This window comes from Onychostoma macrolepis, chromosome 20, assembly GCF_012432095.1.
Source record: "Onychostoma macrolepis isolate SWU-2019 chromosome 20, ASM1243209v1, whole genome shotgun sequence".
NCBI classification, from domain to species: Eukaryota; Metazoa; Chordata; class Actinopteri; order Cypriniformes; family Cyprinidae; genus Onychostoma; species Onychostoma macrolepis.
In genome coordinates, this window is record NC_081174.1 from 18,371,068 (window position 1) to 18,442,414 (window position 71,347).

A 71,347-nucleotide genomic window follows, 5' to 3' on the forward strand; every position below is an offset into this window, starting at 1 on the left:
GTGTTATAGTGCTGCGTTATGTAGGATGTGGTTACAGACAGTGGGTTGCAAAGAACACGAGAATCACAGCCTTGAAAAAAAATCAGCTTTGAAACTTGGCAAAGAACACTATAACTTACTATACATTTCTATTTTGCAGCTTATCAAGGAAATCATCAATCTGCATAACATGTTGCTAGACTTATACCAGTGGTTGTGATACTTAAGAAAATATACACAGATTACTCAGATTTCAAATTAGTCCAAATTATTTGACTAATTTCTTAGCTTAGAACAAATATATGAGAGCTGACATGTATGACAAGTTGGCAAATTGGTAAATTACAAAATGTTCAATTATCTTTAATTTTGTTTGTAATATTTGTGTGAGAAAAAGCTGAAACAAAATTCTATAGGCTATATGCATGTTTGGTCATAACTGTTATGTTCCTACTAGTGTACATTGTTTGGAGGTGTGTACAACTGTCTATATTCAGAAATAACTAAATTGTGAAAGTCAGCCCTTAAAGGGTTAACGACCAAGTGAGTTGAGAAAAAAAAAGAAAAAAAAGAACTGCACCAGATTAGAGGACAGATAGGAAACCACTATTTTTTTCTAACTGGCTCACTCTGGCTTTCCGAGAAGATCCCACACAGTCACTGAAGAACTGCATGAATCAAAGGTAGGCTTGAGATTTAGCTTTCTACAGAAACAAACTTTGCAAAACTTAAGCATTTGTTGTTATTGTTTATTGGACTACATGAACGTTTTTGACACTTTAACATCCTTTCTCTTCTAGCTCACGCTTATACATCCCCACTTTCAAAAATGGAGGTCACTGTAAATCCAGCCATCGATTCTAACTTTTCAAGCTTCAACACGGATGCAAACATCACCTCAGAAAACTTTGCATTCAATGAGAATGCTGACAAGGTTATCCGCTTGGCATTAATTGTTATTCTTTTTATCACCATGGTGTCTCTTGGATGCACAATGGAAATCTCAAAGATCAAGAATTATTTCATCAAACCAAAAGGGGTGGCAATTGCAGTTGGGGCTCAATATGGTATAATGCCCCTCACAGCCTTCTGCTTTGCAAAGCTGTTTCAGTTGAGTCCTATGGAGAGCTTATCTGTGTTAATTTGTGGGTGCTGTCCGGGAGGAAACCTCTCCAACATCTTTGCTCTGGCCCTCGAGGGAGACATGAACCTCAGGTAATTCTTGAGAAAATAAATACTGTCCAATAGTAGACTATGGAGAAAATGATGAGCTTCACTTTACTGAGATTATTTGCTGCAAGAAAGTTTAGCAATCTATGGAATTCCTTTAAATCATTTGAATAGCTAATAACAGCTCACTAAAGATCAGCAAAAAAGGTGTTTTTCAGCCCAGATGTTTGCATAAGATGTTTGCATACCTTATAGAGGGTCCTCAGTGGTGCATGGAATTTGAGTTTGATTTGTTAAAACTATACAGTATTTATATATAAAAAATGCTGTTAATTTAATTATTTACTGTATAATTAACACTCATTCAGTTCTTTTTTTGAGAAAAGAAAAAGAAAAATAACCATTTATCCATGCTAAATGAATAATCTATGAATAATACATAATGATGTGATATGGTAATAATGGCAACTTTAATAACACTGATGACTGTCTAGATTTATTATAATGAATCAGACCTAAACGGTCCTCTCTCTCTCTCTGAATATCACTGGAAAGTCCAAATCATTCTAATAATTTCAGTAATTTGAGTAGGCCTACTTGTGCGCATTTATATACAGGCCTATATTATATTTATATTATATTATATTATATATATATATTTTTTTTTTCCCCAAAATGCAATAAATCCATGAAACGTTTTTTTTTGTTTGTTTTTTTAAATGCAATCCATTGAATCAATATAAAAGTTATTTTTCATATTGAAAAGGTTGAAAATACACAACAAAGCAAGTTTATCCACATATGACAGCCTCTGAACTTGGTCAATACTAATCCTATATAGGCTACAGGCACTGGACTAAAAAATAGCCTACATTCAACCAGTCATCGCTCCCAAAATGAATTCAACGGGTCATCTTGTTAATTCTATAAATTAATTACAACAATAAAAGAAAATTTCATCATGAACAAGAACATGAACAACAATATCACATTAGACCACAGAAATTCCAAAAATGTTTGCGTTCATAATCGAATGCGATTCATCTGCATTATGAACATGATTATCTACGGCTCTGTGTATTAAATGCCGCTCCATCTGAAAGCACATTATGGAGATTTACTACTAATCACAGAACCGGCTTTACTGACTAGAATCACGAGATGCGCATGGCAATCACATGGGATTTATCGTGCAGCCCTTTTTGTTTGTTTGTTGATCACAAAGTACAAAGTAGATCAGGAAAACTCGGATGCAGGGTGTACTGTCTACAGAGCGTGGAATGGTGCGCTGTGATTGGTTGAGCGGATATATGCTTTCTGCAGAGAAGGGAGACTGAAGTTTGTCGCGGTTTGGAAAAAAAGGGAGAAAACATGACAGAATAACACGACGGATATCGCATTATGCGTAAAATTAAAAATTGACTTTTCAATACCGACCAGATACCATACTGATTTTGGTGTTAACTCAATTTTTTTTCAATGGCGTTTATCGCGTTTTGGAACCAAACTCTTCATATACACGTGCATCTCAATAAATTAGAATGTCGTGGAAAAGTTCATTTATTTCAGTAATTCAACTCAAATTGTGAAACTTGTGTATTAAATAAATTCAGTGCACCCAGACTGAAGTAGTTTAAGTCTTTGGTTCTTTTAATTGTGATGAATTTGGCTCACATTTAACAAAAAGCCACCAATTCACTATCTCGACAAATTAGAATATGGTGACATGCCAATCAGCTAATCAACTCAAAACACATGCAAAGGTTTCCTGAGCCTTCAAAATGGTCTCTCAGTTTGGTTCACTAGGCTACACAATCATGGGGAAGACTGCTGATCTGACAGTTGTCCAGAAGACAATCATTGACACCCTTCACAAGGAGGGTAAGCCACAAACATTCATTGCCAAAGAAGCTGGCTGTTCACAGAGTGCTGTATCCAAGCATGTTAACAGAAAGTTGAGTGGAAGGAAAAAGTGTGGAAGAAAAAGATGCACAACCAACCGAGATGGTTTGTCAAGCAAAATCGATTCAAGAATTTGGGTGAATTTCACAAGGAATGGACTGAGGCTGGGGTCAAGGCATCAAGAGCCACCACACACAGACGTGTCAAGGAATTTGGCTACAGTTGTCATATTCCTCTTGTTCAGCCACTCCTGAACCACAGACAACGTCAGAGGCGTCTTACCTGGGCTAAGAAGAAGAAGAACTGGACTGTTGCCCAGTGGTCCAAAGTCCTCTTTTCAGATGAGTGCAAGTTTTGTAATTCATTTGGAAACCAAGGTCCTAGAGTCTGGAGGAAGGGTGGAGAAGCTCATAGCCCAAGTTGCTTGAAGTCCAGTGTTAAGTTTCCACAGTCTGTGATGATTTGGGGTGCAATGTCATCTGCTGGTGTTGGTCCATTGTGTTTTTTGAAAACCAAAGTCGCTGCACCCGTTTACCAAGACATTTTGGAGCACTTCATGCTTCCTTCTGCTGACCAGCTTTTTAAAGATGCTGATTTCATTTTCCAGCAGGATTTGGCACCTGCCCACACTGCCAAAAGCACCAAAAGTTGGTTAAATGACCATGGTGTTGGTGTGCTTGACTGGCCAGCAAACTCACCAGACCTGAACTGGTATTGTCAAGACGAAAATGAGAAACAAGAGACGAAAAAATGCAGATGAGCTGAAGGCCACTGTCAAAGAAACCTGGGCTTCCATACCACCTCAGCAGTGCCACAAACTGATCACCTCCATGCCACGCCGAATTGAGGCAGTAATTAAAGCAAAAGGAGCCCCTACCAAGTATTGAGTACATATACAGTAAATGAACATACTTTCCAGAAGGCCAACATTTCACTAAAAATGTTTTTTATTGGTCTTATGAAGTATCCTAATTTGTTGAGATAGTGAATTTGTGGGTTTTTGTTAAATGTGAGCCAAAATCATCACAATTAAAAGAACCAAAGACTTAAACTACTTCAGTTCATTTATTTAATACACGAGTTTCACAATTTGAGTTGAATTACTGAAATAAATGAACTTTTCCACGACATTCTAATTTATTGAGATGCACCTGTATATAGACATATTAATACATTGTTACATGAGTTAAATATCCAAGTTTGTCCAGTGCTGTATTGCCATTTAACACAGGGCACTATATAGTTGCACAAAGTATCTCCTTATTTTTAATTTGATCTCTTTTTCTCTCAGTATTGTGATGACTGCTTGTTCCACGGCACTGGGATTGGGTATGATGCCCCTCCTGCTCTACCTGTACAGCCAGGGTATCTCAGACCTGGCAGAATCTGTTCCTTTCACTATCATCACTCTTGCCCTGATTATGATCTTGGTGCCCGGCGGTATTGGGATCCTGATCAACTACCGAGTGCCCCAGTATTCTAAGATCATCACTCAGGTGTGTGTTAATTGATGTGCGGAGTGTGATACTGCTTTTATTCAACAGTTCAATAAACAGGAGGTTAACACTGAGTAAAAGTGAGGTCACCTTTACCCTTATTCTGCAAAATATTGCATGTAAATCCAGTCATTTCCATGTAATTGATAGTTTCGTTTGAGGGCAAAAAAATTCCCCATGCAAAGTTCGCTCGTGTTCTAGAAAGCTGCTTGTTTTAAAAATGAGTTCTGTTTGAGCGGTCCTTCATACACCGCCACTCTACTGACAATATACCTGCAAAGTTTTGCCTGCGAAATCTTGTTAACTCATCAATAGTGTAGTGATGTATGAATCACAGCTCACACGGAAGTCACTTTCAAAACAAGCAGCTTGGTTAACGGGAGCGACTCCATGTGACCAAACTGAACCTGTAGCGAAATCTGCTGAACAGCAATAAAAAGGACATCTAACTTACATGTAATTAGACACAATTTCAGTCACTCTGTTTCTATTCTGTTTAATCAAAGTTTTAAACAAAGCCAAAACAAAATAGTTGCGTGACTCCGACCAGTGGTGTATTTCCCAAAAGCATTGCTAGCTAACTATGGTCACAAGTTCCATTGATCTCTATTGGTAACAAAGGAATTTGCGACCATATAGCTGCTTTTGGGAAACGCACCTCAGCATGGTAGTGGTGTTCAGTTCCTGAATGAATCAGCATCTTTGAAGAATCAGTTGAGTATATGATTCAATTACACATTCATAAAGACAGCTACTTGTTTTGTTCCTGAATTCATTTTTGAAAGAATGTTTGAACGAAGTATTTATGATTCACTTGTAAACACACTCTTTTGTAGCCATGGAGGCCTATGGTGGAAATAGTCAATGAAAAAAATCCCCACCACAAACAGACCTGGAACTCAAAAACACAGGCTCACACAGAATTACCGTGATTATGAGATTCCGACTTGTAGTTTACATAGAATTTATGCCCTCAAAGAACTCATAATCACAATTTGTAAAGTGCTCTGGTAATTATGGTAATTCTGACATGTCGTGAACACTCTATTGTAGCAACAATCTGGAACACTACTTGACCACGCAAACTGTTGTATTGTGAAGTATAAATACTCTGGCTACATGCCATAGACAAATTATAAACAATTATAATGCATGTTCTGCATTTATTTTCCTGTTGGTTTTTAGGTTGGGTTGGCGCTGCTGCTGATCTCATTCGTTGTCATTGGTTTTCTTGCTGGTATATCTCAAGGAGGAAAATTTTTCAAAGTTCTGTCCCGTCAACTTATAGCCATTGCAGCATTGATGCCACTGACTGGATTCATATGTGGATATATATTGGCATCTCTGTTCAGCATGAATGCACCGTATGTATATCCACCGTATGTAATTGTAATGTTTCTGGCTGAGATGTAAACACATTCTAAGATAATCAGCCAGATTGACTTATTGTTCAGTCACAGTGCAGTATTCATTAGTATCATGCTCACTTGTGTCCTTTGGCCTCAGTTGCAGACGGACGGTTTCTATGGAGGTGGGTTGCCAGAACATTCAGCTGTGTACCACAATCCTGAAGGTGGCCTTCCCTGCTGAGCACATTGGTCAGCTGTATTTCTTCCCCATCATTTATATTGTGTTCCAGATAGTCGAGGCACTCATCTTCATAGTCCTGTTCAGATGCCATCAGAGACTGAGACCATCCTAAAAAGGTACACGAACTCTATAAACTTATGTTATGAAATGCTAAAAAATGTACTTACCCTCAGGCCGTCCAAGATGTAGATGAGTTTTTTTTTTTTTCATTTGAACAGATTTGGATAAATTTAGCATTACATCACTTGCTCACTATTGAATTCTCTGCAGTGAATGGGTGCCGTCAGAATTAGAGTCCAAACAGCTGATAAAAACATCTCAATAATCCACAAGTAATCAAAAGAGCTCCAATTCATCAACCAAAGTCTTGTAATATGAAAAGCTATGCGTTTGTAAATGAATTTAAATTATGTAAATTTATATACATGTATATATATATATATATATATATATATATATATATATATAAATCCATCATAAAAGCCTTTAATCCACAAAAAAAGTTCAAAAAATTTTGGGCTGTTTTCACTCTGTGGTTGATCTGTGTATATTTCTGGAGAAAGCAATATTATGGATAGAGGACTTGTATTTTAGCAGGAAGCTACAATTTGAATGTAAAAAACATCTTGATAAATTTATCACAAATACACACCTTTTTGCTTCACAAAATGTTAACTGATGGACTAGAGTCTTGTGGATTACTGTGATTTTTAATTTGATCAGCTGTATGGACTCTCATTCTGACGGCACCCATTCATGGCAGAGGATCCATTGGTGAGCAAGTGATGTAATGATAAATTTCTCTAAATCTGTTAAATCTAAAAACTCAACTACATCTTGAATGGCCTGATAATGAGTAAATTTCAGCGAACTATTACTATAACAGGTGAACTAATACTTTAAAATGAACCTAACAACCGAAATAATTTATTTAATTGCTATTTGTTTTAAATTAATTTAAAAAAATAAAATACTGTATTTTAAATTCTAAAAATAACGATTATCTCTTTTTACACAGAAACAGAAGAATACACAGCAGTGGAAAGAGCAGCTGAAGAAACTAATGGGCCCTCTAACAGTGACATCTGAGGGACCCCATAGTGCTTATAAAGTTCAAAATGAACTCAAGGAATTTAGGGCCAAACTACCACAGATGCTGGGGCCATAGGGAATGATGAACAATATACAGGCACACCTACATGTTTTGTTGTTCCTCCTTAAAAAACATATGCATAATGCCGAACAGTTTCAGTTTACAGTATGTTAAAAAATAGTTAGCTTTACTGTAGAAATTGTTAGAATTTTTTTTTTTTTTACAATTGAAAACATGTTGAAAAATGTATTTTTATGGCTTAAAACACAATGAATAGTTAAAAAAGAGAACACTTTCAGTTTCAAAAATATTGCACCTGTTTTAAGACTACTGAAAAAGCAGTTACTTTTGTACTGTTGTGCAACCTCATATTAGACACTGCATTAACAAACCACCTACCGTCTTATTTGGAACACTGACTTATTATTTGAGCAATGTATGTATAATGCTATTTGATTGTACATTTTGTTTAAGGATGTACTGTGATGTTGTCATTACTGTTTCAGATTATGTAATTTTCATTTTGGAAATGACTGACCTCATTACTAACATTTTTCGGTAATTTATTCATTTTTAACAGTGCTACACAAACTTTATAAATGATCAAAAACATTTTCATGTGTAATATTTGTACCATGGTACAGAAAGGTAACACATGCATCAAAACATATCCAGACAAAACCTGATTTTTACATAAAACCGGAATACTCGATACATCGGAAATGATATTAAAATCATATCCTGTTTTGTTAAACAAAAGAAACTATGCATTGCAAAAAAAGCATAATTTACTCCTACAAACTAATGCAACATTGAAATGCGTATCCACAATTAAAAATTAAATGCATTTGAATAGGGTGTATATCAGGGTTCCTCGAATCTTACCCTGGAGGGCCAGTCTGCTGCAGAGTTTAGCTAAAACCCTGATCAAACTCACCTGTCTGTGATTTTCTAATGATCCTGAAGACAACGATTAGCATGTTCAGGTGTGTTTGATTAGGGTTACAGCTAAACTCTGCAGGAAAGTGGATCCCTGGTGTATATGATACGGGGCTCACAAATGAGAAAAGATCTCTTTTATCATGCAGCACGGAGGGAACTTGGGCGATTCTTTGATTATAATTAAAGCATCCACATTACAAACAATTAAACATACCGTATATTCATGAAGTAACAAAAATAAAGTCAGCTGGCCCAAACAGCACAAGCGGTTTCATAAAACACTGAAAGACCCGCAAAGTATTAGAAACTTCATTTTACCACCCTTTTCTTGCCGTAAAAATGGGTGCAGCCATTTGTAAATTCTATGGGTCTAAATGCCGGTCTCTATAGCGGCTAATGACCCGGAAGTCTCACCCATAGGTTTACTTCCGCGTTGAAGAAAAAGGTGGATATTTTGGATATGAAATGGCTGTTCTGGCCTTGCTCCTCATTTTGTTTTTGCACCTCATTTTGTGTGGCAGTTCTTGCACTTGAAATTCATATTCTTATCAGCATTTCATGAAGCACTAAAAGCCTTTTTCTTTTCAGGATTCATACTATGTATTACTTATAAAACCCTAATTCAGTATTTTCAACGCACATCATAGGGTCGCAATAATTGAAAACAATATATATTTTTACAATTAAAGACTCTCAACAACCAAACCTCACTCTGTATATATTGATAAAAATAACAACCACATACCCATTTTAGACATGAACTTAAAAAAAAAAAACACCCAAAAACAGCAGTATATTCCTGATTTAATGTGATTCTCCCATCAAATGCCTTTAAACTAGCAACAGAGCCCGTGCTGTGAAACTCCTGGCATGTAGAGAGGCTGTCCCTCCACTTACAGGACCTAAACTGACCAAAGATGGGACAATATTGCTAACTTCATCAGCCTCTTGCAGTATTGACCACAGATGCATCTCTCAGCACACAGGGCAGTGGAGGCTAATGACGACTGTCAGCAGATGGGGAGCGGGACGGTGGGGGGCGCTGTGCTGGGGGCGGCGGTGATGCCGATTCAGCACGTGGTGCTTCTTTGGGCCGCACAGGAGAAGCACTGGCCGAACGGGACCGGCTTCTGGAGCGGTTATGCGATTTGGGGCTGTGGGAATGGGAGCGGCTACGAGAACGTGACGTGGAGCGCCCTCGGGAACGAGAACGGGAAGAGCTATTTGAACGGGACCGAGTTCTGGATCTATAGGACAAGAGAAAAATCAATCAATCAATCAATCTTCAAAATTTTAGGGTCAATACGATTTTTAATGTTTTTGAAAGACGTCCCTTATGCTCACCAACGATGCATTTATTTGATAAAAAAATACAGTAAAACTGTAACATTGTGAAATATCACAATTTAACAATATAAAATGTTCTATTTTAATATAGTTTAAAACTCTTGTGATGCAAAGCTGAATTACTTCAGTCTTCAGTGTCGCATGATCCTTCAGAAATCATTCTATGCTGATTTGCTGCTCAGGAAACATTTCTTATTATTAATGTTGGCACCAATTGTGCTGCATGATACATTTTTGTTCTTCTTTTTTTTTTTATGAGTAGAAAGTTCAAAAGAACATAATTTATATGTAGCATCCTTTGTAACATTATAAATGTTTACTGTTACTTCTGATCAATGTAATGCACCCTTGGTGGAAAAAAAGCAAAAAAATAAAAAAAGACTGACCCCAAACTTCTTAACAGTATTTTATCCGCAAATATTTGTAGTACTAACACAATAATAGAAACATTTATAATAATTTTTTTATGCATTTATTTGTATATTACATACTTATGTCTGTATATTTTATACAGTATTATATTACATTTATGTAATTAATAATACATGTAAAACTAATAAAGGTTAAACATTAACAGACAGCTAAAAACAATAATAACTCACTTTTTCCTGGCCGCCTCGACAAGTTTGATTTTCCTTCCATTGATCTCCTTCCCAGACAACTTCTCCATGGCATTTTTTAGATCACTATGAGAAGCAAACTCAACCACACTGTAGAAAGATAAAAGTATTACACAAAACAGCAAAAAAACGGTACAGTAGCAATCCAGATTCATGCAAAAACAGTTCTGCAGGGAGAGTAACAGGAAAGAAAATAGCCAGCTCACCCCTCATTAAGCTTTGGCCGATGGGCATCTGCAAAAGTAACCTCTCCAGCTTGTCTCATGAAATCCTTTAAATCCTACACACAGTACACCAGCATTTTGACTTAGCTAAGCAACTTAGATGATCGTTTTTACAGGTTATGAAGAATCAAAAGTAATTGAACTATCAAATTTGGGGTCCGAGAATCTCTCAGCTCATGCTCAAGCCTGGATCATGTTCAATATGCTCCATACAAACATTAAAATCAGGCTGAAGAAAATTTCGGCACATGCATATCAACAAAAAGTATAGGGTCTGTGTAGGGATTAGTAAGCAGCAAAAAGCGAAAAACCAAGCCGACACCTTTGAATCACGTGTTGTAGAGGAGTGAATCGGCCACATTTCACGCTCTTATAAATCTCTATTCAAAGCCTTGTGAGGCCAACCCTGGCCTCTAAATGTGGTGTAAACACAAAGACTTCAGTGTCTTATCAGCCAAAATTAATGAGCGCTGGAATGAAAAGGGGTGGTGTCTCAATCAAAGATACTTTTGGCCTGCAATGCTGTAACATTCCCGGACTCCCGTACTACAAGACTAGCAGAGGAAATATGTGGAGCGGCTCATAAAAAAGGGCCCCACATTTGATAAAATGTACATTTACATTTACATGGCAGATGCATTCTTACCAAAACACAAGTGTATACAGTGTAGTAGAGCACAGGGCTTCCCTCCATCGATCGTACCCTATTTGTGCCGTCCCCTCACGGGCACCGAGCGTGAACAGCGAGGAAGAGATTATAGACTAATACCTGGGAACGTACCCATCGGGCTGGGGCCATAACCTGGAGATTTTATCCTCGGGACCACCAGAGAGCAGGGTGGGTGAGTATACCGATCGAAGCCTCTCAAATTACCGAACCCCTCGATTGACTGCGTATGCTCTGTTTCTCTTTTTCTTTCGCTCTCTTTCTGCCCCTCTCTCTTGCTTTCACTCTCTGTCTCTCTCTCTTTCAGCACGGCACCGTCACAAACTGCGCTTTGTAGCGGCAGCCGCTGCGTCTAGAGCGAGAGGGCATCACTCACAGAGAGCTCTCATGCGATCGGCGGAGGTCAACTAGGCGTGGGGCACAATGGGAGTGGCTTAAGCAGAGAGAGGGGCCCTGTAGGGGTTAACTCCACCATTAGCGAGCTCTTCCATACGACACAACAGTCAGGCTGGCAAATAGAGGGGTGAACAATTGGTTAAAACAGAGGCAAAGTGACTTAACCTTACCGTTTCCTCTTCTCTAGCTCTAATGGAGTATTTATTATATGACCTTGAATTTGAAATGAATCTCAGAATGACAATTTTTGCCATTGATTTACATTTAATTGGATAGTTAAAGCTATTAAATTAACATAACTCTACATATTCTATTCATCTATGAAGGAAATCCTTATTTTTTGTCATTTGCAGTGACTGACTCACCAAAACTTGATAGGAAATCATTGAACACTCACCTGCCAGCTGACTCTTGATGACAAATTCTCCACAATGAGGCGATTCTCTGTGCGCATTGGTGGAGGATTCCTGACAAGTGAAACGCTCAGAGTTATTGACTTATTTCTAATGCAGAAAATAAGACTAAACTGAACATACTATGTTTACACAACCCTACCTGTGCTATTAAACTATTGTTTAAAAGGTTTGGAATCAGCAAGATTTTTAAAAGTTTCTTATGCTCGCCAAGACTGTAAAAATACAGTAGAAGCTGTAATATTGTGAAATATTAATACAACTGTGAAAAACAGCTTTTAGTTTTAACATATTTTAAAATGTTATTTATTCCTGTAATTGCAAAGCTGCATTTTTCAGGATCATTATCACATGATCCTTCAGAAATCATTTTAATATGCTGTTAGTTTTGATCCATTAATGCATCCTTGCTGACTACAGCTATTAAATTCTTACAAAAAAATCTTACTGGACCCAACTTTTGAACATTCAACAAAGATTGACCCCTACCTCCGGCTGTCCTGGGAGCCACGAGCATACCGACCAGGAAAACGTCCTCCACCACCGCCGCCGCCACCACCACCACGGCCTCGGCCCCCACGCAGACGGACACGGGCATGTTCAATGGTCACCCTGCAATCAAAACATCCCTTATACATGTGCCTGCCTTTGCTAATGCTGCCTTCACATGCTATCGGAAATTTCCTATTTCCCACTTATGAAGTCGTGATTACGAGCTTGTCGTATTCAAGTGCTTTAATGTCGGAAAGAATAAAATGTAGCATCCCATTGGTTGACAATCATATAAACATTCACCGCGCTATACATGCAGTTTGCTGTCAATTCTGGAATTACGGTCAAATACATGCTTATTTCACTGCTTATAAAACATACAATATGTTTCGAATGATCGTTCACATCTAGCCTATAAATACACTACTTTAGCGACAAGACAAAGGGATGTAGTTGCTGTGAGAACAGCATTGACAGCAGCAATGGTTGTTCCCTCCACCATGTTTAAAGTTTATGACCCGCCCAACTCGGAAACTCGGGTATCAAAATTATTTCCAAATTTCCTAGTAGTAAATGCGACTTGAGAGGCCGTTCACGTCCAATTTACGATTAGGAAACTCGTATTTACGATAAGCACGTGAAGGCAGCATAAGTCTCAATTCTCTCCAAGGCTTCATCTTTTCCTCTCCCTGAGATTTTCCTTACCCTTGTTATTTTTGGCCTGTTCACTGCGGTAATTAAAGCTGTTTTGAAACAATATGAATTGAGAAAAGCAATATACAAATAGAAACGGATTAAAAATATACCTCTCATTGCAGAGCTCTTTCCCATCAAGCTCATAAACAGCATCTTCTGCATCTCTCGGATCATCAAATTCCTGCAAGAAACAATTAAAGATTTACATGTGAAGATTATATACCGCAGAAGTTTAGTGACGTGTTGCCATTCTTGATCTCTAGTTTATTTTTCCTAATTACTTTTTTCCTTAAAATTACTTATTTAATATTCAAAAAATTCCATTTTGTTCAAATTTGTTAACTGCTTAGTTTACTGTTGCAATTTTATAATAATATTATATAGTTCAAATGTTTGGGATCAGAAGAATTGTTCTTTTATTCTTTTAAACTTTCCATTCATCAATATACTATACTAAAATTGATAATAGAATTGTTTCTTGAGCACCAAATCTTTATATTATAATGACTTCAGAAGGATCATGTGTCACTGAAGACTGTAGTAGTAGTAGTGGCTGCTGAAAATTAAGCTTTGCCACAGGAATCAATTACAGTTTAAAGTATATAAAAACATATTTAAATAGTAAAAATGTCAATACTACTATTTATACTGTGTAAAGGAGAGCTGTCTACCACCATAGGTGAACGCTGTCTATGTAGGCAGCTCAGTAGGCTTTGTAACGCAAACCACATGCTATTATTATAGTCATTGCGGCTAAAGCACTGACACGCATAGAGCATGTATTTACAATGTTGTTAAATTGTCTAGAAAAAGCTAAACGTACCACAAATCCGAAGCCTCTTTTCAGGTCAATGTCCCTTATTTTTCCATAACCCTTGAAGAACCGCTCGACGTCCTTCTCTCGAGCAGAGGGGTTCAATCGACCGATGAAAATACGACAACCGCTCATCTTGCTTAAAACAACCATAATAACAACAAGTTTAAACAACCACAATATAATGATAGTGTCATTCTGCAAGCGTCAAACACCTAACGTTACGCATTTCTGCAACAATAATGGCTCGAGGCCACAACCCACATCCACAGAGCGCTCATTAACTGCGGAATCGTTGCACAAAATACAGTCGTTTAAACAATACATCGCTTATAAGTTAAATTCAAGCAAGTGTGAAGATACACGGTCTCAGGTAAGTTACATATCTCGGCTCTACCTGATGTTTCTCCTCTGAATGTGTCGTGTCTGTGCGAATGGCCCTTCACACAAAATGGAGTCAGTATAACGTTGAGCAGCGAGCGACGCTCAGCGCTGTTCTGAGATCAGTTCCGAACACCACACAACCGCTGCACTACTGACTGATGCACGAGGAACACTGTGATTACTCAATAATTTAAATCATTACGTAGCTATCTATGTATTGAGAAAATGGTGGAGAACGTAAGGTTGTTTGGTAAAATGATTTACTTTAGAGAGGCATAACATAATATTTGTTTTGTAGTGTCAGTGTTAGTGCCAAATATATTTTTTTATTTTGTTAAAAAATTGTTTTTTCATCTGATTGTCTATATTTATTCCGACCATAAAGTACTTTATTTATTTAGATGAAACGGCGAGTAACGAATTGTACTGAATCAGTTGAAACAAGTCAACAAAATCGGTCTGAATGATTCATGAATCATCGCGAACTAAATCGCTCCGAGCCGTCTAATTCGACTCATTAAACGCAGATTTCAATCTAACACAAAACAACAACAAAATAAAAACCTTCTGGACAGGTTATAATAGTTCACTACTATTCTAAATCCATTATGACTGTAATATATCGTAATCACATAATGAGGTAATTTAATTAGCTGCATCGTTCTTTTGAATCGGCTCTTTGAAAGAACTGTTCAAAAGAACCGAAACGCGGAAATGAGTCGGAGTTCTCGTACTACAGTAAATTAGACGTATAAAGCTCCAACACTAGATGGCGTTAACGCACAACATTAATTATTTACTACCGGTATCTACACTTTACCCTCAATACAAAGGAATCCATTATGTCACATGAGAGCACGGATGTAATATAACTATAGAAGTATTTATAGAGTGAACAACAACATGACAAGCGTCAGAATCACCAAAATAAATACACCATTTGAGCACTTCAAATGAAAGCTTTAATTAGAAATAGTTATATACACACTGTAGAATTAAATTAAACTTTATACAAATATTAAAATACTATCTTCACACCCACAGCAATGTACAGAGGAAAACCAAAATAAGTGTAATGGGGATGGGGAGCTGGGTGGATGAGTCAACTTAAATTACATTTGCAGAAAAACACCGTACAACAGTGTTTCACATACATCCTAGATATCCTTTTTTACTTGCGTCCTTTCTTTTAAAACATGAAAACATCCTTTGAAAGAAACTGATAAACAAGAGAAATAAAAACTCAAATGTTCATATTTCACGTTCACTGAGACAAAAAAAAAAAGCTTCTGAGGGAAGTACGGGTGGACAATCTTATGTCACATCCTCCGAAGGAGTAAAACCCTTTGTCTGAAAAACAAGACAATGTTTAATGCATAGAAAAGAAAAAGTAAGGCCATAAGGAAACCGAAGACAAATTACCATAAAGCCAGTGAGATGGAAGAAACACATGATTACAAATGTACAAGTTTTAAGGCAGCAGTAATATTTTGCCTTCAGTTTGCATGAAAAAAATGTAAATCAAATTTACAAAAACAAGCCAGGAACACAAAACTGAGGTTGTGCAGATAGGCAAACTGCCCTCTCTCGCCAAAGTCAGACACATAAAAATATATATATTTAATGCATGATGACAAACATCAGAATTCTGAGTCAACCACAGGGGATATACACATAAGGTGGCAATGGGCAAGTACATAAAACGCAAACAAAAGATTCATTGGTTTTTTTAAATGTCCATTTGCCAAAAGAACATTTTGAGTGAAGAACAGGGCCATTTTCTGGAGGTTTTATATGTTTTTATATATAATTAAATATTTTATTGAAAAAAAAAAAAAAAAAAGAGTCTATACAGTGCATTAATACAATGCACAACCTATTTAAGATCTTACAGGATATCCGATTCACTCTCCTTACAAATACCATTTTAATAGCACATGGCTGAAGTGATTTATTAAGAAAACTTAATAAAGAAAGCTCCTATCCTTGATAGTCATCTTTAAAATGTTAGCCAAACCACAGCTGGCTTTGCGAAACATTCAAATTCAATATATGTGATTTAATTTTTATTAATTAAAAGTGAATTAATCTTGCCCAAATCCAAATATTATAAGTCCGAGTCAAAGCTCTTAAGGTATAGCCCAGTAATGAACTTAATCAACACCCAAAAATGTCCTCTTGGAGAAAGAACATACAAGTGATTTAAAAAAAAAGAAAGAAAATGTAATCTTTTTTTACTTGTGCGTGCAACACATAAACATGAGAGAGATATACTTGCTTTTAAAGGAAGAAATAACGTCGAATTATTTCTCTGAATGAGAACAGTAATCTCACAGCTTCTAACACAAAGTATCTCTCCCTCACTTTGGACAAACAGACAAGGAACATCCATTCTAGTTAAATAACATCTCAGTTAGAAAATGGAGGTATTGAAAATGTTTCCTATTTTGGGGAAAAGAAGCCTAGATGATACTTCAGCCCTCTTCGAATCACAACAGCCACAGTCACACAGGCATCAGAAACACACACATACACACACGCAGAGCACAGCACAGGTACTTCTTGACAAATAAAAAGGCAAGCATGTATTTGAATACAGTACTATGTAAATCAGTTCAACCCTGCGTCTCGCGCGAGGAAATGGTGGAGATGGTGCTATGCGTCATGCTTCGATTGTGCCGTGCTCCTGTGTGTACGCGCATAGAACGAAACAGAAAAAAGAAATTGCACAGAACATGCAGCATCAAAGAGAAAAGGGCCTGGCTTAGCAAATCCTTGCTGAACTCTCCCCTTCGCAAGAGGTCACAGTCATTGACGGAGCAGAGGTCCACAACGTAATCTGAATGCATTCATTTGTAATTAGTGAATCCTCGCCGTGACGAGGTAAGCCTGTGAGTGCAACTGATTATTAGCGCACCTGCGAGAAAAGGTGCGACATGTTAAACTCGAGCATTTGCGCATCCCTTTGAGGGGTCATCCGGTCGAAGGTTCTTCCTGTGAAGAGAGCTGCTGGTCTCCTCAGGGACCACGCAGCCTGTAGACCCCAGGGGCACGCGATTTGTTGGCAGAGGGACAGCTTTCGGATCTTATTTATGCTGCGTTCTGACGGGTGGCTGTGGGGTACGTGTTTGGTGAGAAGCTTTAGGGGTTACAGTCCTGGCCAGCGATGACAGAGAGAGGGGAGACTGCACACAGACTCAGGCTTCCTTAAGCAATGGAATATCTGGAAAAAAGACATGAAGAAAGTATGATGTTAGAAATGAGTATTTTAATACATCATTTGATACAAAAAATACAATGACTTGAATACACATCTTCTATAACGAGTGTGTTTTTCAATACAAATGTAATTTAAATTTTGATTTAAATGGGGGAGCACAAAGTCAAAAATGACAGGTGATACAACTTTAAAACATAAAATAATCTTTTATACAGCCAGGTAAAATTATATTACAGGTAAAACATCATGTTATATCACAAAAAAAAAAAAAAAAAAATGTTATAATATTAAATCAACTGGTAATTTCATTAATAATTTTAAATATCATTAATTATTAATTTATAAATATTATGAAGAGTACATATTTTTTAATGTATAGAGAATGAGATAAACATTAAATTAATATATATTTTATTAATAATAATGATTAATTATTTATCATCTAATTGTAATTAATAACATGCAGTTATATTGTGTTTAAACTTAGACACTTGAACTTGTTTAAAAAATATTATTATTATTATTTTTTCTTTTTATGACAAGGTCAGGTTAGCTGTGATTGTAAAATGTGGTGTGACAGCCCCAAAGCAATGCTTTAATAATATTATTAATTTTTAATATCTCTAAACAAAATTGGTAAAAAAAGTGTAAAAATCATAATATTAAAATTGAAACAGAAATATATGTAATTAATTAAATATAACCCTTAGATATATATTCATTTGCCACATACGTTTCAATATTATTATTATTATTTTTTTTTAAGATTAATTTATTTATCATGGACACAATGTTTTATGTCATTAAACCACACATCACCTCTAGATTTGCGAGTAAACTCACCATCGCCATAGTCTTCGGCAGAGGTGACTGAAAGCAAGCTGTGCTGATCGCTGCTCTCGCTGCTCTGCCTGCGGTGGAGAGGCGCAGCGGCACCAGGCTGCTCAGCAGCCCAGGAGGGAGAGGATGAGGAGGATGGAGAGGAGGAAGAGGGCATCTGGTGAACCAATACAGTCTCTGCGTGACACGAGGACGCAGCAGTCGAGGTGGAGGGAAAGCTGCAACTCGCCTGAGCATGTTCAAGAGGTTCGTTCAAACCCTCGGCCTGAGGGCCCTCTGAAAGCACGATCTGAACCCGGGACTCAGGAGGGGGCACAGAACCGCCGCCTGCGCCATACACTGCCTCTTCGTAGGAGGGCAGCGAGACCTGAACGCCCTCCACCATGATGGAGGTAGGCTGTCCTGACACACCCTGCTCCCGGCTGCTTTGAAACAGAGAAGGAGAGATATGGGAATAAAAATAAGGCTATCAAATCCTGACCTGCCTGATCTGCAGCTTACATCACAGTGAGCTGATTACGCAACGACAATTACTGGAACAACAGCGCCGTAGGGGAGATGCCATATTTGTCCATGTCAAACAGTTGGAATTACGATCGACTTTAAATCTGCACGCTACTACCATTAGTACAGTACAAAGGATTTACATGCAGTGGTACCAAAAGTATCTGGACCATTATGTCACATTTAAAAAATTATTTTACAATGTCTTTGCACTGTACAATAAAATACCAAACAATAGTATAAATGATGACAAACATCGGACATTCAATTTCTAAATTTCCCTTAAATATTTTTGGGCCACTATTATTGTTTATTTTCTCCTGAAGCCTTCTTATAACAACAAAATATTCACAGTTTAGGTTTTCATCACCATTTTCATCCTCTCACTTATCTTTGGAATTAAATAGGCCTTTTTTTGCTGCTGTTCCCCTAAGAACTATGTAAACTCCCTCTTTGTGAGAATAAAGCAAATGTCTTGCTCAGTAAGAATGAGACAGGGCCTCACCGGCTGTGGTGGAAGGACTTGAGTTTGGGCTGAAGCAAAACAAACAGCACCACCAGCAGCAGGATGAGGGCCACAGAGCTGGCAGTGGAAGCCACAATAGACAGAGCCGGCATGGGCAGCGGGGACTGCTGCTCCTCCCCTGGAAGAGAAACACTTTGTTTTATTCACTGCCGTGTGGAAAGCCAAAGAACAAAAAAGGTTTGTGGAGATATAAAACTAGGTATAGTTGAAAAAGCCAACTTAAACCAGCCTAAGGTGCTTAGCTGGACTACCAGCCTGGCCAAACTCTTTAAACCGAGCCTTTTTGATGGTTTTAGAGGGGGTAATTTTAGCAGGTCATGCTGGGAAACCAGCTGGCTAAAGAGCTAAAAAAGAAAGAAAGAAAAAAAAACACCAAACAACCTTGGCCTGGTTTAGTTTAGCTTTTTTTTTTTTTTTTTTATTAGGGATAACTTCAATAAAGCTAATAAAAAATATATCCAAACATTCAACTTTAAACAATAAAGAGTACTCAGATTTCTTTAAACTATTAACTCGCATCCTGTGACTGAGTAACCAAAACACTGAAATATGATTGCCTAACAAAATTCAAAACAAAAACACACACACACATGAGGGTTGATGCTTAAAATGCTGCTTTCTGGGAACTACATCTTCTGACGCTGTACTGAACTCACTTGAACAGTTTGTACATACATACATTACAGTAATTTACCATGTGTACAATGATTCTCTGTTTTTAAGTCTGTCAATAAGAAGGAAAACTATCCATATGTGACAAGACGGCAAAATATGCAAAAGATTGTGGATCAAGCTGCTGCTGCTGTGTGACATGCCTTGCACAGGGTGACAGCTGATCTGCATGGGCGACTTCCACTCTCCGTTGTCACAGGTTCGGAATTGGTATCCTCCTTTCAAAATGTAACCTTCATCACAGAAGTACTCGATCACGGTACCCTGGGTCAATCTGTGGCACGGTGAGGGGTGGCAGTTATATCCTCCGTTCTCCGGCTCACTTGGTGGTTGACAAACTGTTGGGAAATAAACTTTTGAGTCAGTGCGAGTAAAAGGAACCAGAGCTTTCACAATGAAGTTTGACGAACAACTGTTTTTTCTACTCATAAACTTAATCTTTCAACATGATATGAACATCATAACTTTCTTGGAACAGGAAGAGGACGTAGAAGAGGGTTAAATTGAACATACCGTCATTTTTGACACAGCGAGGCGGATCAGAGGACCAGTGGCCTGAGACGGTGCAGGTGATGATGCTGTAGCCATCCAGCGTGTATCCTGGATCGCAGCTGTATTGTAGCAGCGTGCCAACAGAGAAGGAGCCACGATTTGTTTCTGTCAGGTTTCCACGGCCATGAGGCACAACTGAGGGTCTGGGACAACCTACAGAAGCAGAAAGAGCAGACGTTAGCATGAAAACATCAAGCTCAACTCAAAAAAAAAAAAAAAAGAGCTAACCAGTTCAAATTTCCCTTGGGGCCTGTTACTGTCCTTCAATACAACTCTGAAAACGACAGTTATTTAATAATTATAAAAGCAGCATACTGGCTGTAAATACAGGACAACAAATCCAACCTGAAATCCTCATGATTTTGAAATGGAAGTCTTGGATTTCAACCGAAAAGTACATGGATGACAGTATTGACATGGATGACTGAAGTGTGGTCAGATTAGCTAAATTTCAACAAAAATGTCCCAAAAAGACGATTGCCTATTGTCAATGACAGACATAGCAATGCATAAAGCACAGCACACACACAAGTCATTTTTAAACCAATCAGCTCTCTGTTAGTTAGTGCAGCATATTCGCACAACCACGTAAACATGAGAGAAATCTACATGGGGAACTTTACTGCAATAGCGCAAAACTCCATATGGCGTGGATATTTCTACTTAAATTAATGGAATTTGCCCTTGAACTTCCAATGAGAAGCAGTAAATGTTTTATAAGTAAGACTATAAAAAAACCTTGATCATTTCGGTCACTTTCGATTACTTGGGAACTAACATCACAGACTGACAACATAGTTTTCAGTGGTAAAATGCCCTAAAATGTATTAGCACTAACTGTAAAATTCATTATGTGTCAAAGAAAAAAAGGCAACAGAAGAAGGTCTTATTCTCATATTGCTGTCTGGTATTATATTCCTCCTCAAGTTAACAAAAACTTCACCTAGATCACACACACAATGTCCAGCCTTGAGATGGATAACAGAACACTACATTTCTGCCCTCAGGTTTAATGGCATTAAGCCAGTGGTGTCTCTTTCTCCTCTCATTTTCTCCTCCTTTCTCGCATGCAAAAAAACACATTTCCTGAGCCCCTGAGCCAGAGCTTCATTCACACAATAGATCATGTGAAACACGTAAACATGTCTATCACCTTATTACATTTATCCAGCAGAGAGAAAGAAAACAACTCAAACAAACAGGGTCTTGTTTGGACAGACCCCCTCGATCACGGTGTTCTCTAATCTGAGCTTTTAACATGCTCTTAAGCTGCGATCAGCCGATTATGGACTCAGAGGATGGACATACAGCTCTATCTCTTCTATTTTGACACCAGACAAACAGTCAGGATATGAACCACAGATGCAGACCTTCACAATCCATTATATCAAACATGTGCAACATCTGTAAACAGTTGATTATTATAATTTTTTTTGTAGTTGGAGTCTATGATCTGTATTTTAATGCACTTTTTAAAACGGAGATTTCTGATTTTGAGTGGATAAGCCAAGAGATGACAAAAAATTGCAAACGTCACCTACTTTGTTTTGCCTTAGGTTTAAATGAAACTTGATCATGAGACTGTTTTCTTCCTTGTTGTCATTTCATTGTTAGTTCGTGCGTCACTGAAAGGTAGGATCAATCAGGAAAATGAAGGAATCACAGAATTGCGGAAGAACATTTGTTAATAACGTCTGCTCAGACCTGCCATGACAAGTTGGACTGGGCCTTCACAACATCTATAAATTATTGTACACTTGACAATAGATACCTATCTTGGGAGTACCACATGGGACGGGTTACGTGTCAGAAAACATAACGTCCAAAAATATGTACTAAGGCTCTGACTGAAATTCCAATTAACCTGTTTGGCTGGCAGAAGCGTCGTAAGAAACTAGGTTAATTTTGTCTACCTCGAATAGCATATCAAATTTACCACAAACAATTTCCTAATGTGCCTTTAACTGGATCCCTGACCTACTCTACTTATCACCAATAATCTGAATTAAATACGACTCATTTAGATAATGAGAAGTTTGGAGAGAGATCGCAACAATAAAACTAAATGTCAAACACATGGTCTCGAACGGCCTTCACACTCCAACTGTCCACAACGCAGCACCCAGAATGAAAAAAAAAATTAAGGGATTTACAGCGGAATAAAATTCTAATTATCCTTCATTACAAATGGCTGTGGTCTAAAGCGGATCACATTACTGACCACTGCAGTGCGCAGCTGCTCAGTGAGACCAAAACCCAACGGCCCAGCCGTGGATTAGACCCCGCTGTCTCAAAAAAATCCTCCCTTATAAATATGTTTTTGTTGGAGATCTCCTTATTACATGGGATGATGTGTTTTTCCATCTCTATTGTTTTTCTCTTATCTCTCTAATTCAAATCCCTGAGACTGTAAACAAGCTGTCAGAAAATGGCAGAAGGGGGATTTGTTCCTCTTTCCCATTTACGGTATTTGTATAAATGGAGGAGGGTACATGTGGGCACATCTCGCACGGATATAAATCTAAATTAGGAATGGGCTGTATGACCAAAATCCAGAATGATTAATTTTATAAATCACAAATAATATAATATATAATGACTTATTTTTACTGGAAACGCAGCGCCAAACTATTTCATAATTATATAACCATGTGGTCTATTTCTCATCCTCAAGTGACTTAAGTAAGTTCAAAATGAAAAAATTAAAATCTCATTTGAAAATTAATAAGTCTGGTAAACAGCTTTCATTTATGAAATACTTTGAGTTCTTTTTTTGTTAAGTGAAATAAGAATATAAACTAAAACTAAGCTAAAATACATTTCCATGACAACAAACAAACAAACAAACTAACTATATATATATATATATATATATATATATATATATCAGTTACATTATAAGATCTTTACAACCTGTCCACATTTAGCTTGAAAACATTAATTATGTTAATAAAATATGTTATAAAGTTTTACCAGTTAACAATAACTTTGAAGTCGTAAAATACTAAAATAAAAAAAAATTAAACAAACAAAAAGTAAATAAATAACACAGCAAGATCTACACAATGCAGCTACGGCATCCGACTCAATTCAGGTGACCCGGTTCAGCTCCACCCAAATTACACATTTCCTCACTTCTGGATAATTGATTTCCCTCCTCCACTCGGCCATAACACATTAAAAACCCTTGTACGTTTTTTCATACTTCCACAAACAACTACAATGAAATTACAAAACAAACAAAAACTAAATGGAAAATACAAAAGTTTTATAAAAAGAAATATAAACAAAAATTAAAATCTATTAAAACCCTGCACAAGGCTTCTACCATACGTACACAGCAAAACAAAACAACTAACGTTATAGTAGCTTTTTAATGTCTCTGAATTTCTTATGTCAGAAATGTCTTATGCTTACCAAGGCAGCATTTAATTAATATATTATTACAATTTACAATAACTGCTTTCTATTTTAATATTTTTGTTTTATACATTTTATTCCCGTAATTTCAAAGCTGAATTTTCAGCAGCCGTTCAGTCTGTAGAAATCATTCATTGAAAAATGAGAACAGAAATCATTATAAATCATAAGCTGATTTGGTGCTGCTCAAGAAATATTTCTTATACTTATCCATGTTGAAAACAGTTGTTCTGCTTAATATGTTTGTGGAAAGCATTCTCTGATGTATAGAAAGTAAAAAAAAACAACAACATTTATTTGAAATAAAAATATTTTGAATAATTATAAATGTTGCTTTTGATAAATTTAATGCATCCTTTCTGAATAAAAGTTTTAATTTACCAAAAAAATCTTACTGACCCTGAACAGTAAAAAAAACAATCAATCAAACAGTAGAGCAGAGTCTATACCAGCCGACACATTTCTACAGTCATAATGGCCTGCTCTAACCTCACGCAGTGATTCATTCATAATAGATGTTTGTTGTTCATTGAATTCTTAATACAGTTACCAGCAAAGCCTGCTTCACAAACCTCCTGAGATATCCAGTGGTGTCGGCCAACGTGTTTATTGCACTGCAAGTTTGACGTTGTTGACGAAACATGCGCACCACAGCTGCTGAGATATGAGACTCAACCATGACATAACATGTCTTGAATGGTTCTCAAAGGGCTAATAACAGTATGTGGTTTCCTTCTTGTAAGAAAACCCTGCATGAGAGAGAGTAGGCCACAAGATGCCCGGGTCTCATGTTTCTGTGTACATAACATGGTTTGGACGGCATGAGTCCAGCTGTCGGCGGGAGGGAGGGTTGAGTCGATATGTGTGAGTGTATTTATGTGCGTTTACTGTATCCACATATGTTTTGAAGTGGACTCAAAGGGTTAAAGGGAAACACAAGCAAGGGCGTCGCATATCTGTTATGGGAAAAGCTGACTGCGAGAGATAAAGCGCACCCACAGCCTCTCACGGCCGAGCAGGAAACAGTGTTAGGAAAGTGAGTTTCAGCGAAAGGGTTGTCATTCCTGCAGGGACAGAGGAGAGGAATGAGTTTCCACATGCACATGTCTCATAACACAGAAAAAAAAACACATAGGAGAAACGGATGAACTTGGCTGCTAGAGCAAAACGAGCCCTGACAAGACATTATCTAAGAGACTCTCCCTAGATAAAGACTGATCCATTCGAAATGAATCCACCAAACCATTAATGATTATTGACTCAAAACAAAATATTGATACCTATTTCTCAGGACCACCCTTTCAGCACTGCAAAACATTTCCTTTTTGCATTTTTTTATTTACTGAGACACAGTAACATAGACTGGAAATGAAGGGGAGAGAGAGAACAAGCAGCCAACAAATCAATACAAATGTATAATTATAGTAATATAATTTATAATTAGGGATGCAATGAAATATAGCAAATATTTAAAAAAGCCTATAATTTTCAATAAATGGCTGATATTAAACTGTGACATTATTTTGCCAAATAAATTACAAACAAAATCAATAATTGTAAATGTAACGTAATGTAATGTATTTAGGCATCACATAATGTAGTATAAAATGTATATATTAATTTTCAGATTTATTAAAGATTACATTTAACAGTGTTATTAAATTATTGATATTAAAATAAGCATTAGAAGACTGCAAAAGAAATCTAAATGTAAAAATAAAGTACATTTACAAGAACAATTAAATATCCAATATCAACAAAATAAATAAATTACAAATATGTAATATGAAATGTCTAATATCAAGCCATAACCAATACTGTACTGATATATCTTGCTAAAATAACAGATAATATTGATTAATGGCCATTAAAAAATTTTATGTAATAAAGTAAATAAATAAGTAAAAAAAGCAATTCATCCCTAATATATTTAGTGTCTTTTTGTTTGGGAGCACCCATCATACCCTGAGAGCCGTTAAGACACGGACAGCAGCAGGGCCTCAAATAAGGCCTGTCTTCTGAGAGACAGAACAAAAGCATTAACTGAAGCTCCACGTGTTCTTTATTATGCCCTTTTACAGCCCGAGGTCGGCAGCTGACTAATTTAAGCAGCTCGTCCCCCTGAACCAAATCGACTGGGAGGGAAAACAGAGAAACACAATCTGACAGAAGACACAGAGGAAGACTCTATTGTTCTTCTAGCCTTTGTCACAGTGAAAAGTGGCAGATGGGTGTTTGCACCCTTCTGATTCTATTCGGACAGCTGTGAGGCACAAGTAATTCCTCTTCTGAGTACAAAAAGGGAAACAAGGAAGAGATAGAAAGCAAGAGGGGGCACCCGGTGCCCCTGCTGTGTCTGCTATCAGCGGATGGCTATAGACACAGTGCTCTTGTGTTCGGGATCTGCTGCGTCTTGGCTCACCCACTCCAGGAATGCACTCGGCCCACAGCTAATGACAGACTGGAGCCTCTGTGGTGCACACAAGCAGTCGGAGCAAAAGCTGCTGCCAGTCTGCCGCCTGGATCCTTGGCCAGCAGCTGTACTCAGAGGTGCTGACATCCATTGTGCTGGCTAATGGCTACTAGGAACAGGAGTGCGAAAAGAGCATCTGTTTAAACGACTAGGCGACTTAGGGTCAACGGTGAATGGCTATCAAACATGGTCCAAACAGACAGATGGTGCAGTGAGTTGTTTTGAAGCAACTCTGAGAGGTTTTTTTTGTTTGTTTTTTGGCAATGCCAAGGAAAAAGGGTGGAGTGTTGTTTTCTCAGACAGATCTATGTAAATAGTTTCACTTTTTTAATCTCACGCCAGTGGCAGGATATGGTCACATCACGAGCCAAACCGCCAAGGAATCGGTTCTTCAACATGCAAAATGCTAGTCGCAGCAATCTCATTGAAACTTCCTTAAAATTACTGACACATATGTAATCAAAAAGTTCTGAACAGAAAACTCACCTCATGTTGCAATGTCTGATTCACAAACGAATCATTCAGAGCAGTCTTTTGAACCAGATCAACCCAATTCACTAAACAGAATGATTTGCTCATGAATCAGACACCAGCTGACCAGTTTTTCACTGAAAAACATCTTAATTTGGGTCTGTTTCACATCTAGGGTTATCATACTTTTATTGGATATTCACCTCATTTTTAATGTGTGAACAGGTGGGGCCATTTGTAAGGCTTCCAGTATCATCCACTTCCAGGAATTGTAGCTCTATAAAAACAGTTCTATATGCTGGCAAGCTGGTATTTGTTATCATATTTTAATTTGTTATCATAATTATAAACAAAGGTTTGTAGCAAAAAATGGTTTTACTTTGTTATTTTCCTATAGCGGCTAATGAATCGAAAGTTTCACATTCACAGGAAATCGCTTGCAGCATTGCAAAACAGGTGGATGACATAACACTTTTTTGCTGCTGCTTTTGTAACCTTTCTGAAGCTTGAAAGCTTTGTTCTTTGTAAGTACATGGAAAAAGCCCTAGTACACTCTTCAAAACTTCTCAGTTTTTCTACAGATGTAGACATGCAGGTTTAAGATAAAGTAAATTAAGCAACAAAAAGTATACTCCGCATTTATGCAACTCGATTTACATGTCTACTGAGAAAGAATATAGGCTAATCCTCATATGAGGAACAGTCTGCCTGTTAGTCATATATTTCCTCATACTTCCTCATAATGACTTGATGTGAATCAGTAACTCTGTCTTGCCTAGCTATACAAGGCAAGATGTGGGTTCTGTACCAATTGAATCACCAAAAGAGCCAGTGACGCTAGAGTTTCGTCATTAAAGGCGACAAGATGAGAATATGTTTATTATAAGCCGCCGTGGGCCAAACTGCGTGATTTCCCTGATGACGTGTAATGAATATCAGAAATATTGACTGCTAGTCACTAAGCTAAAAACAAGTGAACATGTAAGTAAATAGATCAAAGATAAAAAGTTTTATTTTTAGATTCACAATTTCATAATATATTCTATTTCTACTCGTGATAAACTAGACATTAACCTTTAAACTCGGTCGTGTTTGACAAGGGTGTGGAGAGACACGTAGGGTAAATACGAAACAAATCACTCACTGATAAAAATTATTTTGTGGTGAAGTAAATACTACAGAAAAACAAATGTAATTTCTACATTAAATAATTTAGTTCAGGAAAGAATAAAAAAAAAAGAAGAAGAGTAAATTCAATATTAGTACTCAATTTAAGGTTGTAGAATTTGAAGTTTGAACTTATAAGTATATTTTACTTGGAATTGTTTGTTATTTTTACAAAAATTGTTTAAGTAAATATCAACGTCATGATCCCGTTGTTCCCATCATGCACTTGGGGCATGAATAATTAATAAGGCAAATTTTTTTGGCTGATTTCAAGATGTATTTACACTGTTTTATGGTTGCTTTTGTTGTTAGGTTAAGTACCTTGCTGTTTTGTGTCAAAATGACCCATTCATACTCAAACACTATTCACTGATTGTCACCGTCATTGTTTATCATGTGCCAAGTACTCAGGTCTCTGTGTTCATTCAGTTAATAATTATATTGAGTCAACATATTACCTTAAAATGAATAACGAGCAGTCTACTTGCTTACATACGTGATTGAAACCTAAGCACGTGCTTTATAGGCATTTTGTTTTCAGTGCTATCTTGTTTGAGTAAAGCTTACAAACCGTGACTGAGTGAAATATACTTGAATATTGCAGGGTAAACTTCAAATAATTAAGTAGAAATTACTTATCAAACTCTACCTGGCCACATTAAATTGACTTATTTCCTTTGCTAATTTTACATAACTTAGTTAAGTAGATTTTACTTAATTCCGTATTTAAATTTTACTTAAAAAAATATGCGTGCAAAATAAAAATTAAGTAAATTTAACTGTTTTTTTCAGTGCTCCTTTCAAGTGCAATAGAATCTTTCCATGTTGAAAACTAGCATAGCTGAAAGCTAAGCTGTATCAAACATGTCACAAATGGCACCAACAGCTCTAGTTAGTTCTTTTCAGAGTGACGCAAGCAAACTTAACTAGTCCACACTAGTGTACACTGAGACTATATGTCAGCCATAAGAATGGCTTCACAAATAGCCTTCTGAATTTTAAAATCACGAAAGTGACACCCTATGTCCCGTGCAATTTACAAACACGCACAACTGAAGGCCAAAAAATTGCAAGTCCTCATCAAGCTTTTGAAACGCTGTAATTTTCCACAAAGAAAACAAATAACAAAGCCCTGTGATTCATATAATTCCTAGTTGCTTTCACGAACACTTAGCATAAGGAAAACAACCCAAATGCTTTGACACCCACACCAACATCTTCTAAAATATTTGATATCAAATTTAGGGACAGAACAACATCTGCTAAACTTGTGCTATTAGCATTAGCAAGGCCTAGAAGGCACATTAGCAATTATGCTATTTTGTTTACAAGATTAGAAATCAAGCCTAATGTATTCTTCTAGCAAAGATACACAATAGTGGTTGCAGCCGTATAGATGTCTGCAGTCTGTAGGGCCTCGGCAGGCCATTTCCCATTCTGGGTTTTAACCCAGAGAGACACTGGACAACATATTACAGCAGAAAACTAAGTTAAAGAGCCTGAAGAACTAGTGAATGAAACCTTGAGGGGAAAACATAATGTTCAGTCTTTGTTAGAGAAGGAAAGCAGACATGTACACATCTGTTTCACATGGATTTTCCACAGACGAATCAGGTCAGCGCCGTAACTTATTTAAAGTTGCATTACAACGTAACAGAACCAAAACAAGGGGAATGTAAAGTTTATCATTTCAGTTCAGTTTATAAGTTCAGTTCAATTCACACTTCTCATTTTAGTCAAATAATAAGCCTCAAATAAAACAGAACTTTTACTGGGAAATTCACCAGGTAATAATAAGCCCAAGAACCAAAAACCACTTCCTGAAGCAAAAGAATACTTCTATCTACACTAGCGTTTAACAGTTTGAGGTCAGCAAGATTTATTTTTTCTTTTGAAAGAAATGAATACTTTTATTTAACAAGGATGCATTTAATAGATAAAAAGAAACAGCAAGGCATTTATAATGTAAAAGATTTCTATTTCAAATAAATGTTCTTTTGTACTTTCTATTCACCAAAGAATCCTTGAAAACATTTCCACAAAAATATTAAGCAGCACAATTGTTTTCAACAATGATATTAACTGTATTTTTATTGTATTTTGGATTTAATAAACACAGCCTTGGTGACCTCAAGAGACTTTCAAAAAATGTTTAATATTTTACTGACCCCAAACCTTTGAACAAGCCAAGTGATACATTTAATGGTTTTAGCATGCACATGAAAGCACCTGAAAAGAATCAATCACCATTAAACACATTTGTGTTGGAAAATTCCAATTATTTCAGATTTTTGGTCATTCAAAATGCCTATTTGTCTATAGTATCTCACTATGTCATAATGGTTTGAATCCAGTCTTTGCTGAGGTGAGAATTAACACTAGACAACATATGGAAGTTGTGTAGTGACAAATCAGAGTAAAAAGTGAGTAACATGGGAAATTCCTCTAGTTCACAATGTGCCTAGTGCTAAAAACAGAGCGACTTCAGCTGTGTGCCTTCAGGGAGCTGCTTTTCATTCTCACACTCTGAAATAGTGTGGGCTGCGTCAAGCTCCAGAAACCCTAAGATCAGCCTCTGAGCACAGTAAGTTTTTTTTGCCTTCCTGTGCTACTTCCTCTTGTTTGTTTTTGTTAACTATACATGTGAATGAAACGATGCAATAGCAAAGATTTTTAAAAAGAATTGTTCCAAATAACATCATTTTATAAGTAAGATAAGATCTGGCCCCTCCTTGTATCTCCAAGCTTTGTGGATGCTGAAATGTTACACAATCACTATCTAGGTGCCTTGTAATAAGTGCAGGGAATGTTTCAAGCAGTTCACCGTAAAGTTTTAATCCGCAAACTGCAGGTCCTGTCTTGACATTAACATTGATGACCTGCCAATCAAGATACTACATGGCCAAAATTATGTGCAGACCAAATGCCACAAATTACAGCGATTAATCTACAAATAACAGCTTCTGCTAGTTGTTGGAACATTGCTGTAGGGATGCGCTCCCATTCAGATGCACTGATGTATGGCAATGGTCTTTATTGGAATAGCTAAACACATTAATGAAAGTGGGTATTTACATTGTCATGGCCATGATTATTGATATAATTGTATAATGTTAATATTTTATAATGCAATTTTTACAACTGAAATCATAAAGAAATGCAAAACTCTCAAATAAAACAAACTATTCCTCAAAATATACCATGGATAATGCATAAACTTATATTAAGGATGAAATGTGCAATCTCTGCTTCACTGGTGGCACCAAACGAAACAGCAATCAGTTTTTACCCTTGCAAAGCAACACTTGTTCAACTAATGGTGTAAACTTGTGGCTGACCACCAGTTTGTCCAAAAAATGGAAGACGAGGGACTGTTCTTTTTGATTATTTTTGTTGCTGTTAGTGGCACATAAATTATACAGTTTACATTTAAGCATGCTGAGGAGATGGACAGAAAGAAAAAGGATGCTTGGATGGACGCACAGAAAAAACAGCCAAAATATGGCGCAGTATCATCGACAGACTTTCATCGGATGACCTTGAAAAATCATCCCTTCTGTCCGCTGCTCGGTCTGTGGGAGGACTAAACATGTAGCATTCAGCTGGTGTTCTAGATTCATGCCAAACACGTGTGAGCAGCCATACATCCATGCATACACACACACACACACACATATTACTTGGGATCACTTGGGACACTTTTGTCCCTGGCTCGACTTTGTGGTGCTGAATCAATATGAGAATGTGGCCGCTTGGGATCAATGGTCCAGCCCAATCCCACCATCCCTCAATCCCTCAATCTCTATCATTTATTCTCCAAGCGCAATGCTCTCAGTGACTCACTCATTACATAAGGCAAGAGACACTCATTTGCCTGTTGAGCTGCGTTCACGTGTTGTTAAGGGGAAATAGTGCAGATGCCGTGTGGTTTTGGGAACGGAGAGTTAAGTGCTGTTCAGGATTAGTTTTCCAAATGACGTTTGAGTTAAAATGATATAAAAAAGAACAGCTTTGATGTCAAGTAACAGTTCGGATGGGATTGGGAGCATCCCCCTCCCCCATTTAATTTCATAATTTGCTTTTGGCCATTTGACCATAGTCGTAAGGGGCTTTCACACTGAAACTCTAGGCAAAAGTACCAGCTTTTTTTTGTTCATACCACAGGTACTAGGAACTGTTTTTGTTCTAGGAACTCTGTTTGGGGGAACTAAATTAGTCTCGCGTAGCCAGACCTTCAGACTGATGTCAGAAGGTCTGGGAACCTTTAGCCGCTTTGAATGGCCAAGAACCATCCATATGACTGACAGGTAAAGCGAATCATGTTTTGTTTTGTGCTGCGTCAAGTTTAGGGGTGTGGAAACGTCTCCACAATAACAGACGTTATTGACGTTACAGACGTCTGGACATATTTTAAAGAGCCTATGCCGCGAACTTTACATAGTTCACATACTTTTGAAAATCCAGAGTTTAGTTGATCCTGATAAGTGCTGATTATGAAATCTGAAATCCTGTATATTTAAACCAATCTGATGATGACTTAGAATTTTGTGTGCCTTGTGCATCAGACGTTCAGCCGACATTCATTCCATTTTCGTTATCACGAAACCCATGTTTGTAAATGTCGCGAATAAAGACATTGCTGTTGGCCGCTTCAGAGTTCCTACTGCCAGTGCCAATGCAACCAGAAAAACGGCCCGAGGGGGAAAGTGGTTCTTTAGGAACCACCCTATTGGCTTGTTCCTCGAACTACGTGGCGCGAATGTCCCTAACGTATTTTCTTAACTTGGAAACTGTTCAAATTTTATACACAATTTTCCTACGTGGTATGGAAATTCATGTACTGAATATCAATATCTTTGAAGGTATTGTATCAAAGTTAGAAATTCCAGTACAGTGGCAACAACACTACTTTAATTTAATACTAATTTTGGTATATTTATAACATTATGTATATAAATAGACTACAGTGGCCGTTCTGAACCATCTGTGATCTGACTCTACTTATCGACTTCATTTGCTATTTACGTTGGATGGGATGAAACAGTACTTCAAGCACCAACTGTTATTTTACCCAGGATGTTGGCTGAAAGGTCTACAAGCACAAAATGCTGAACCACGAATTCACCTGTCTTTCTCAGATAAAAAAAATAAATAAAAAATCTGAACAGGGCTAAAGAATAACTTGAGCTTTATAAAAACACACACACAAGTGCCCAAGTGACTAAGGTAACACATACACACCTCGACCTTTTAAACAACACTTCAACTGCCTGTCAACATGTACATCTGTTTTTGTTCTCAAGCTAAATCTGCCATGCAAAGCAAGATATAGAGCTATGTTAGTGAGGGAGACACTGGATGAGACGCACAGAGAAGGGCAACAGACGTACACACACCCTCAGTGACGAGAGAGAGAGAGAGAGAGAGAGAGAGAGAGCCCATCCCCCACCAACACCTCCCAGATGCTTGACTGAAAACAAAGAAATGATGCTCATTTTATTCCATCCGGAAGCTTAAGTCCAACGCTTATTTCTGTTATCAGAGCACTGAGAGTGACACATACAAAAGAACGAAAACCTTTGTCTTTGACATCAAGAATCATAGATGCCAACAGACAAAACCAGCCCAGTATAAACCATCTGTGACTCAGAATTATGCAGAAACCGAATTCAACATAATTGAAAAAAAAACAATGCTTGACACCTCCATTCCTGTAAGTTACTTCACATATTTCATAATCTAAGGACATTTCACTTCCTACGAAATCAATGAGGCAGTTGTCAGCATCTTAAATATCAGTGTCAGAGCGGATGGCAGTGGAAGGTTGAGGTGTAGGAGGAATATGGAGGAGGTTTTTGTGAATAATCTCACCTGAAGCTTGGCCTGTGGGGAGCATGCCGAGGAGGAGGAGCAGCAGGGATGTGGCGGCCACCCTGTGAGCGAGCGAGGCTCTTGTCTCACACGCTACCATTCCATTGCACATCTTTCAGCCCTGCTTGTGCAGCAAGAATCCTCTCCGGCTGAACCTAGCGACAGAAACACACACTTATAACTTATCAGTAGTTAGTGTATTAAAACAAAACAGAAGTGGTAGCTAAAACATCATTTTTGAGTCCTTTACCATGCTCACATGGAATTTGTGCTTACAGATTTCCACTGAAAATCAAGAAGAATTCATATAACATGTCTTAAACCAAGAATCAAAATCTTTCTGTCACACATGGCAAAAGCGGGCTATATTATGATCATAAATATTGTTGCGTATTTAAAAATAAAAATATATTTCAAATCCCAATTAAAACAGGATTTAGGCCTAGTCATTTAACCTTTATTAATTTATCTTTTTCTAAGCCACTCTACAAAAGTGACTTTCACACATATCTCACATTATCAATGATCAAAGCCAGTTTTTACTCACATTTGGCAAATTTTTTAATGTTTTTTTTTTTAGCTTCCAAAAGTGAAAGAATCTCAGTTCCTTTTTAATGCCATGCAATGTTCATGACGAGAGCCAGGTTTAGGTATTCAAAAATAAAACTAAAGATGTTTAAGGCCCGGTTTCACAGACAGGGCTTAGGTTAAACCAGGATTAGGCCATAGTTCAATTAGGACATTTAAGTAATTTTTATAAACATGCTTAGAAAAAAACATTACTGGGGTGCATCTTGAGACAAAACAAAGGCGCTGATATATTTTAAGATCAGTCAGTGCAAGTTTATTGCAGTTCAGCTTAGACTTACATTTTAGTGTAGGACTAGGCTTAAGCCTCGTCTGTGAAACCGGGGGAAAGACTATCATTTTCTAAAAACCTAGACTAAAGACTAAATTTGGATTTACTTGGTTAAAACCCTTTTCTAACTTATCAACAGAATGAAAGTTTCTCAAAAGAGTAGATGTATTACAGTCCAGCAAAATATTGTGAAATAATATTTAATGCAAAGTGGATTCTGACGAGATGAATTTTATGTGTGAGTCTTGAGTCTCAGTTCCTTTTACATTTTTTCATATTTAAATGAATTTCACAAAATTCCACCATTTTATCCAGACAATAGTTTTTAACGTGTGAAAAACAGAACATGTAGCAGTTATAAGCAATGTTTTCAATTCGAGACCAATGGAAAAAAAAAAAAGTATGTTTCAAAACACTGTTCTCGAAACTAACTTGTGGACAATGTGAGAACTGAGAAACCTTGAGGAACTGAATTGCTCATATCATACATCCTACATTTTATACTGACAATCAACAAAACACAGAACAGATGCTGCAGGGTATCCATGCAGTGTATGGTGGTGTTGTTTACATTACATATGAAGCCTATTAGCAAATACGACAATGGAGAGAGCGAGTTAGAATCACATTACTTTGTACTTGGGGAAAAAACAAGTGCACAACCATTACACAAATGAGAGCAGGTGCAACGGTGCTGCTAAGTAAGCACAAACCATTTGTCAGCGTTCCTCCAAAACAAGATACGCATGTGTGTGCTGAGGGCAGATTAAGCTCAAGAACATGGGGTGCATGAGTCCCAGAAACAAACAGGATGCTGAGGGTGCAGCTACTGCTCCCACATGAATCCAATCTGCCACAGCCGCCACACCTTTCCCCTCCTCACTGGAGAGAAGCACTAGGGTGCCCAAGGAGCACAAGGAGTGTGACGCACATCCCACTGGCAGAGAAGAGCTCGCCTGCTGCCTCATGTACCAAACAGACTGGCGCAGAAGAACATTCTGCAACAAACTGCTCGGTGCCAACACGATCCCAGAGTGGGAAAACGGCAATTCAGTCTGGATTCAGTCAAAGTGACTAAGGTGTTGTACAGATGGCATCTCGAGTAAGCGCATCGACTGACATGGCGCACAAATATTCAACAACACCTGCTTGAAAATATTTTCAAATAGAGATAAACGACCATATCACATGCTGTTTAAGAACCAAGCCTTTATAAAGTGCACCAAACAACTCCATTGTGGATGTAAAGATCTAGTTCACCCCAAAAATGAAAATTCTGCCACCATTTACTCGCCCTTATGTTGTTCCAAAAACAATAAGACTTTAGTTAATATTTAGTCTCGCGTAATAGCCAGACCTTCAGACTGATGGCAGAATGGCCAAGGCTTGCCCAAGAGGCCATTATGACTGACAGGTAAAGCAACCAATCATGTTTCGTTTTGTGCCGCATCATGTTTAGGGGCGTGCAAATGTCCCCACAATAACAGACCGGTGTGTAAAACTCCTGGACATATTTGAAAGATTCTATGCCATGAATAGTGCACATACTTTTGAAAATCCAGCGTTTAGTTGATCCTGATAAGCACTCATCGTCACAGTTGTAAACACGATGGCTTTCTTCTTTCACCGCATCTTTGTTCCCAGGCGGAACGTTAAAGAACGTGACACACACATCTCCCGGAAATCCTGTATAATTCAACCAATCTGATTATGACATCGAAACTCCTGAAGTGCATCAAAGTTTAGGTGGAATGGACTTTTAATGGAGAAACAGAAATATCTTCATATGCGTTTGAAAACATCCTGTTGGTTTTGAACAACATGAGGGTGAGTACTTGATGGCATTTTTGGGTGAACTATCCCTTTAAGAGATCTGATATATACTTGAAAGCAGTTCTTTACCACTTGTGGTAAAAAAAAAAAGCATTTTTGACCGCATTAAAAAGCCATCATCTTATCACACTAGTCACATTTCTATTACTTAAAATGACAAAACAGGCCAGATGCCAAAAGAAACGTGGCACCGCAGTTCCTGCTTTATCATACCAGAGCTGCCTTCAGGTTCTAACATAAAAGGGTTTGAGCAAGAAATATGCAAATGCTGAGCCCTTCCAGCTGTCTGGGGTTTAGTAAGCGATGGAAGAGAAAAAAGCAGAAAGAAAGAAATACATAGCTGGAAAAAAGTGTCCAGGCTTCATGACAATGAAGAAAGAGCCTTTTGTTAATCATATTATGGCCCACACAATTCCTTTATCTACACCTTTGCACACAAAAGGCAATGAGGAAGAAGTGACCATCTACAGGGAACCAACAAGAGTTTGTGAAGGGAAGTTGATATCAAGTTGCTATCAATGATATCACATTGAAACAACCTCCTGATCAAGTTTCAACAAGTCAGGTCAACCAAACTCCAGTAAAGATATGCTATTGGGAAGAAGACAGTGAATATGGGGTGTTGGGTTACAAGTAGTACAAAATCAAGGCAACAACCAATGCATGCTGGCTCCAAACCAGAGACACCAGCGAATTATAAGCAATTACTGGTAGGCAGATGACACTAATCTCGTTTTCACGACAAGAAATGACATTATCACCTCACTGCAAAAAACGAGCAAAACATTTTTATTTAAAAAAGAGGCCAGGTATTTGGAAGTGGACTGTACTGAGGGACATGGTAATGTAGTTATTCTATGCAAGACAGAAATAAGCCCCAGTATGTCCGGACTTAAAGTCACACGCGCCGACACGTGCAACTGTTCCGAGAGCAGAACGAGCACAACAAAGAGAACAGAGTGTCTCCTGAAACTACTGTGAACGCAACACTATTGACTTATGAAAACAAACAGAAAGAAAGATGCATCACTAATAATCGCGGTTAGGTTTCCCAAAGTAATGCACTTTGAGGTTGTTTCTAACTTTTCGATCACGAGTTTTTTTTTTTTAAGTCCTCTTGCTACTTAAACAGTGTTTACGGCACAGCGTTTTGTGCGTGCGCGTGCGCGCGTTTGTGTTTGCGCTTGTATGTTTCGATCCGACATGTCGTTTTTGCAAAACGAATAAATAAAACGTGATGTATATTACAATTATATGTTGACTGAAACTCTCTGGAAATTTACACGTATGAAACCGGTTGACGCGAGTACAAAATACCACAACGATGATATCTGAGGTCCATTGCTGACCGAAATAATACTGTAACGCTATGACAACAATTATACTTGTGCATACATCTAAAACAAAAGCAGCTGTTTGATAATATACATATAACATATATTTACCAGTCTAGTAAAGTAAAATGGCAGCCTATGGGTAATAGGAAGCTAACAACAGGCTTTGTCCGCATCGCCGGACTGGCGACTTTTGTAATCGCGTTATGACACGCTAATTAAAAATCACATTTCCACATGAACCTCTCCGGATAATGACGTAAGGACGATCGGATTAATTTATACAACAAATAATCGTCACCATCATTGATTAAAAAGACCTTTCTTTATAACCGGAACAGTGCTTTTGATTGGATTAGGATTCACTAGCGAGCTATATGGCTGTGAATATTAAAGTCCTTTAACAACCAATAACTCACCGAACTACTATTTCTATATTTAAGTACACAGACTGAATCATTTGGCTATCGATATTTGTTATATTTTGCGATAACCAGTGATTCAGATCCTAAAGACTCCGTTTGGCTAACCGTGTTAGCTCAGCTAACTAACCTTCACAACGCAAAAAAAGCGATCTTACCAGTGAATGCCCTCCTCTTTAAAAATCAGTATCGGGTCACCATGGAGCTGCGGCGAATGGATGGAAATCCCAGGGTTACTGTAAACGCGGTTTATGTTGGGATCGAATGTGTTCGGGGATTCTGACGGCCGTTTTCGATCTGATCATCCGTCTACGGAGAATGGTGAGCGCAACCAGCGGGGCCAGAGCAGAGTACCTCCCTACTGTAGGAAAGAGCTGCGAGCTCCACCAGCGGCCTCGCTCTCACACCGTCTCCATGACGACCAGGCGAACTGTACGCGAACGGGCGGGGCTTACGAGGTCTGCTAGTTCATGAGAAATCAGCTTTAACTTGGAAGAGAGGGATGCGAGCCAGCACAGATATGGCCGGGTCTTGTTTAAACTAGCATATTGCAATATAAACGAATTGCTAATTCATAATTTTGCCTAGTCATTTACATGGAAATACATTTGGTCTTTTCTGACTGTCGATATTTAGAATACTTTGGTGTGAGTGTACTGCATTTACTGTTTTTGGCATCACAAATTATGATATGGACGATTTGACTTAATTTATCAAATATTTTGATTAATCCAATTTTTATACAAAGAAAATCGACTTGTATCTTGCTGAGTGAAACCAAAAAGTGCATTGACAGTATTGGAGACTTTGACTAAAAAAAGCCATAATAAATGTTTTGTAAACGTTGGAAAATATTTTAGATTAATTTATTTCTATTATCATTCTTCTTTGTTTTGTCAGAGTTTTAAATAATGAAAGTTATCTATTTATTTATTTAATTTAGCTTGAGACTATATAAAACAAGAGGAAAAACGGAGATTAAAAGCAATGTAAACTGAAAAAGTATCAAGTTTTGAAAGTTACAAGTTGCCGAAAACAGGGAAATAAGTGTTTTTGTGAACGTTGGAAAATATTTTAGATTAATTTATTTCTATTATAATTTCTGCCAGTGTTAATATAACGACATTTATTTATGCTATAAAACAAAAGAGGAAAAACGGGGGAAAATATCATGTTTTGAGAATTACATGTCGCTGAAAACAGAAAAATAAATTTATTTTAAAAAATAAAAGAGAGAGAGAGAGAGAGGTCTAATACCTCAATAAGGCCGTTTCTCAAACGGAAGGCTGCATCCTCCGGAGGTCGCATTTGTAGGCTGCATACGGCATCAAGCCTGGTTTATTTCAGTTAACTGAGCATTACATTTGCGAGTCAAAAGCATATTACAACAATTTACACTTAACTAAGAATAATGGTCAAATTTATAACTATTAATATACTAAAATAAGATCTTCTTTGTGACGTATGCAGCCTACAAATGCGACCTCCGGAGGATGCAGCCTTCCGTTTGAGAAACGGCCAATATGTGTATTACTTTTCACGCAGTATTGTTGTTCATTTCCGGGTTTACTCCGAACGCTAGAAGGCAGTAACAACGTACTTTGCTGCAGAAAAAGTCACACAGACAAGATGTTTTCGGTGCTAAAGTACGTGTTTACCCCTTTCGCAAGAAACACTTTTGCAAAAATGCACTACACTTCGGGGGTCAGCATTAGGCTTTTGCCCAGTTATAAGTGCTCTTTTGAAGACCCAGTGCACACGACCGTGAGTGGCTTAAAACCCCAACAACGCGTGGATCTGCGCTCTAAAATCACTGATGAAACGGGACGTGTTTTCCAAGCTTCTGCCGTCTACAAAGCAGACGATAGTGGTCAAGTTGACCTCAGCCGCGACCCTTCTCTTGGTGGCAGCTTTACGGGAGTTGAACCAATGGGCTTATTCTGGGCACTGAAAGCAGACGTTGACTGCAAGTTTATACACACAGACGTGACGCGTCCTGCTCTCGTTGACATTGAGGTCGTCAGAGACGATAAAGTCGTGGCCAAAGTGACAAACGAAAGACACTGCTTGACCGATGATGTCCGGAGAATCCCTGTAAAAGAAGGCAGGATCAGAGGAACTCTGTTTATGCCACCTGGTCAGTTATGTAGCTGTATTAAAGCAGTCATTCATATAGCAGTCCGTATAGGCAATTAAAACGGTCATTATAATTCAGCAGGTTATGCTGCTCTTATAAAGTCTGAAGTGTAAAATTACTCATTAAAGAGTCTCTTTTTAATAAAACATTAAATTAACTCGGACAACTCCGATAACAGATACCGAAGTTGTTGGCCATTTTCTAGTAGCGCCTCCCTGTGGTAAAAATAGAGTTTTTAATGCTGATATAATTTTATTAATTTTTTTAGGTAAAGGACCATTTCCTGGAATTTTGGATACAAATGTATTTAGAGGAGGTCCTTTTGAGTTGAGGGCAGCTCTGTTGGCAAAGAGAAACTTTGCTGTTTTAGCCTTGGCTTTCCAAGGTTACCAAGATTTACCCAAAAGAGCTGACAGATTTCACCTGGAGTACTTTGAAGAAGGTATAGATTTCCTACGTCAACAACCAGAGGTTAGTATGTGCAACCATTCATATGTATTCTTGTTACTTCTTATGATTTCTAAATAAAATGAAGCACTTTACAATGGTAGATTTATTAGAATCAGTGTTATTTTAGTGTCTCACTGAGATCATTAAAGTTTTTAGTAATATTTTAAATAGATTTTAATTTTTCTAGTAAGTTTTTTGTTTAGTTTTATCAATTTTGTTGTCTTTTTGAGATTTTTATTAGATTTTTTTTTTAAATGCCTATAGTTTTTTTTACATTTTTTGTTGAATTAGTTTTAGTGCACCAATTTAAATTAAATGAAAGTGATACATGTTGTGTTGGCAGCTATTTGAAATAAAATAAGGTACAATTTTATTTTATTTCTATTTAAGTTTGTCTTATGCTTGTCTTTTTTTTTCATTCAAAGGTCAAAGATCAAAAAATTGGCCTAGTGTCCATATCAAAGAGTGGAGATCTCGCTTTGGCGATGGCAACGTTCCTGCCTGGTATATCAGCTACTGTTTGGATCAATGGATGCAATGCCAATACTTTGGTTCCCATCTACTACAAGGACATCTGTGTTCCACCCCTCATGTTCGATGTTAAGAGAACAAAAATGACACCATCGGGCTTTGTGGATATTGGGGATGTTATGAATGACCCGATGTCAGAAGAAGGCCTTCCTAGCGTTATTCCCATTGAACGTGCCTCTGGTAATTTCATGTTTATAATGTCAGAAGCTGACAGGAATTGGCAAAGTGCCTATTATGCAAAACTAGCATGTGACAGACTCGAAACACATGGGAAAAATAATTACGAATTGGTGAGGTATGAAAAAGCGGGTCACTTTATTGAGGTGCCCTATATGCCCTTTTGTCTTGCTAATTTTCATGGTGTAGCTAACCAAGTGGTTTATTTTGGCGGGGAACCTAAGGCTCATTCAGAGGCACAGCTGGATGCGTGGAAGAGGATTTTGAATTTCTTCAAGAAACACTTAGAAGCTACTAATCACAACTGCAAATCTATGCTGTAAAAAGGGCATGTACAGTCATGGCCAAAAATATCGGAACCATTGGTAAATATGATCAAAGAAGGCAAGGAAAGTTTATTTGTATAGCACATTTCATACACAGTGGTAATTCAAAGTGCTTTACATAAAAGGAAGTGAAATAGTCATTAAAAATAATAATAATAACAAGGAATTAAAAATAATAATAATCACAACAATAAAAATAAAGTGATTTAAAAATTGATTTAAAAAGAATTTAAAACATTTAAGAATAGAAAATGATTATACATAGTGCAATCAGTTCGGACGTAGCACAGTGCTCATTCAATAAATGCACAGCTAAACAGATGAGTTTTGAGTCTGGATTTAAATGTGGCTAATGTTTTAGCACATCTGATCTCTTCTGGAAGCTGGTTCCAACTGCGGGCGGCATAATAGCTAAAAGCGGATTCCCCTTGTTTTGTGTAAACCCTTGGTATTTCTAACTGACACGATCCTAATGATCTGAGTGGTCTGTTAGGTTTATATTCAGTGAGCATATCTCCAATGTATTTAGGTCCTTGAGAGATTTATAAACGAGTAAAAGTACTTTAAAATCAATCCTAAATGTAACTGGAAGCCAGTGTAAGCACCTGAGGACTGGTGTGATATGCTCAGATTTTCTGGTTCTAGTCAGAATCCTGGCAGCAGCGTTCTGGATGAGCTGCAGCTGTCTAATGGTCTTCTTTGGAAGGCCGGTGAGGAGACCATTACAATAATCCACCCTGCTGGTGATAAAGGCATGAACAAGTTTCTCTAAGTCTTGACTGGAAACAAAACATCTAATTCTTGCAATGTTTTTGAGATGATAGTATGCTGATTTAGTTACTGCTTTGACATGACTACTAAAACTAAGGTCTGTCTCCAGAAACACCCCAAGATTTTTGACTTGGTTTTTATTGACCCCTAGAGTCAAGGTATGCATTCACCTTGAGAACTTCATCTTTGTTTCCAAATGCAATGACTTCAGTTTTCTCCTTGTTTAACTGAAGAAAGTTCTGGCACATCCAACAGTTTATTTCATCAATGCATTGGCAGAGGGAGTCAATGGGGCTATAGTCATTTAGAGATAAGGCTAGGTAAATCTGGGTATCATCAGCATAGCTGTGATAGGCAATTTGGTTCTTTCTCATTATTTGACTTATTGGGAGCATATACAGGTGCATCTCAATAAATTAGAATGTTGTGGAAAAGTTCATTTTTTCTTGCAAGTTATTTCAAAAAGTGAAACTTTCATATATTTTAGATTCATTGCATGTAAAGTAAAACATTTCAAAAGTTTTTTTTGTTTTATTTTTGATGATTAGAGCTTACAGCACTGATATTTTGCCAGAATCAGAATTGAAGTGAATATCATTTATTATCTTAATGAGCGCGGTCTCTGTGCTATGATGTGCTATGATGTGCTCAGAAACCAGATTGAAAATTGTCCAGGTATCCATTTGAGTTTAAGTATTTGTTCAGCCGATTAAAAACTACCTTTTCAATAATCTTACCTATGAAAGGAAGATTTGATATTGGTCTATAGTTGTTCAACATGGTGTTATCAAGATTGCGTTTTTTCAGAAGGGGCTTAACAACTGCAGTTTTCAGGGAGTTTGGAAAAGTCCCAGAAAGAAGTGAGGCGTTCACCACTTCTAAGAGATCTGCTTCTAAACAGTTAAGCACACTTTTGAAAAAAGATGTGGGAAGTGTGTCAAGATAGCATGTTGACGATGTAAGGTGCTGTACTATTTCTTTCAAAATTTTGCTATCAATTGCTTCAAAAACAGACATAGTCACTTCTTTTTGAAATTGCGGTCAAATCTGTGTGACCTCTGACGGTTTGTCAGTCTCTCCACAGTAGCAAAAAGAGTGCGAGTGTTGTTTAAGTCACTGTTTATAAGGTTTGAGAAGAAGGTTTGTCTAACTGTGGCTAGTTCCACATTGAAAGCATGAAGGCTGTCTTTATAGATGCTATAGTGAATTTCAAGTTTTGTCTTCCGCCACATCCGCTCAGCTTTTCTGCATTGTCTTTTCATACTCTGAACTGCTGTTGATTTTCTCCATGGTGATTTTTGTCTGCCATTCTTCTTGCAGACCCTTGTCGGAGCAATATCATCAATAACATTCTTAACTTTTGAGTTAAAACAATCCAGGAGAAGATCAACAGAGTCTGCAGAAATGCTTGGTGTTAAAGATATAGCCTTCATAAATAGCGCACTAGTGTTCTCGTTAATGCATCTCTTTCTGACAGAGACAGATCTAGATTCAGTGGTAACAGAGATCAATATATCAAAGAAAATACAGAAGTGATCAGATAGTGCTTAATAACAATGGATGAAATGTTTAGACCTCTACTGATGAGTAAATCTAAAGTGTGTCCACGATTGTGTGTGGAGTGCACCCTGGAGTGCTCAAAATTATGAATATGAATGGGAATATACTTCAGAGATATTTTACTCATAAAAATTTCTAGGGGTGCCAGTAATTGTGTCCAACGTGTATTTTAAATTCATTATTATCCAATGAAAGGTTTGTGAATTTTTTTAAATAAAATATCAAAAGGATTAACAATGCAGCCTAATTTTCACCGCCTTTGATCATATTTACCAAGGGTGCCGATATTTTTGGCCATGACTGTACATTCATAGCATAGTCATGATATTCCATTAATGTTGACTTGAATTACTGTAATTTCTAACGTAGTTATCAAAAAGATCAAATTGAACGAAGCACATGTATGATTTGCTTCATAATCCTATGTTTATATCATACAGAGTATGGAGAAGTTGTTTGTAAAATCAAACTCATTTGGATAAATGTTATCAAACATTACCGTGAGTTTGGGGTTAGTAAGATTATTTTCTTTCATTAATATTGTGAAATATTATTACAATTTAAAATAACTCTTTTCTATTAGAATGTGTTTTAAAATGTTATATTCTTGTTGTGCCAATGCTCAATTAATAAAGTAGAATTCTTTAATGCCACTATTAATTTAAAGCATCCTTGCTAAATAAAAATTCATTTCTTAAAAAAAAAAATATATATATATATATATATTTTGAATGGTAGTGCACTTTCACTGCTTAGCCACATTTTTGCAATATAACTGAACACTGATTTTAAGCTAATCAAACGCATTAATAGTGGTGATAATACTTTACTTACTGTGTATTTGCATTCCTGTTGTATTCTCTCTGTATTTCTACAGTACATCTGTTTTATTGTACAGCCTCTGGTGTCTTCATTTAAAATAAGCCTCGATGACACCTTCAGCCTTAGTAGAGGGGAAATACAGGCAGTTTTTCTCCCGAATCTTTTCTTTCTTGCAGAATATTTATGTTTAGATAAACATTCCATCAAGGTGCAGACACTGTGAAGGAGAAGTGCAACTATGGGCATTGCTTACAAGTGAGTTACTGTATGTACCTTAGACTTTTATGTTTTACCCGTAACTTCCAATAAAATACAACTAAATATCTTAAGATTATGTGCGTAATTTTATATATACAGTGGTGTGAAAAAGTGTTGGCCCCCCTTCCTGATTTTTTTTTTTTTTTTTTTTGCATGTCACACTTTAATGTAATGTAATGAAGTTTTTATTATGAAGTAACATGGCCCTATGTGAAAAAGTAATTGCCCCCTAAATCTAATAACTGGTTGTGCCACCCTTTGCAGTAATCAAGTGTTTGCGATAACTGGCAATTAGTCTGTTACATCGCTGTGGAGGAATTTTGGCCCACTCATCTTTGCAGAATTGTTTTAATTCAGCCACATTGGAGGGTTTTCGAGCAGGAAATGGACTGTTTAAGGTCATGCCACAGCATTTCAATTGGATTTAAGTCCAGACTTTGATTTGGCCACTCCAAAACCTTCATTTTGTTTTTCTTGAGACATTCAGAGGTGGACATGCTGCTGTGTTTGAAATCATCGTCCTGCTGCATAACCCAAGTGCGCTCGAGCTTGAGGTCACGAACAGATGGCCGGACATTCTCCTTCAGGATTTTCTGATAGAGTGCAGAATTCATGGTTCCATCAATTATGGCAAGTCATCCAGGTTCTGAAGCTGCAAAGCAGCCTCAGACCATCACACTACCACCACCATGTTTGACTGTTGGTATGATGTTCTTTTTATGAAATGCTGTGTTGGTTTTATGCCAGATGTTAACAGGACACACACCTTCCAAAAAGTTCAACTTTTGTCGCATCAGTCCACAGAATATTTGCCCAGAAGTCTTGGGGATAATCAAGATATTTTTTGGCAAATGTGAGACGAGCCTTTGTGTTCTTTTTGGTCAACAATGGCTTTTGCCTTGGAACTCTCCCATGGATGCTGTTTTTGCCCAGTCTCTTTCTCATGAACACTGACCTTAATTGAGGCAAGTGAGGCCTGCAGTTCTTTAGATGTTGTTCTGGGTTCTTTCATGACCTCCTGGATGAGTCGTCTTTGTGCTCTTGGAGTAATTTTGGTAGGCCGACCACTCCTGGGAAGGTTCACCACTGTTCCAAGTTTTCTCCATTTGTGGATAATGGCTCTGACCATGGTTCGCTGGAGTCCCAAAGCCTTAGAAAGGGCTTTATAACCCTTTCCAGACTGATACATGTCAACTATTTTGTTTCTCGTCTGTTTATGAATTTTTTAAGATCGTGGAATGATGTGTTGCTCTTTAAGCATGCTTCACTTTGTCAGACAGGTTCTATTTAAGCGATTTCTTGATTCAACAGGTCTGTCAGTAATCAGGCCTGGGTTTGGCTAGTGAAATTTAACTCAGCTTTCTAAAATAATGTGGTTAATCACAGTTCTTTCATGATTTAATAGGAGGGGGCAAGCACTAATTTGACGTGAATATTTGACGTCAATTTGACGTTGACTTAATGTTGGATCTTGGTTGCACAACCTAAAAACAACAAAATCTCAACATCAGCTGACGTCGGTATTGGACATCAATTTAACATTGACATTAGACGTTGAATTTACATTGAATTCTGGTCACCCGACGTCGCAACCGAAATGTAACCAAATATCAACATCTTATGACGTTGTGTGCCTGTTGTGTGCCTGCTGGGATTTAGTTTTCCCTTCATAATAAAAACTGCAAGTTGTGTTTACTTGTTATCTTTGATTAATATTTAAATTTGTTTGATGATCTGAAACATTAAAGTGTGACAAACATGCAAAAATTTTAAAAATTAGGAAGGGGGCCAACACTTTTTCACACCACTATATAAGCTGGTCAGTGGGATATTAGACAACATCCACAAATGATTATTAGGAAGCCATAATCCAAATTAATCATTCTGTGCCTCAACAATGCTAAACTTTACTATTGTATTTAGCATTGTATTTATACTATATGATTTTAAGGTGTAGTTCACTCATAAATGAAAATTGTCATTTACTTTCAACCCTCAAGATGTTTTTTTTTTTCATACAATGGAAGGCAAAACGTTTTACAAAATATCTGCTTTTGTATTCCAGAGAAGAAATAAAGTCATATGGGTTTGGAACAACATGATGGTGAGTGCATTATGACAAAATTAAAAAAATTTAACTAACTGTCCCTTTAAGTTTGTTGCAGCATAGCAGCCATTATATCACATTGCACAAATACATGAAAGCGAATCTCACTGGATGAATGCAGATGATTGTTTTCTTTCTGATTCAGAAGTGTTTTTTTTTTTTTTTAAACATGAAAATGATTGAGATCCTCTCTGTGCAGAGCTCCAGTGGTACTTATTGCAAATATTTTAGAGAGCACTGTGATAAGGACGCACTCCAGAGGGCCATGTCGTTTAACCCGGACTACTTAAGAGGAGAATCTCTTAAGAGTTCTTGCATGTTGATTAACTGGAAAAGATTCTTTTTATATTTACAGAGGAGCTGTTACTAGCTGTCAACCTGCAGTGCATGGCATTCCTATGAATTGATGGTTGTGTTCTTTTGTGTGGAATCGCATGATAATTAAAAAATGTATTTGAATATAAATAGTCCAAAGGTGAATAAAATAATGGTAATAACATTTAAAAGTCTTCACAGTTTTGCAGAAACATGTAAACATGACCAAACATGTTAAATACGTGTAAAAAAAAAAAATGTTTTCTAGCCAATTACCGAGATAAAAACAAAGAATTACTGATGTGGATGACAATATAAGCTCTACAACAGAATCTGCAACAAAACTGTATTATGGTAATGAAAGCTAAGGATTGGTTATTAGCTGTGTCATTATTTTCTATAGGGCCTGTATCATTGTGAGCTTCAGAGCTCTTTCGCTCTATTCATGAACTTATATTTTAGTATTATGTATAGTCACTGGACAATGTCAGAATTTATTAGCATGAGGAAAGTCCCTTTATGTCTGAATAGAAGATGATATCTAGTGCCAGAATATTATAGTATCCTTTAATTACAATCACGGTCAAAGAAAATAAATATTAAATCAGATTTGATTAACATGGAAGAAGTGAAATAGACAGGATCAAGAAAAAAGCTTACTAAGCTACAAAAATGTTTTACTACAGTTATATATTGTACTGGATTGACTTAATTAATTGAACTTTTTGTTTAAATGATTTTTAAATCGTTTTATGGCCTTTTTGCTGCAAAATCACAATGCTGGAGCAGCATGTGGATCACTTTATTATTAGATGTAGAATTCACATGTAGTTTTGAATTAGGTGAAAACGAAAAACACTTCTTGAAAACACCACACATTTGTGTAATTGGACTTTTGACTCCAAGCCTTTTAGTTACTGAAATATTGCTTAACCCTTCTGACAACATCCTTGTGTGACAACTAGCCCCAGTCTAATTTCATGCAGGCTTTAGAGATTCCTCATGGGTTGTCTAAAATTTCCCCTGACCAAGGACCGCTAGCCTTCCTATTATAGAAACGAGCAAACAAAAGCAACACGTAGACAAATTCAGTGCAGTGTGAGGTTTGCACACTCTGCAAGGAATAGTTTAATTTGTGAATTCGGTATAGGCTTCATGCTGGCGTTTTGCTCACAATGAATTATTCACTTAACAATAATGAAAACTGATAAAATAACGTGTTTGAGAATACTGTTAATACCTTAACAGGCGTTGCTTTGTTCGCATGCAGTGCGTGTCTGGAGCAGTATCTGGCCAAATACAGGCTCCATCCAAACCTCTGGTTGAAGTTCTCACGCGCCTCTCCAAGACGCCGTAACAGACGGATACGGTGACGTTTTATTGTAAGCGCCCACCGTTCATTTGAAGAAATAAAGCGCTATTGTCACTCGCAATGAAGCCTGTTCGCTAAAGCCCAGTTGTCAGATCATCCACTGACACGATATTTAGCGTGATGTGCGTTTACCAAAATCGTTTTTTGGCACTCGGATCTGGCTATGATCATTCATAACGATCTCATACGGGTATGTTGGTAATTTCTCTGGCATATTCTCTATAGGTTATCGTACACCGTGTAGGCATTATTATTCGCATACAGTTGCATATTTCAGTAACCAAATGCACGCGAAGTATTGTATGTAACCACTATTATTTCATCTTATGTTCGTCTATTTACATGGCTAATGAAATGAAGTTGAGTGTTGAGGCGAGCGTGAACGTCGCCGTCACTGTCGTAGGCTATCGCTCCATCAATGACATATATATGTGATCTGTGCTGTGAAAACAAAATTATGCCTTTTTATATCCGAAACATTCTTTTAAATATCGCGATTCTGAAAAGGCAGTTGATTAGCGACAAGGTAAAGACGTAATGCAATTTTAACCAAATCTGCAATATGCAGTCCAGTCTGGGACATGTTATTATCGTGAAAGATCTCCGTCCAGCGTTTTTCCAAAATGTTTTACGTTTTCGATGATTTTGATGACCTGGAGTAAACTCGCGTGTTAATCATGATGGACACAAAATCATAACGCTCGAGCTCTGTTCACCAAGAACGTGCGCGCGGCGAGACCTGAGCCGAAGAATTATAGTGGCGCCTCAGATATGAATGATGATGGAGGCTGATAACGCGGAGAGCTGGTTTCCTCTGTCAGAAAACGGAACCACAAGTTTAAACGCGTCGAACCTGGGTTTCCTAAACGCGTCGAATCTGGGTTTCCTAAACGCGTCGTCTCCGGTGGGTCTGTGGGGTGATGCTCAGGATAAAGAGGTGGCACGACCGGAGGAGATCCTGCAGGCGCAGGAAAGAGCTTACAAGGATTTCACTACCACCATTCAAGTTTTCATCCTTATCGGCTCCCTTCTGAGTAAGTAGACGAACACGGGAATTAAAAATGTTTGGCTGTTCATCAGCAAATGTGTGGGGGGGCTGCACTGGCTTCATCCCTAAATATATTTTAATAAAACAAACAATCACATATAACTGGTTAATTGATGTGATAAACTGCATTATCCAGTTTGAGCCTATTATAAATTAATGGCGAATTGCTCGGTGCGTATGAATGGATAACCACTCTAAAGGTTACAGTTGGGGCACAAATTATATTTGGAATGTGAAAATTTAACAAACATGATCTCACAGGCTATATTTTCCGTGATAAATCACATTTTAGCAGATGTTACAGTGTATGTTCATATCGAGCCAGAGGTGAGAAATTGTAAACAAAGGCATTCACACAATGATGACACAGGTGTTGTAATTAGTCATGCTACAGAAAAAAATTATTTTCACAATCTGTACAGTGTAAGCCCTGATGTTAAAATGAATGAAAAACAACAAAAGTTGCCAAGGTGGCACTTGAGTCATTTTTTTACTTAAATATTCAAAACAAAATCAATATTTTTGTGTGTGTGTGTTAATACCTCAAAGTACACAATTTATTCTGTGGGGAATACCCAAACCTTTGTTTAAATTTATGTATGGGAACTTATGGCAAGAATTAAATAGGCCTACATCTTAAGGTTTTATCTCTTTGTGGTATTGCTGATGTTGAAATAGCTGCTTTGTGTGATTAGCTTTCTTTTTCATAACCTGTTGACTTCTTTGCATGCACATGAAGGTGCATATGAGAAGTGCAGTTTTGTGTTTGCTTTTGTGAATGTGTTTATTAAATTATTGATCTCGGCTCAGTGATTGTGTCCTTTGTATAATCCATGATTATATCTTTCTAAATTAGTAGAAACAACATTTTAATCACAAGATGCTTGCAACTAGTTAACTTAAGCAATTTACTCAAACATTTTCAGTTAGCAGCTGTCCATATTTTAGATTTTTACAGTACATCACAATTCATCTGGAGAGCTTATGCTGAGATTCAGATCATTTTGATGACAATTATTTTGCTGTTGTTGACACTTTATGCAAACAGCTTGTTTTTTTCTTTTCTTTCTAAAAACAAAACATACTGTATTAGAGAACAGCGCTATTTAAACGATTCACCATTCCAGAGACATTTCCAAGAAAATGTGTTAAGATGATTGTGTGAATTCTTACACATTGCAGCAAAATGATTATCACATCTAGAAGCCAACGATCATGCAACAAACAGAAACTTAGAAATGGGATGTTTTTACTGGGACCATTCATGCTTGGACCAATACCAACAGAGATATGTAATGTTTCCTTAGTCAGTATAATGTCACATGCCAGGTTTCTATAAAGGAGGCGTTTTACTACACAACAGCCTCTCACTTTGACAATATTACCTTGAACAAAAACACTGACTTTTGTTCACACAGATTACATATAGGTGCTGTAGAACGTTATTGATAATCTTATCTTCTTTAATGCAGTGTATTCCGTACCAATAGAAATGATGCAATATTTGGAGAAAGGGGAAATAGAGTATTCAGAGCCTTCTCGCAGTAAATGAGATTTTTGCATTGTTTATAGTATAATGTCCTTTTGTTCTGCTTGTTTTTATCTGAACTACGTCAGAGGGAGGCAATTTCGTCAGACTCTAAACAAATGAGCCATCACATGACTAATTAGCCTGCAGAGCACTTAGTAAATGACCGTAATCTGATGATTTGTTTCTGCACTGGATTAGGGCTCAAGTTTCAGAAAAGTTAGGAATTTCAGACATTCGTTGTTGTTATGGAAAGTCATTGTGGCACTGGGTTAGTCATTATTGCACTCTAGTTTTATCCTTGGTGTTCATTTGGCAGACTGCTTGGCTCATGCACTCCAAATGAAAAGATACAGTTGTTTTTCTGATTGCCAATATTCCAATATCTGTTTGTTGCGTATGCATCCAGTGCATACATATTGAATAATTCTCAGACAAAGACTGGACATATCATCCGAAATGGAAAATTCTGTTATCATTTACCCTCATGATCAATATTTTGAAAAAAATATGTTTTTGTCCATACCATGAAAGTCGATGGGCAACAGAAACAATATTGGACCCCATTGTCCTTCATTGATTGGACAGAAACACTCTAAGACATCTTTCAAAATATCCTCCTTTGTTTCTACAGAAGATATACATCTATGGAGCAACATGAGGGTGAGTAAATGATGACAGAATATTCATTTTTGGGTGAACTATCCCTTTAAAAACACAGCATGATTTGACAATCTTCTGTTCTGACAATCTCATTACTTTTGTTTGATTTTCCATCATTAAGGTTAATCAGACATGATAATTACAGCTAAGTTAGCCAACAGCCAACATCTATTCTCATACTTCAAAACTCTCAAACTTATTAGAAAGAGTTGAGAAACCACTAATGGAACCCCTGTGAAGTTTAAATACCACTGTTAGCCACGGGCGTACTGGAGACTTCTGGGAACAAATGGACAATTGTCCGGCACTGTCAGTGTGGACTCAAAATGTCACCAGGATAATAACACAGAGGCAGCTGCAGATGGATTCCACCGTGCTTTGCCCGTTACACCTGCATGGTAATGGGAAAAGATGAAAGTCACAAGGCAAAAAGCAAAAAGATGCACCTTCCGAAAGTGTGTCAAGCGTAATAACAGGTCTGGCTAGAGAGCACCTGTCACCCAAGTGCTCTGTTCACATCAACATCCAAGAAGAGAATCACCTCAGGCTCCATTTCAATTCAAGGCATGTGAATTCCATCATGTCCGTGCATCATTTCTTCCAAGTAAATTAATCTTGCGTAGTTTTCCACTTGAAGTGACATGCTTCATTTCCATTTAGCCCCAAGTGAAACTTTTTTACATGCTCTCCCTGATTGTTTTAAATACTTATCTATGGTATGAAGAAATGAAGCCTACTATGGAAGTGTTTATCAGCTACACCAGCTGTGTTGTCACGTGTCATGCCAAGGAATATTCTGGGTTCAGTAAAAGTTAAGCTCAATGGACAGCATTTGACTTTTAAATTGTCCCTCATGGACAGTGGAAGTAAATAGGACCAGATCTGGAAGCTTATAAGTATATTCTTGGGTTAAAACTTGTATATCATTTCACCTGTAAAGTTAAATCATCATTTTTACGGGAACTTTACGGTTTTAGCTGATAAATTGTATGTAGTTTTATACAAAACAGTGATACTTTAATACAAAAATCTTTTTGGCTACTATTGCAACAAGTATTTTAATGTTTTACAGATTGGACCCATTCGCCTCCATTGTACTGTAAGTGCTTTACTATAACCAAAATTTTTGCTTTTTCAGAGAAGAGGAAATTTACTTTACCCAACAAGTGTCTCACCTCATGTGAACATCTCAGTATTGCAAACACTTGGTTTTTATGTGCCTGTGCATGCTAAGCATTTGCTTCTTCCTAAAATCTTCATACCCTGTGCTGTGAGGCTTGTTTGTCCTTCACGGCAGTATAAGAATGCCATAATGTTGTTTACAGGAACCACAAAGGGAACAAGGCTTTCTTTCCCTTCAAATTATCGTGCAACCTTCAGGTACCTCATTGCCATGGGAACTGCTGTAGACAATAAGATGCAGGCTGCTCATGTCCCACTCACATTCAGTTGTGTCCTTGGGTACTGACCTAGGCTTGTAACCCTTAACCTTTTCATCTCTTTGTCCCCAGGCAATACTGCCGTGTTGTGGTGCACTTGCTACACCAATGTCTTCAAGTCTGTCACCAATCTCTTCATCAAGAACCTAGCATGTTCTGGCATTTGTGCTGGGTTGGTGTGTGTGCCCTTTGACATAGCCTTGAGTGCCAGTCCCCTATGCTGCCTATGGGTCCATACGCTTCTGCTGTGCAAAGCCATCAAGTTCCTACACAGGCTTTTCTGTTCTGCCACTGTGCTCAGCTTTGCTGTCATTGCCCTGGATAGGTGAGTGGATATCCATACTAATTCACTCATCTTTTGCTAAGAACTAAAGTGTAATTGCTTTAGATTTGAGGTCACTAAGGGTCTCAACCAAACAATAATTTAAACAAAATAATAATATTGTGAATGATCGCTTGAGAAATTCTGAAAACACTTACAGTTGTACTCAACCCATGGGCACCAGCTGTTTCACAGACTAGTGCTTCCATAGCAACCTACTCCGCCAGACCCTTTATCAGTTCATTGAATAATTTATTTTGCTTAGCACAGAAGCCTTTCTTGAGACCAACATTTTTTCACTTCAGAAAAAAAAAAACATACATGCAACATGCAGACACAAATCATCACAATAAAACATACTGATTTCCATATATTTTTGATTTCCTTTTTTCTTTCTTGGGAATTTCAATCTGTCTAAAAAATTGATTTATGTATTTTTTTTGCACACACAAAGCATTTTGGCTGTTCTATAAACAATTTAGTCCTCTAGACAGTATCAAGGCTATGTAATTGATTTAACTAGGTCTGGGAACAGAAGTGTTCTTATTCAAAAACCAATTCTATTTAAACGAAAAACATTTAACACAATTAGCGTTGTCAGATTTTAGTGAGTCTAAACCATTCAGCACAACTAGTACAGTCTGATCTTTAAGCAAAGCTGCCTCTTTAATTGAATCAAAACTCTTTTAGCAGTGTAGTCTAACCGACCCCCAAACGAATGACTCTTATGAGTCGCTTCTTTTTACTCAAAACCATTCAGCACTACTTGTTTAGTCCGATCTCTAAATAAATGACTCTTATGAACTAGTTCTTCTAAATGAATCAGAGTCATTAGCATGACCATGTATTCCAACTGATTCCTAAATGAAGGATTCGTATGAGTTGATTCTTTTTAGTGAATCAAAACAATTCAGCACAACTAGTCGAGTCCAGTCCCTGAACAAATATTATTAGCCAACAGAAAGCTGCTTGGTTTGAAAACTGCTCCTGTGTGAGCTGTGCTTCGTTTGGCCATCAGAACAGGAGTGGACCTTTTTGCATTTGAAATTTCTGCAAAATAATGTGACTGCGCAGTGATGCCTTCTGTCTGTTTCGCTTCCAGGTACTACTCAGCACTGTATCCACTGGAGAGAAAGATATCAGATGCCAAATCCAGAGACCTGGTCATCTACATCTGGGTGCATGCGGTGGTAGCCAGTGCCCCTGTGTTCGCTGTAAGCAATGTGACGGATGTCTACGCCACCTCTTCCTGTTCTGACGGCCAATCGCTTGGACATCTGGTTTATATGATCACGTACAGCATCACCACACTCATTTTACCACTAGCCGTGGTGTTTCTAGCTATGCTACTAATCCGCCGCGCACTAAGCACCAGCCAGAAGAAGAAAGTGATCATTGCGGCGCTGCGCACTCCACAGAACAGCATTTCCATCCCGTATGTGTCTCAGCGTGAGGCTGAACTTCACGCCACACTGTTGTCCATCGTTCTAGTCTTCGCGGTGTGCAGCACTCCCTACGCCGCTCTAGTCATATACCGTTCAGTGCTGGGGGCCACTAAAGCCTCGTCTTGGTTACAGCTGACTGCCGTGTGGCTGCCGAAGGTCTCTCTCCTCACCAACCCGCTGTTTCTCCTCACAGTAAACCGTTCTGTGCGGCGTTGCCTTCTTGATATGCTAGCACGCCTGCATCGCCGCTATAGCCGAAGGAACATGGTCAGTGTTGGGGGTCTGGCTGAAGTAGGACCACTAGGGGGCGAGACTGTTGTTCGCTCTGGTAGTCAACTCCTGGAGATGTTCAATATCGGCCAACAACAGATCTTCAGACCAAATGAGGACGAAGAAGATGAGAATGAAATTTCCTCTGTGGCCTCCGCCAACTTTCAACCCAAAGATGAAGGACAGGGTGGAAACGGAGGGGCGGCAAGAGAGCTGCGTCAGCCGCAGCCAGGGGACGCGGTAAAAGAAGAGGGCTTAGTGTTACCAAAACATTCCCCTATTCAGTCATGTGCCTACTCCTCTTCACAGGTCGCCCCTGCGACTCCCACGGACCCTGAGGATGCAACACAGTTTGGTTTTGGGCCATTTGAGCTGCCCCCACAATGGCTGCCTGAAACCAGGAACAGTAAGAAAAGGCTCCTTCCTCCGTTGGGTAACACACCAGAGGAGCTGATCCAGACCAAGCAGCCCAGAGTTCGGCCCGAGAGACGCATCAGTAGAAACAATAAAGTTAGTACCTTCCCTAATGTGGATCCATGAAACAGTGCAGTGGACCAAATCATAAAAAAGCCAAGAATTAAGACAGTTTGTGTTTTATATCTAAAGTTATTTTGAGATGATTTTCTATGTGAGTGCAGATCAATGAAGGACATGGAGAGTATATGTTTACAGCAGGAAGTAAGAGGAATTTACATTCTCTCTCTTGCTGTCTGTTTGGACGATTTAATAGACATCCCTTTGTCTCCATGTACTGACAGAACAGGAAATTGATCTTTCACGGGAAATTCAAGAAACAAACGTAAGGTAGGCATGGATTGTATGACATTTGTTGGAATGGTCAATAAAATTAATCACAATCATTTTTTATGTAGATACGTCTATGCTGTGTTGAATCTGACTAATGTGTCCTGCTTAACTTCTTGAAATATCACCCCACTGTCCACATGTTATTTAGCACTATAATCTATTTCAGATCGCTTGAACAGCTAGTTAGAATTGAATGTATTGCTCTCAAAATTAAAATATTATAGATTATAAATGGACTTTTTTGTTCACTACCATTCATATTTTTTTTTCGTGTTTTTGAAAGAATTCTCTTATGCTCTCCAAGTCTGCATTTATTTGATCGAAAATACAGTAAAAACTAAAATTGTGAAATAATATTACTGATTTCTATTTCAATATATATTTTAAGATAAATCACATGATCCTTCAGAAATTATTCTAGTATGCTGATTTGGCATTTGGAAACATTTATTATTACCAAAGTTTTTTAACTTTTTTTTTTGATGAACGGAAAGTTTAAAAGAACAACATTCATTTCAAATAGATTTTTTTTGTTGTAACTTGTAAGTCTTTTGCTGTCACTTTTGATCAATTTAATGCATGCTTGAATAAAAATAAAAACTAAAAACAAAATACCTTACTAATCCCAAACGTTTTAATGGTAGTGTAAGAGTTCAGTCAGTACTTAAACTACTATGTAAAGTAGATGTGGGAACATCTTAATCAGTTTCACGATGCAACTAACATGCTGCCACATACACTGGTGTACAGTGTATGAATTTGTGCTTCATTTTAATGCAGAAAATGTGCCAAAACCAATGTGGGTTTATATGCAAACTCAATATTACTGTTGGAGTTTCTCAGGAAAAAACATTTAATCGCACTGAAGTGTTCAGATTTTACTTGCTTACCATTAAGAACAATCACAGTGGGCTGTTATCAAGATTTTGCAAATTTGTAGATCTGCTTGGGAAACAGAATGCATTTTAATATGGAACTTTGAATTATTTAATCGGTTTGCTCGCAGAGTGACTCAGACTGACTGTTTCTATGGTGGGAAACACAATGAGAAACATCCTCCGCTTAGAGGTCATTTGACAGTGAGGTGTTGTTTGGAACAATGTAGTGTAATCTTAGTACATAAATTATGACTCTCAGGCTTTTGTTTGCCTTTTATTGTTAAAAATGTTCAGTGCTTTCTCTTCATTCTCCAAGCCATTCTCGGGCTAATTATACTGCATTTGCTTATATTTCTTACATGATTAGTTGGAAAAATTATTTCTTTTTCAATCATATCTGCACAATTATACAATAATCTACAATACACAATTTACAATAATTAGATCTTTAAAAAGCTAATTTAAACGCAGACGATAAAGGGACAGTTTTGACATACAGTTTTGGCTCATTAAATCTCTTCTGAGTTCTTCAGTAATTGACTAGTATTCAATATACAAGTATGTCTTTCCTCATTAAACATATTTTCATAAAAAGAAACATTGTTTCTCTGAGTTAATCGCCTTTTATGGAAAAAGCAAAGCTAAAGTTTAAGCACTTGCATGTGACAGAGAAGAAAAAAAATGTATTAAAGACGACAGCATGTTTTTCCCCATATGCCAGGTTTAGTGCCGTTAATTAAAAAGTCTTGATGGATTTTAAAGTTATTTAATGTGTTTTCCAAATCCAGAAACCACTAGCTTGGATTTCTACTTCAGCTACACCATAGCTGGTTTGTGGAATTAACATAATACTTGTGCTCTTTTTCCCCCCACAATACTTTAATGTATAAAAAGGTCAAGCAAATGTTGTTTGGAAGTACACTGATTGCCATCCATTTACATGGCTCTTTAAACATACATTTAAAAAGAAATAATGCTATTTTTATGATTTCCAATGCATTAGTTAAATTGTCTGATGGAAGCACATGTCTCTCAAATTTAGCTAAACTAAATACCTCAAAATTGAAGGCAAGGGTTCATTTAATTAGAGTTGCCTAGCAACTGATAACCCAGCCTGTGGCATGCATAATGGTTGACTTAATAGGACAAGAGTTTACTGGCTTTTTATTCATTTCTTTCAATGATTTTTATTTATCATTTATAAAAATAATATTGTCCCTGATGTCATCCTTGATATTAAAGGGTTAGTTCAACCAAAAATGAAAATTCTGTTATTAATTACTCATCCTCATGTCGTTCCAAACCCGTAAGACCTTCGTTCATCTTTAGAACACAAATTAAGATATTTTTGATGGAATCTGAGAGCTTTCTGACCCTCCATAGACAGCAATGATATTACCACTTTTTAGGGACTCCAACATATGCTTATGAAACTCCCTTTAAAGTTGTAGGCTATAATAGGGTGACCTTACATCCTTTATTTCCTGGACATGTCCTGGTTGGAATTTCTAAATTAATCTCTAGGTTTTGGCTTTGTTTTCCTCTTGTTTTCATACTTGTTGAAGGTGATGACTGAAAGTAGTTTGACCAAATAGCATGCAGGCATCGTACATAATCAACCAATAGTGGCATGCCAGAAAATTGGATTTACAGAGAATGGTCAAAGCAGTGCAAATGCATACATATAATGTATGAGGACTGTAGACAGCGTGTTTGATTAACACATTTTAAGAAGTTAAAAAAATTCCAGCCAGGACACGTGTGGAGGAAAAAAGAGGTCATATGGTCACTCTAGTTATGTGAAATATCCTGTATGCACTGTGAGATATCAAAATCAAAACACTTTTGAGTGGTCTTGGCAGCTTTCTGCAGAGTTATCAATAGCACATTGACCAGCTGGGCTCCTGGCCTGAGGATATCAGCCCTTTACAAGAGAAGAAATTCTGTCAGCAGCAGAATTGGTCACATCTGATGGAGACTCATGGCTACAGACTCCTAGACAAGTGTCTCGCCGGAGTAAATGGAGCCCATCTCAATTGTGCCTGCCCACCAGCATCCTGCAGCATGATCAGTCTGCTCTGCCTTGAAGGCAATGGCAGGGAGCAGCATCATTACATCTCAAGTATCTGGATCCAGGGACAAGATGACAAAGGGCTCTCATCAAAACCAGCACACAAAATGAAGATCCAATATGTGCATTTGGGGTTTCTGAAGTAACCATCATGCTTTCCGTTTCCTTTGAACAACGTATTGAAGAACTGGTATATTGCATCAGCAGTATACGGGGTCAAGCATAATCTCTATGATGCAATAATGTGACCAAGCATATGGCTAGACAGGAACTTGAAATGCTGTTTTATTGGCTCACTCTCATTCTGTCTGGGAAAAACACAAAGGAACGTGATCCATATGTGCCTTATCCTCATAATTCACTTCAGTGTATGGAAACGTGGATCCCTACTAATGAAATCCTAAGCCTGCCTCCTCAAAAAAAAAAAAAAAAAAGAGCCAGAGGACAGTATACCCGCTGCAGATGTATTTCAATGAAGTAAAAATGCACTAGATGTCCCTTTTGAAATTGGTAGCAGCCAAAATGAAGCCTACAGAGTACTGTGTCTGTATCCAAAAATATAGGCAATATTCTTCTTGTGATTATGGGGTTTTGAAAAATGACTGTCCTCTTAAAAAGGCTCCTCAGCCAGACATGACTGTTAAGTAAACACTATTATCCAGTGTGAATGGGTGACCCAGGACCGCTCTGTAGATTACATTTGCCGAGGCAGCCTTCCTTTGAGTCATAAATCAATGAGGGCTTGAGAGACCTAGACCACATACAGCTGCTTGAGAAATACATCAGGCATTCAACAACATCATTCAACAACATAATGATTTTGCTTTATGTGGGATATAAGATGCAACGTTTATACGTTATACGTTTATTATATTATACAGAGTATAGGGACCAAAACCTTTGAAAATCTACAGCTCAGAAACAATAACATCTGGGGAAATTGGAGCGTTTTTGCTTTTTGTATTCCTTAAAGGAAATTCGGGCAAACACATCTGACTTTATCAAGAATAATTAAGAACTTGCCTCATTCATGAACACTGAACAAAAAAGCTATCTTTTATTAGTCCGTAATGTGGGGGAAAATATATAAACAATGTTTAGTCCGGTGATGTTAGCTATCACACAGTACTTCCATTTACTTACATTAGAGGGCAGTGTAACTTAAGAAAAATCGGGCATAGGAAAAAGTAGATTTGTTGAGGCTGACATGTTGTGAAATTAATTAGGATAATAATATTTCCTATTTCAGGCCAAGTATGCCCTAAGGTAACCGCTTCTCTGTATTTTAAAATGATTAATATATAATCTACATGCTTGAGGCTTTCTCAACCCACAAAAGCCACAATAGACCTTTAAATAAAAAGAGCTCAAGCTTGTCACATGACACACCAATAAACAACATAGCAGTTTCTAATCAAAATAATTTAAGTATTACCATCATTAGGTATCTTCCCATTTCAGTGCTGAATGAAATATTACTCCTGTCAAAAACTTCTAGTTCAAGAAAACATTTGTGAGTTTGAAACATGGAAGCTAAATATAATAAATCGCATTTTTATCACAATATTACCACAAGTAACCACAAAAATGTATATAAAAAGGATGGATTTTGTTGTCAAACTGAAGGTAGTCCACTTTCTTTCAGGCTGTCATTCAGCTAGAAATCAATAACAGGCCTTTGGCTTGAACTGAAGATGATATATTACAGTGTCAAATTATGGTTACCATCGAAAGTCTTGCAAATTCTTTTAAAGAGCTTAAACAAAATTAAATGTAGGCTAAAGATGGACATCAAGCACTTCAAGGTTAGCCTATTGGGATAACATAAACCTTTCATCTCAACATACCAAGGGCAAGAGCTGTCATTTACTGAATATGAACTGCAGTTATGCAAATACGAACTGCAGTTGTGTTGCAATCCACACTGTACAAGACCTGGCATGTTTTGTGTGGAGCAAGCTAAGGATGACTATATTTTCAATGCTGTCCTCTAGTTGCAAACAAAACACAAAATCCAAAAGTAGGTTAAAGGAAAGTTACAACGTTATCAATAAGATGTTATGAGCTCTGGATTACGGAAAGGCAATAACAACAAAACAGACTAAGAGAAAAGTCATGGTACATTAGACTGCCCAGTTTTCTTTTGCAGTCTATTGTCATCAGTCAATCAGTAGCACGAAAGCCCCAACTCTTATCTGGCTGTCACAATATTGACAGATGGGAATAATCTAACAAAAAATGTGTGACCTCAGTAGTATTGATACATTTTAAATTTAAAATATAAGGATGGATGCGCTTGGTGTAGAAAGGTAATCAACCATCTTCAGTGTCATGGACAAAAAAGTTTACATCATCTCTGTATAAGTCACCTATATCACATTATGCATTTTGAAGTGGATCATTGTTTATTCATTTTATTGTGCCAAGGCTGGAGATACTTTAGGGGCTCTATACAAGATGACGTATTTTGGATGACTTCTCAGACAGAGAAAAAATTGGTGACAGACTGAATATTTTTTTCCAAAAGACAGTTTTATTAATTATATAAAAAATCAAACCATAAAAAGAGGGAAGTTTTTTTATTTATTTTTTTATCTTCAATTTTATTGCATAGTTGGACTGTTACAAACTCTTTGAGTCAAATGTAGAGTGCTTGGGTCACTGCACTCAGTGGTGTATGTCACGCAGTAGTGTGTTTCTACAGGTAGTAGTGTGTATTGTTTCTGAAGAAGCTGTCCTGGAGAGCTCTTTCACTGTCTGTACTTGAACCTCTCATAAAACAAAGCTCATATTCCTCAAGAGCTCCAACATTCCCACATTATTACTTGGTCTACAAAGGTGAGTCACACTTTCCATTCAGCCAACCTGCTCGTCCAATCGCACAGCCACTTTCTCCATGTGAATTCCTTTTAAAATGCTATCAAGCACCACTGGTACATTGCATTTACTTTATATTTACTGTTTCACACATAAAATGTTGCACAGAAGACCCTTAACAACTTAACAACAGTAGTAGTAACCCCCAACCCCAGACAAGCGTGACTGGATAAACTCAGGTGAAGTTGCATCATAAAATATCCTTATTCAACTGCCATTTGCAGTGCAATAAACTTAATAGGCTATATTTAGTTATAGTACATTGCTAGTTTGTTTTATGTATTGGTGATTATGGTTTCAGCAAAAAAAAAAAAAAAAAAGTTTAGCACCCAGTTATAGCTTGCTTGTAAAAGCAAAAGAGCACCCCCCCCCTTTTTTGCACATTTTTAAGATGTGCTGTTACCTAGCATCTGACTTTTCTTTAGCTGCTTTAGAACAGCCTTCGGACCATTCATTTTATTCCCTTGTAAAACTGACAACTGAACAAAAGGTTTGGAAGCTGACTTTGCACTTCAGCAATTTCATTGGGAGTTGTATGTCATTTATTTTTTAGGTAAAAACCTTTCTATTTAAAATTCGGACTGACCACAGCAAAATTAAGATGCACATTCATAGTCTTTATACACTGCAGAAACAAATGCAAGTTCAGTTACCTTAAAGTTACTCTTGATTTCTGTTTGATTTTCCTCTGTCTACTTTCTTCTATGGAATAGTCAGAATTAAGCACTTAAAAAACATGTAACCATAGTGACTTTTTCAAAAGTCTAAGCTCGTCTCTTCTCTTCTCATATTTCTTCTGTAGTGGCCTATCTGTTTTGGGTGTCTGGCTTGGAGGGATCAGCTCTGGTGAGCCTGTTTAAACTCAGGTACTGGGCAACTGCCATGGAACTGTTAATATTCCTACAGCTTCCATATTTTAATAAACACACATTATTGTTCAAAGCTGCCAATGCATTCACTTTTTTTCCTTTTTTTTTTTTTTTTTTTTGCACCACAACATCTTGAGCATTTTCCAGTTCAGTGACATGAACATAGAGTATATGTGGAATATAAAGCCTATATGTGGAAGTGTGATTCAAAATTGAATATAAAGATATACCAGTGGCTAAAGAACTCATAGAACTAAGAGATATCCTGTTTACTAAGAGTTCGTACTTTGGTTTACACATGCAGCTCCACTTTGAGCATTGTACAACCCAATGAAAAAGCTTTCCATCCATAGATGATTCTTTCATGGATGGGCAAGACCTTTCTTTTAATTAGCTGGAATGACTAACGGAAAGAATGAGCTGAAATAATGGAGGGTGAGAGAGGGAGCAACAGTTTGAGGCGGTTGGGTACAGTCGGGCCATTGACCTGATGGCAAACATTTTTATTGCCCGTCTTGATTGAAAACGACAGTCTTTAACACAATAAATATATACAGGTTTCTAAGCTTCATTAGGTATTATGAGGTCATGCATATGCTGAGTACAGAGCTATGAATATTACGTTTACAGTGGATCAACAACCTTGGCAATTCTAATACAAAGTTTTGGGCTAAACTCAAAATCTTATGTTTAGGTATCATGCACTCACTGCCTCACTGAATCCATGCCAGTTGTAAAACATGAATCTTCCCCTGATTTTACATGCAATAAGTTTAAAAGGTTATATAGGCAAATATATAATGTCTTAATACGCTGGATATTAAGTTTTTTCTTTTTTTTTATCACAAAACCATATTTAAATGAACTTAAAATAATTTTACAACTATATTCAAATGAACTTAAAATAATTTCACAACTTTGAACGAATAAACTCTGAACATGGTATAACATGTGTCACCTCTGCTTAGGGGACCATGGAATTTTTTGCCAATCACCTGAGCTGTAAGTACCACGAGACATTATTTTGGCGCTGCAGGAGAATGATGCCATGTTTTAGCAGTCGCATATGCTTCCAAACTCTTTTTTTTTTTGTTAACATCTGTTTATTAAATTTTCTTCTGGGAACAGTAGTATAAAACAAAAAGCACCCACCCCAACCCATCCCACCCCTGGTAGACTTAAAAAAAAAAAAAAAAATTATTATAATAAATAATAATAATAATAATAATAAAAAATTAAATAAATAAATAAATAAATAAAATAAATAATAATAGTATGCTTCCAAACTCTTACAGTGCCCCTATTATGGGTAATGAAAGGTTCATATTTTGGTTTTGGGAGTCCACAACAACAGGTTGACATGCATGCAAGGTCAAAAAACTATTTCATTGTCTTATAGGCTAATATGCATTCATTTTTTATCTTACTTAATTGCTCAAGGACTCCCAAACGATTCGTTTAACGATTCATTTTTCCAAACCCCTCCTTTGCGTGACTTTAATCTGCGGTGATTGGTCGGATTGGTCTCATTATCATTTCGTTTGTGAGTGCAGTGGTGCATTGTGTATAGCGTTACCGGGGAAACCCTAGTGGCACGTTAGCGGCACCTAGTGGCGAAGAATGAATTTGCGTTTTCATTCAGACCAACGCGAAAAGATCAACAAGTGGGCAATCAATATGCTAATGTTTGAAACGCTTGGTATTCGTTTTAAAAACACTAATTTCAATGATTCAGAGTTGACTCTTTGGTTTGAGAGACAATACATTTATACACGGTGCACTTTCAGACTTTGCAGGATGTTTTCATTCACTTACACACTGCATGAAAGGTGATTTTCAAAAATCCATAATAGGGGTACTTCACTTTACGTAATTGTCATTGCTACTCTTCAAAGAGTGATGGCTTTATATAATAGCAATATCTTTTTGTTTACAGTAATAATTTAGTCAGAAGTGATGGTTTATTTTGAAAGGCTGTCAAAGGAGAAAGATATTTTTGCTGCCACACGGTCTAGTAAGGACATTTACCAGCAGATAGCACCGAAAGACCTGTTAACATTAGTTAAAAACATTTAATTTACATAATTGTCATGAATATTGTTTTAATTGGTAATCATTTTATTTTCCTTCGTTTCCTTTTTAGTTTAACAAAAGCCATTCCTTGGTGACGCCATCCTCCGGGAAGTGACATTATGTTATTGGAAAACAACATCAACACACATGTCAGTGAGTATTAGCATCATCACTTTATTAATTAATCTGTGATCTTGTGGTTTTAGTGTTTGCTTGAACTTGACCAGAGTCTATTTCTGAAAGTCTGGTATAGCTTTTTATAGAAATACTTCCTTAACAAAGGCATATTTATTTTCTAAGTTACAGGAATGAAGCTTAAAAACTGTTTTATGCACCCAGTGCTGGGTCGGATGTATTACTATTTAAAGGACAAAAAGAGCAAAATAAGAGACATTGGGTGTTTAGACAATAACCAGTCACAGAAGTGAGTCAGAGGATCTAAATGTGACATAAAGCAGGAACCTAAAAAGCCTTCAATAATAGGCTATACACAGAAAAACGCCTAACTGTCATTTCTTTTACTTTCAGCATACAGTATGCATAAGGACCTCAAAAATGTAAAAGACTGTTTAAGCATTTATCATCTTTACCTCCTCCATTTCTGTTGCTGCAAGTTAGTGAAAATATTTTCTTCAAGAGCCACGGAGGATGAAATTTCAGCCAGCTGTTCATGTTGAAAGTGATTATAAACCTTTTTATCTGTAGCAACACTGTAGATTGATATAGAGTGATGATCAGAAGCTTATTGGTGAGTAAGAATACATTGTATTAAAATCAGGGGCCAGGAATCCACTCGCTATTAGGTGATGGGGTTCTTCCATCTGCACAGGCATTAAGGTCAAAACTCTTGTCTTCAAGTCTTATAATTGCTCTCAGTAGTTCTCCTCTACAGAGAGTTAGCACATTAGTTTCAATATGACTCTTTTTCCCTTAAATGATTAACTCACTATTTCCAGTGGTCCTTGGAAGATTGATTCTGACAGGATTTTTAAGACTAATGCACGTGCTACCAAAACCTACATATTAAAAGTGAAAAGGAAAAATTTGTGTTCAGCTGAAGTAATGACACATTCCGACCTGCTCTTAACAGCAGGAAGAGTACTTTGACCATGACTATTTTTCAAAGTATTTCCTTCCTTTTTGAAATGGACAAGATGTACCAATAGAAGCACCTGGTTTTCTTCATGCTTTCCCTGACCTGATATTTAGGGAATAGGCTGTATCTGGTCACATGCAATGGAGCATACAAAGTTAATGTATCAAAAGTATAAGCCAAGTTTTTCTTCTTTGCTACAGTAACAGATTCACAAGCCTAAAGTAAATATTGCAATAACAGTTCACAGTTTATTTTGAAGCGGACATACTTGAAAAAGATGTTTAAGTCAGTCACAGAGTCAAGTTATGAACTACGTAGCATCCATGGGCTTCATTTCCCAAAAGCATTATCATCATTTACATCAATGGTCTCTACAATTTACTTAAGTTTGCAGTGTTTTTGAGGAATGCAGCCCTGATTGAGTTCAAGGCTTATTTGTGAATCTTTTTGCCTGACTCATTGAAAAGTACGGGTTATGCAGACATACTCTTTCCCATGTGCATTTTAAAGTATTATTATACTTTTTTCTAGATGTTGATGTTGATGAGAGAATATGTAGACATTATTTCAGTTTATTTTCAGATTTTTTTTTTGTGACTAAGTCTCATAAATCATGACTGTTTACAAAAATTCATTAGTAAATTTACTGTTACACACCTGGCGAGGGTTATTTTTATTCTGTCTTAAGCCTATCAGGGTGCCTAACTATTCAAAATCAGCTGAACCTGTTAGAAAATATTCTGTGGTTTTGATTTAAGATAGAGAATCCCTTGCTCTCAGCCCATGCATTCCAGCACCAAAAGAAGTTCGGAAAGTAATACCGCTCCTCTTTGAAGTGCCCCCCAAGATCAAATCTTAGACATCACTAACTCATTTCATGTCTAAGCAAATAACCCTCACCTTCTTGAAGTTCCAGGCTCTGATCATGTTGCAATAAGGTGGATTCATGGTCATCTGGACTTCTGGCCGTCTCGCTACATGGACCCTAGATTTTTGTCGCTCGATTGAAAGAACATCTGCCGCTTTTATGAAAACCGTATTGGCTTGTGACTGCGTAGTGTCACTGACGATTGACGAACCAGTTAAAAGCTCCTTTGTTTGAGTCATTATTATGGTTTAGAGAGAAAAATGTGTAGAGAGCTTGAGATATTTTAGAGACATAAGATATGGGGCAAGCTGAGCTTAAAGTCGTCTTAATCGAAAGCATCAAAGAGTAACGAAACACCAAAGAAATCGCTTAAATCTTGAATTATCCATCGTGGGTCTTTAGTAAACAGGCAGAGGCCCTACTGGGCTGGTTAACCACACACACTGAACTGGGATCAGGCCTTTAGAAGCTGCGTTGGGGAACATCTGTCAGTGCGGTGAAGCTCTCACTCACTCAGTATTTGTGGGTGGTTTGTTGTGCTATTTTGGATTGGGTGCTGCTGCTAAGGGCCAGAGAGAAGTGTGGGGAAAGCCACAGTGGCGTCTGTCTCCTGGGGCCCTCAGCTGAAGAACCCACTGAGGACCCAACCATTACGTTCTGATGACTGCGATGCTCTAAAAATGACTTAGGGTTCACCTCCGGACAGATTTTATGAACTTGTAACAGCATATATGTGATTATTTGTGACAATATGTCATCTTGCACACAAAGTAGAGTATTTATTGACCATTTCTCTTCATTTATTATTTACTATATTAATTTTGGTTAAAGAGTGCTCTCACACATTTTCAGTGGCTTTGGTTTCAGAACCATTTTCCCAAGAGCATTTTCCCAAGTCTTAACTGTTAAAGATTTATATACCATGGCATGAACCAAACCAACCAGCTGGTGAATCACAACATTGTAAACTTTGATTTGCAGAAAAAAATAAATAAATAAAAAATACAAGACTGTGTACTTAACTTTTAGTGACATTTGGGAAAATAAGAGATGTTTTAGTTTTTTTTCATATAGAAACAATATATTTAACATTTATTGTGAAATATGCATATTGTCACGGGGTGAAGAATCACACGACAAGGACCGTTCCAATAAATGCCCCGGAGGGTAGATTTATTGATTCAAAAAAAAAACAACAACAAAAAAAGATGCAAACAGGTGTAGAGGTGCGCTGGTGCAGTCTATCTCTCCCTCGGTCCTTGTGCAGGGTGCTCGTGCTCGTGCTCGTGCTCTGTGTTGGCTGCTCGGTCACACGCTGCTGTCTAGAGATGAAGCGAGATCAGAGAGAGAGTGGTTAGCTGCAGCCTTCTGGAGGTTGAACTCCCCAGTGGTGAGATCTGCTGGGCTTATAAGGCCGGCGGTTGACGAGCTGCAACTGGGACCGATCAGCCGGTAATGAGGACGTGCAGGTGTTCTGCCTCCATTTCCAGAGCGACGCTGATGAGATATCGGGACACTCGTCACAATATATAAATAAATATTTAAGTTTTTAGCAAAACTGACTTTTACATCATTTGCAGTACTTCAAAGCAGTGGATGGGTGCTTAATTATTTTAGAATTCTCTTGGTGTGATTTTCTTGACTCTGTTCTCTGATTGGTGGAGATTTTTATGCAGAATTTACATAGAATTTACATGTCGTTTTTTTTTTGCCAAGAATTATGTTGTTAAACAATTATTTTAAAAATAAGTTGAAACCATGCAGGCTGATGGCTTCAACAAAAGCACATATTGATTAACAACCTCATAGCTCACAGTATGTCTGTATTTAAAGTTTTCTACTCTTATTGTTGAAAATCAGTTTCCATATGTAGAAAAGAAGGGGATTTTTACTCCCAGAAACCTGACTGCACTTGAAAGTAACCATATGATTTCACAACAGAATTACTTTGTTTGGTTGTTTGTTTACTTTTGTGGTTAAAAAATAATCCATGCAGCAATGTGGAAAGCCCAAGTGTGTATGTTGCCCAGTTGAACCATGTTTGCCACAGCTGGCATGCTTGCCAAAGCAAAACATGGAGACAGGCCAAGAACCTTTGGATTGGTATAATGTAAATGCACAAATGCTGCTTGTTAAAATCCCAAACAAAGAGAACATCATGCCATGTAACCACTTTAGTACTGAGAATCACCCAGTGGTTCAGAGGTCAAGAGAAGTATACTGATGGTTTTTAAATGTCTTACATTAATATGGATTTGATCAGTTGTCTATAGTGTGCAATGACCATGATTAGCATTTGTAAGGGGCTTCTGAATTATGGTCATTATTTGTTAATTTGCTAGTTACTTGTGAAACTTTGGTTTAATGAAGCAGGAACTGCTAATGTAGAGAGCAGGTCTTCGCTAATATTTTCTTGAATACAGTCCGATCCATTCCTAGTGCAAGGAGCTGTATGATTTAAAGGAGAGCATGTAGTTGAAATCAGCTTCTTATGAAATATTTTGACATTTGTAAGGATTTATTGAGTCTGATATGAAACAATTATTGAAACAATATTGTGAATAACTTTAAAGTAGCCCAGTTGGTTTTCATTTGGAAATATGCAGTAATATACATTTGGACCACACTGATGTTTATCCTAAAAGATTATTTAAAAAGTATTGCTTAGTCTCTAGAGTATCTCATTCTACTTGAGTTTGAATTCGTTGTTGAGATGAGTTTACTCCTCTCCATCACAATATTAACAGTCAGTTGTTTTTAATTTGAGTTGTGTTTTTTAAAGGGGTTGCTTGGCAAGGGACAGTCATTACCATCAGTTCAACAACATCACAGTCAATTTACACACATTAACTACAAACTACAAAAAAAAAAAAAAAATACCTACAAAAAATACAAGTTCAGTGATCTAATATCACCATTTTTATCTGATTGATAGATCAGGAAACAAAACCGATTTTTGCCTGTCTTCACAAATGGGTACTGGTTTGCATTAAGTTCTGTGACATTTCAAATGATTCCAGTAAAGTCATTTTAAAGTCTAAGCAGCTCTTTGCTCCAGTCTTTACTTGGCATGTCAGTAGTGTTCTTTCTCTTTATTAGTTGCCTAGTCTGTGACAAATTTGAGTCAGAAAGCTGTCTAAAACCCTTAATTTCCAGCCCGACATTAGAAACCCACAATAATATTCATTCACATAATCCAAAAGCCTCAGTCACAGGTTAGTGCTTGTTTTTCCTGAGTCCACGTGACCCGTTTCGCTTGTATTAGTGAGCGCAGTCTCGCTCAGTTCTTGGAGCATTGTGTTACAACGGGACGCTTGCCCTCACTCATAAAAGCATGCAGTCATTTAGTTTGAAGCATTCTCCAGATCACTTCCAAAAGGCTTAAATATCATCATGAGGCAGACCTGGCTCTGCATCTACCGTATCTTTATTATCCTTTGCTTTAATGGCTTCTGTGGGAGTGAAATCATCTACTTGCATCTTACATCTGAATGTTATGCAAAGGTCCTCTGATCTCATTTCCTCTGTTAAAGGCAATGGCTCATCAATGAAAAGATGCGGTAAAGATTCAAAAATGTGTGTCTGCAAATATAATCCAGACTGACATGTCTTGAAAATTATGCACGTTTGAGTTTGACCCAAATGATTTTGACAAACACATAATATTTTTTGGGTTATTTTTCTGAACTGAATTATGCTCGTCAGTTCTGGCAGCTGTGTTATCAGCTGTTCAAGATGAAGGTTGGTGGAATCACATATTTCTTGGAATAGCTTGTTTTTGTCTGCTAACCGATTTATTTTTTATGTTATACTGGATGTGACTTTCCTGTTTCTTCTGACACTAAATCATTTTTAGATTGTACCAAAAGCCTTTTAGG

The 71,347-nt window shown here is 37.3% G+C and overlaps 5 protein-coding genes across 13 annotated transcripts; 3 read left to right on the plus strand and 2 right to left on the minus strand.

Annotated features, from left to right (window-relative positions):
• Window positions 1-365: 365 nt before the first annotated feature.
• Window positions 366-7,635, plus strand: slc10a1 (solute carrier family 10 member 1). 2 transcript variants are annotated; one of them, XM_058756378.1, is made up of 7 exons: window positions 366-662; window positions 780-913; window positions 1,082-1,194; window positions 4,343-4,547; window positions 5,733-5,911; window positions 6,054-6,253; window positions 7,156-7,635. In XM_058756378.1, exons 2-6 carry the CDS (start codon window positions 809-811, stop codon window positions 6,247-6,249), a joined length of 798 nt encoding a protein of 265 aa, XP_058612361.1. In that variant the 5' UTR covers window positions 366-662; window positions 780-808; the 3' UTR covers window positions 6,250-6,253; window positions 7,156-7,635. The 2 variants fall into 2 exon arrangements, with proteins under 2 accessions (XP_058612361.1, XP_058612360.1); XM_058756377.1 differs by having other exon boundaries at window positions 780-1,194.
• A 141-nt stretch (window positions 7,636-7,776) lies between these two features.
• Window positions 7,777-14,398, minus strand: srsf5b (serine and arginine rich splicing factor 5b). Of its 3 annotated transcripts, none has more exons than XM_058756379.1 (8): window positions 14,239-14,397; window positions 13,851-13,980; window positions 13,138-13,208; window positions 12,329-12,451; window positions 11,824-11,893; window positions 10,346-10,419; window positions 10,122-10,229; window positions 7,777-9,419 (listed from the first exon to the last, which is right to left on the minus strand). In XM_058756379.1, exons 2-8 carry the CDS (start codon window positions 13,974-13,976, stop codon window positions 9,170-9,172), a joined length of 822 nt encoding a protein of 273 aa, XP_058612362.1. In that variant the 5' UTR covers window positions 13,977-13,980; window positions 14,239-14,397; the 3' UTR covers window positions 7,777-9,169. The 3 variants fall into 3 exon arrangements, 1 of the variants encoding a protein (XP_058612362.1); XR_009267637.1 differs by lacking the exon at window positions 7,777-9,419 and adding an exon at window positions 11,010-11,538 and having other exon boundaries at window positions 10,166-10,229; window positions 14,239-14,398; XR_009267636.1 differs by lacking the exon at window positions 7,777-9,419 and having other exon boundaries at window positions 10,155-10,229; window positions 10,346-11,538; window positions 14,239-14,398.
• Window positions 14,399-15,164: 766 nt separating this feature from the next.
• On the minus strand, window positions 15,165-38,802 carry susd6 (sushi domain containing 6). Of its 2 annotated transcripts, none has more exons than XM_058756559.1 (7): window positions 38,548-38,802; window positions 33,942-34,096; window positions 20,501-20,692; window positions 20,131-20,325; window positions 19,295-19,433; window positions 18,289-18,710; window positions 15,165-17,448 (listed from the first exon to the last, which is right to left on the minus strand). In XM_058756559.1, exons 2-7 carry the CDS (start codon window positions 34,051-34,053, stop codon window positions 17,423-17,425), a joined length of 1,086 nt encoding a protein of 361 aa, XP_058612542.1. In that variant the 5' UTR covers window positions 34,054-34,096; window positions 38,548-38,802; the 3' UTR covers window positions 15,165-17,422. The 2 variants fall into 2 exon arrangements, with proteins under 2 accessions (XP_058612542.1, XP_058612543.1); XM_058756560.1 differs by having other exon boundaries at window positions 18,289-18,707; window positions 38,548-38,801.
• A 1,154-nt stretch (window positions 38,803-39,956) lies between these two features.
• Window positions 39,957-45,492, plus strand: acot20 (acyl-CoA thioesterase 20). Its single transcript, XM_058756566.1, has 3 exons — window positions 39,957-40,526; window positions 40,795-40,997; window positions 41,402-45,492. Exons 1-3 carry the CDS (start codon window positions 40,019-40,021, stop codon window positions 42,005-42,007), a joined length of 1,317 nt encoding a protein of 438 aa, XP_058612549.1. The 5' UTR covers window positions 39,957-40,018; the 3' UTR covers window positions 42,008-45,492.
• On the plus strand, window positions 45,281-56,790 carry gpr176 (G protein-coupled receptor 176). 5 transcript variants are annotated; one of them, XM_058756563.1, is made up of 5 exons: window positions 50,115-50,249; window positions 52,426-52,454; window positions 53,527-53,553; window positions 53,966-54,218; window positions 55,318-56,790. In XM_058756563.1, exons 2-5 carry the CDS (start codon window positions 52,439-52,441, stop codon window positions 56,468-56,470), a joined length of 1,449 nt encoding a protein of 482 aa, XP_058612546.1. In that variant the 5' UTR covers window positions 50,115-50,249; window positions 52,426-52,438; the 3' UTR covers window positions 56,471-56,790. The 5 variants fall into 5 exon arrangements, with proteins under 5 accessions (XP_058612547.1, XP_058612544.1, XP_058612545.1 ...); XM_058756564.1 differs by lacking the exons at window positions 50,115-50,249; window positions 52,426-52,454; window positions 53,527-53,553 and adding exons at window positions 45,281-45,418; window positions 47,487-47,525; XM_058756561.1 differs by lacking the exon at window positions 52,426-52,454 and having other exon boundaries at window positions 48,846-50,249.
• Window positions 56,791-71,347: the final 14,557 nt, after the last annotated feature.

Excerpts from the sequence above, each read along its gene's own strand:
- slc10a1 (XM_058756377.1), top strand. The coding sequence starts at position 809 with ATGGAGGTCACTGTAAATCCAGCCATCGATTCTAACTTTTCAAGCTTC. Across the intron at positions 1,195-4,342 it reads GAGGGAGACATGAACCTCAG|TATTGTGATGACTGCTTGTT; the intron begins GTAATTCTTGAG and ends TTTTTCTCTCAG. Across the intron at positions 5,912-6,053 it reads CTGTTCAGCATGAATGCACC|TTGCAGACGGACGGTTTCTA; the intron begins GTATGTATATCC and ends CTTTGGCCTCAG.
- srsf5b (XM_058756379.1), bottom strand. The coding sequence starts at position 13,976 with ATGAGCGGTTGTCGTATTTTCATCGGTCGATTGAACCCCTCTGCTCGA. Across the intron at positions 13,209-13,850 it reads AAAGAGGCTTCGGATTTGTG|GAATTTGATGATCCGAGAGA; the intron begins GTACGTTTAGCT and ends TGTTTCTTGCAG. Across the intron at positions 10,230-10,345 it reads CGGCCAAAGCTTAATGAGGG|TGTGGTTGAGTTTGCTTCTC; the intron begins GTGAGCTGGCTA and ends ATCTTTCTACAG.
- susd6 (XM_058756559.1), bottom strand. The coding sequence starts at position 34,053 with ATGTGCAATGGAATGGTAGCGTGTGAGACAAGAGCCTCGCTCGCTCAC. Across the intron at positions 20,693-33,941 it reads CCCCACAGGCCAAGCTTCAG|GTTGTCCCAGACCCTCAGTT; the intron begins GTGAGATTATTC and ends CTGCTTCTGTAG. Across the intron at positions 18,711-19,294 it reads AAGTCCTTCCACCACAGCCG|CAGCCGGGAGCAGGGTGTGT; the intron begins GTGAGGCCCTGT and ends TCTGTTTCAAAG.
- acot20 (XM_058756566.1), top strand. The coding sequence starts at position 40,019 with ATGTTTTCGGTGCTAAAGTACGTGTTTACCCCTTTCGCAAGAAACACT. Across the intron at positions 40,527-40,794 it reads AACTCTGTTTATGCCACCTG|GTAAAGGACCATTTCCTGGA; the intron begins GTCAGTTATGTA and ends TAATTTTTTTAG. Across the intron at positions 40,998-41,401 it reads TCCTACGTCAACAACCAGAG|GTCAAAGATCAAAAAATTGG; the intron begins GTTAGTATGTGC and ends TTTCATTCAAAG.
- gpr176 (XM_058756561.1), top strand. The coding sequence starts at position 49,991 with ATGATGATGGAGGCTGATAACGCGGAGAGCTGGTTTCCTCTGTCAGAA. Across the intron at positions 53,554-53,965 it reads CCATTCGCCTCCATTGTACT|GCAATACTGCCGTGTTGTGG; the intron begins GTAAGTGCTTTA and ends CTTTGTCCCCAG. Across the intron at positions 54,219-55,317 it reads GCTGTCATTGCCCTGGATAG|GTACTACTCAGCACTGTATC; the intron begins GTGAGTGGATAT and ends TTTCGCTTCCAG.